Consider the following 62,261-nt stretch of genomic DNA (forward strand, 5'->3'; position numbering starts at 1 on the left):
CATCGTTAAATCTTTTACCGTTTAGATATGATTCGATAGTTGATTCAAAAGAATCATACTCAGGTTCCATGTCTTTCCCTTTTAAAGATGTTTTCTTATGTGAATCATGTTTGTTTTGAACTTTTGATTGTTCTGTACGAGGTTTTGGATTTTTAAAAGAATCTGTTTCGTGATCAATATGCGATTTCGAATGTTTATTTTTTTCGTCAGATTTCCCAGATATTTTCGTATTCTTGTCATCGTCAAATAGAGAAAAGATATGTGAAAAGAACATCCTTCTTTGTTGGTCTTCGTTATAAGCATTTGATTGAGAATTTCTTGTCCGTATATCATTTAATAATTTTTTTGGATCATTATTTTTGTTTTCCTTCATATCTTTACGTCTGTAACTGTCGTATAGGTCATCGTAAAAATGAAACGAGCGTACAATCCTAGAGAACGGATTAGGCGGAGTTGTTTTAGTTTCGTCTGTTGACATGTTATTTTCTTCTTCTTTATTAACTACTTCAATTATATCAGTTGCATCATCAGCGTCGTATCTTCTCCCTTTGTTGCTTATATCACCTACTATACCATAATTTGCCCTCGTTGTGATCTGAAAAGGAATGTTTCAATTTTGATTTTTGCTTTCTTTCTTTCTTTCTTTCTTTCTTTCTTTCAACTTAAATCGTTTATCTTTTGTTTGCGTGTGTATAAACTTATAATACTTTTCATGTCATGTTATGTTTTTTTGGTATTATAAAAACTAATGCTATTGATGCAAAATATCTTTTTTTATTGAATATATTTATTTCCATATTTCATTTTACTTCATACTTACTTCGTCATTATCACTTTGTTCTTCACTATATACTTCATCAGAGGTGTAGACAGATGATATTAAAAGGAGGATCACTGAAAATTAGTAATTTTATTAGTATTTTTTTTATTTTATAGAGCGAAATCGCTATTTTATCTTTATGACAAGAGAAGGCTGTTGCTTACAATATCTATGTATGTAATATTATTTGAAAACTTGATTGAATTGGTAGTGAAAGTACAATAGCAGTAGATCTGCACTGTCTTAATAAGGCCTGTGGTAAAGACACTTTATTTGAAGAAAGTATCTGCGTAAGAAATTTTGGACTGAGGTAAATCTTAAGTTATTCGTAAGTTGTACTTACCGGGTAAGCACTGCATTTCTCTACGTTCCTCAAACAACAAGGTCTGCAACAAACTATCACCTCTAATTATTAGAGCAGATGTAATCGCGTTTGTTTTACACAATCACCATCGTTAATTCGTATTTATAACAATGCTATCTTGAATACAGAACAATTTAACGGTTATTATTATTTCTATGGCAAGTCTAGATTCGCTGTTACGATCAACGGTGGAAAAATTCTTTGTAACTAAGGTAAAAGATTTGATTTTTTTACATCACAATGCTATTAAGGTTTTCAGATATCTCTGCGCAATTTTAAGTGTACCTGGGTATCTCAGGATGCGGGGGGGTAAGCACTGCGCAGCGCGCCCATCATTTTGGGCCTCTGAAATATTTTAAAAGACTAATACTATGTATGTACTGAAAATCAAACATAAAGAATGAAATTCAATTATACTTTTAATGAAAAAGACGAGTATTATGTGTGCTTGAAGCTATTTGAATACTTTTCATTACAGCAAAGGATTGACGGAACTATTCGCCAGATTTAATTTTGTACGCTTAATAACATACCGTCAGAAGAAATGTGTATAAGCTTTTACCTTTTAGGTATCTATTCGAAGATCATTTTATCTATATATATAAAAGAAAGTCGTGTTAGTTACACTATTTATAACTCAAGAACGGCTGAATCGATTTGACTGAAAATTGGTGGGCAGGTAGCTTAGAACCAGGAAACGGACATAGGATAATTTTTACCCCGTTTTCTATTTTTTTATTCCGCGCGGACGGAGACGCGGGTAAAAGCTAGTTTAAAATAAATAGGATTGTGATCATAAGTTCATTTAAATTGGGATTAGATAGCTATATAAAAAAATTCATTGGAAAAAATCAGATAAGCATAAAGTTATAACATACTGTATTTCCGTAATTGTAAAAAAATCCGTGACGTCAGAGGTTTATGACGTCATATTTCTTGTATCGGTTGGTACGTCACAACCGATTATTTGAAACATTGTTATTATTGTGCAACTAAATGTACCTAAGCGCGTGCAACTATCACGTGGGAACATGCACCTAAAAACGTAATTATTGACAAATCAAACGTGACTTAACATCAGGTGGGATCGTGGTCAAGCGCTAGTTTATTCAATATAAAAAAACACCACGTCTGAGGAAAAAATACGAATAAGAATGTATGCACTTAACATACGGTCGAATCTGTTTCAATCGTTGAAAAAATCTACAGGGGCGGATTTGAGAGGACATGGCATCGTGAGGAGCATCATATCTGATGTACTACCATATCAATAGTTTTAGTGTTAGTAGTTTAAGTGAAGGTTCTAGTACATAAATATAAATTAATACGAACTGAACCCGTTATTTCATGTCCCTCGTGTAGATTTAGTGTTAAAAACCGCATTAAGTAAGGTCCACTACTCCCGCCTTAATAAATACCGAGGGGTATCTTTATTTAGTTCAATTCTTCTTCACACAAAAATAATGGTTAATGCATTAGTCATTGGTCTGAGTTTTACAGATATTTCTTGGTCAGTAAATGTATATCGTTTTCTACGGTAAAAGTTATTGGTTATATTATATTTCTGTCTTTTAATGTTATAGATAACTATGGAATAGGTCAGTGTAGCTAGATATTTATCATCATCAGCTCACTATACGTCCCCACTGAGGGGCTCGGAGCTTACCCCAAGTTAGGAGTGACTAGGCCGCAGTCAATCAAGCTCTCTCACTGCGGATTGGTTAACTTGACACATATCTTTGAATTTCTTCTTAGATATGTGCAGGTTGCATCACGATGTTTTGTAGGTAGATATTAATGGACTCAAAGATAATAGTTAATAGTTGTTGACTTGTAATCTTCAAATGCGTTAATAATTAATATACATTAATCTATTTTAATTTAAAGTACTATACAGAAAAGTTAATATTATAATTAAAATAAAAGAATGTAACAAATTTCAATAAATTTATTTACAAATGTTGAAAATAATAATTCCAAAAGTCTAATATTATACGCATTAACAGTGAATATATGTCAATATTTTGAATTTGTAAATTTTAATTATTTGTGTTCGTGTGTCTACATTCGCAATCCTCTGGCTGTGTGCATATCTGTAAAGAATACACAAATAGGTCAAAAAAGTTTTAAAGAGTAAACTGACCATGATTTTTCGAATAATGAACGCTGTTCTCTTTTTTACCTAGAGCAAATAGTACCTCAATTAGAGGTGATTTATGCCTTTAGTCCTTATTCTATAGTAAACTACCAGTTTTAGTTATATTACATCAAATTTTTTCATCACAGAACTCTAAATAAAATGCATGAAAATATAGAAATACTTACGTGTTTTATAGGATCGAATTCATAATTATATGGACACCAGAATAGATATTTTGTACCATAAACGCAGTAATAAAAGGTTCTTGTATTTTCAGGGTTGGCTACGGTATAATATCTATAGGGATGACAAGGTTGGAAGGTTGTAGTTGGTGGAGCTATAGTTGTTGTTTGTGGGGGGAGAGTTGGTACATTGCTGGTAGAAATAGGGGGAAGAGGATATGCAGATGTTTCTGATGTTGAGATAGTAATTGGTGGTAATGGACTTCCTTCTGGTTCAGTTGATGGATTTGTTGATGTTGTAAAGTCTGTCGGTACTTGCGTCGTGATTGGTGCAAAAGTCGATGTTGTGATTGGTGGAATAGAGCTTATATCAGGCGATAATGTCGTAATTATTTCTGTCTCAGCTGTATACGTTGTTGTATCAATTATATTTGTAGATGAGGTAATATCACTTACTACAGTTTCAGTGGTAATTGATTCTGAAGTAGATGAGAATGGATAAGATGTAGTTAAATTACTTGGTCCTGTTATAAGTGTTGATTCGGTAGGGAATTTGGTAGATAATGAAGTTTCCGAAGTAAATTCTGTAGGGATATTTGTAGAAGAGGTAATATTAGAATTGATTGTGGTATCTGAAAATGGTTTAAATGATGTAGGATTGTAGGTTGTGGAAGTTATGACATTACTTTCTGACGTTACAGAGGTCGTAGTTTCGAATATATTGTTTGTAGAAAATGTAGAATGTATTGAACTATCGGGAAATGTTTCACTACCAGATGTATTTTCGGATATTGTTGTTTGGTATGAGCTTGATATGGGAATCGTTGGATAATTAGATTGCGTAGTTTCAGGACTACTAAAAGTACTTGAGTGCATAGTAGGAGGTGATGCTGTTTCCGTATAAATCGGATGAGTTGATTGTGAATATGGTAAAGTTTCCCATGTTCTTGACGAAGTAGGGCTTGTTTCGTCACTGTATGTTACAGAGATTTTTGTTGAGGGCAAGACTGTTAATGTAGAACTAGGTATATAAGTACTTATGACACTGTCAGTTGCAGTATTAACTGTAGCAGGTGTGAAGGGTGGAAGACTTTCCCAAGGATTAGTGGGTGTAGTACTTGGCTCTTCGGTATTCGTTGCAGGCGAGCTTGAGTAACTGCTGGGGTACCAGGAAGTACTAGAATAAGATTCAGGCGTATTTTCTGATACGGTACTTGTCGATAAATCGGATGATGTAGAAATTGGCGGTAAAGTAAAATGTGTCGTTTCTGATGTTACAATATCCGAAGATGTAGAAATTGGTGTCAAAGAAGATGTCAATTCAGATGTCTCATGGGTTTCAGTATTTGTTACAATATCAGAAGATGTAGAATTAGGTGAATAAGTAAAATCTGTAGATTCAGATGTGACAACGGCATCACTGGTTGTTACAATATCTGATGATGTAGAAAGCGGTGGTAATGTAAAATCTGTCGATTCAGATGTTACAATATCAGAAGATGTAGAAATTGACGATGAAGTAAACTCTGTAGATTCAGATGTTACAACAGCATCACTGGTTGTTACAATATCCGATGATGTAGAAATCGGCGGTAATGTAAAATCTGTCGATTCAGATGTTACAACGGCATCACTGGTTGTTACAATATCTGATGATGTAGAAATCGGTAGTAAAGTAAAATCTGTCGATTCAGATGTTACAGTATCGGATGTTGTGGAAATTGGGGCTGAAGTAAACTCTGTAGATTCAGACGTTACAACAGCATCACTGGTTGTTACAATATCCGATGATGTAGAAATCGGTGGTAATGTAAAATCTGTCGATTCAGATGTTACAATATCAGAAGATGTAGAAATTGGCGATGAAGTAAAATCTGTAGATTCAGATGTTACAACGGCATCATTGGTTGTTACAATATCCGATGATGTAGAAATCGGTGGTAATGTAAAATCTGTCGATTCAGATGTCACAGTATCGGATGTTGTTGAAATTGGGGCTGAAGTAAAATCTGTTGATTCAGATGTTACGACGGCATCACTGGTTGTTACAATATCTGATGATGTAGAAATCGGTGGTAATGTAAAATCTGTCGATTCAGATGGTACAGTATCGGATATTGTTGAAATAGGGGTTGAAGTAAAATCTGTTGATTCAGATGTTTCATTGGATTCGGTATTTGTTACAATATCAGAAGATGTAGAAATTGGCGATGAAGTAAAATCTGTTGATTCAGATGTTACAACGGCATCACTGGTTGTTATAATATCTGAATGTGTAGAAATTGGCGATGAAGTAAAATCTTTCGATTCAGATGTTACAACGGTATCACTGGTTGTTACAATATCCGATGATGTAGAAATCGGTGGTAATGTAAAATCTGTTGATTCAGATGTTACAATATCAGAAGATGTAGAAATTGGCGATGAAGTAAAATCTGTAGATTCAGATGTTACAACGGCATCACTGGTTGTTACAATATCCGATGATGTAGAAATCGGTGGTAATGTAAAATCTGTCGATTCAGATGGTACAGTATCGGATATTGTTGAAATAGGGGTTGAAGTAAAATCTGTTGATTCAGATGTTTCATGGGATTCGGTATTTGTTACAATATCAGAAGATGTAGAAATTGGCGATGAAGTAAAATCTGTTGATTCAGATGTTACAACGGCATCACTGGTTGTTACAATATCTGAATGTGTAGAAATTGGCGATGAAGTAAAATCTGTCGATTCAGATGTTACAGTATCGGATGTTGTTGACATTGGGGCTGAAGTAAAATCTGTTGATTCAGATGTTTCATGGGATTCAGTATTTGTTACAATATCAGAAGATGTAGAAATTGGCGATGAAGTAAAATCTTTCGATTCAGATGTTACAACGGTATCACTGGTTGTTACAATATCCGATGATGTAGAAATCGGTGGTAATGTAAAATCTGTCGATTCAGATGTCACAGTATCGGATGTTGTTGAAATTGGGGCTGAAGTAAAATCTGTTGATTCAGATGTTACGACGGCATCACTGGTTGTTACAATATCTGATGATGTAGAAATCGGTGGTAATGTAAAATCTGTCGATTCAGATGGTACAGTATCGGATGTTGTTGAAATTGGGGCTGAAGTAAAATCTGTTATTTCAGATGTTTCATGGGATTCAGTATTTGTTACAATATCAGAAGATGTAGAAATTGGCGATGAAGTAAAACCTGTATATTCAGATGTTACAACAGCATCACTGGTTGTTACAATATCTGATATTGTAGAAATCGGTGGTAATGTAAAATCTGTCGATTCAGATGGTACAGTATCGGATGTTGTTGAAATTGGGGCTGAAGTAAAATCTGTTATTTCAGATGTTTCATGGGATTCAGTATTTGTTACAATATCAGAAGATGTAGAAATTGGCGATGAAGTAAAATCTGTATATTCAGATGTTACAACAGCATCACTGGTTGTTACAATATCCGATGATGTAGAAATCGGTGGTAATGTAAAATCTGTCGATTCAGATGTCACAGTATCGGATGTTGTTGAAATTGGGGCTGAAGTAAAATCTGTTGATTCAGATGTTACGACGGCATCACTGGTTGTTACAATATCTGATGATGTAGAAATCGGTGGTAATGTAAAATCTGTCGATTCAGATGGTACAGTGTCGGATGTTGTTGAAATTGGGGCTGAAGTAAAATCTGTTATTTCAGATGTTTCATGGGATTCAGTATTTGTTACAATATCAGAAGATGTAGAAATTGGCGATGAAGTAAAATCTGTATATTCAGATGTTACAACAGCATCACTGGTTGTTACAATATCTGATATTGTAGAAATCGGTGGTAAAGTAAAATCTGTCGATTCAGAAGTTATAACAGATCCGGTATTTGTTACGATGTCTGATGATGTCGTTATTGATGAACTTGAGGGCACAATGGAAGTGGAGCTTGGTAAACCAGTTTCAGAGGACTCAGTACTACCGCTGAATGGAGGAACAGGTGTACCAGTGGTAGAAATAAAAGGAATCGTGTGAGTTTCACTTGAACTAGAAGAATAGTCGATAGTATGAATTGATGACGTCACTGTTATATCGCTTGTTGAAGTTAATGTTGTATCAGTTTGGATATTTGAAGGAGTAGAAGTAGTACTAAAAGAAGTAGAAATGTATGGCGTAATTGGTTCACTGCTAGTTGTGTCAATATCTGACACAGTTTCCATAGAACTTGAGGTAGAATCAGTACTAAAGGTTTCTGTAGCTGTAGAAATTTCTGGTTCATTGGTACTAGATGAGAATGTTGGGTTTGAAGTGCTTGTTTCTGATGTTATAATATGATCTGTGGTATCACTAACTGTCGATTGGGAAGGAGATGGTGACAAAGAACTTAGTTCTGTTGTACTTGGACTATCTGATACTATTGGAGGTAAAGTTTCCCATGACGTTGAAGGTATCGGCTCCGTAGGTAGTGGAGGCAAAGATTCATCTTTAGTAGATTGACTAGGGATAGTAGATTTAGTAGATATGTATGGTAAAGGCGTTGTCAACGTTGTTGGTAATAATGTTGGTCCGCAATGTGCCAAGGAATGTAGAATGCAACTCTGAAAATAAAAAAGGACACCATATTTAAAATAATAGAAACTGATCAATTGATAGAGTTCATTTTACAACGAATATTTTATGCATTAGTCACTCAAATAAAATGGAGAAAGAATATATTTGAATCTTCTGACTATAATGCGATAAGCCTTAGCTAAGAATACAATTTATACTGACGTCATTCTATTATTAATTTGATACAGTTTAATTACTTCTGCTACCATAAATGCATATTTTTTTTTATTATATAATCGACACCAATTACGTCATACACATAAACTTATTGCCCATCAAAACTCTCTAGGAGGCTATTTGAGTATGGTCACCAAAAGGTGTATAGAACATACAACTTTAAACATTCACTCCCACTTTTGCCTTTTGACTCTCTTTCTCTACTATCATCACTTCAAAAGACGGGTCTACTTATATTCTCTGCAGTTAGACAAATTTTCCACCAACACTATTAGTTTTGTGACTGCTACTATAAGCAAATTCTTTAAACGATACTACCGTACTAGTCACTTAGTGGAAAAAAGGTCTTAATTTTTAAAACTTACCCTGATAATGACGTCAAAGTACAAGTCTCCAGGACAAGTATGCTCTGAAAGCTGTTCCTGTTCGCATATAATGAACTTTTTACAGGAGAGTGGGTGAGAGAGTACGGCGGACTGCAGACCCGAGCATAAGTCCCCCAGGACTTTGGGGATAAGTGTCAGGAGAAGAAATATTAGCTCTGTAGAGTGCATGCAAATTAGTACCTTAATGCCTTATACATAAAGAGCATTTACCAAACACAAAAGAGTTAAAGAAACTAGATAAATTATTTATCGATAAAAATGCATTACGAATGTTAGTCATCACTATGCATTGCCATAAGGTGCGAGTGAGTGCGAAATATGTTTCGTTCTACACAGACTTTTAAAGACCTCACGCTTTTTATCTTTTAAATTGATGAATAACTGATTTATATTTTTACAAACAAAAAAAAATCACTAATTAAATTATATTTTTAATTTTTTTTTAGTGTTGCATTTAATTCTGTAATATCGATAATCCCACATCTCTATCTAACCTATAATGTAAGATAGGGACGGCAAATTTTTTACAAAAATTGTTTTTACTCACCCATTCCTCAGCATGGGTCTCTCAAATCCACCTCAGTTGTAATGAACGCAATGGCGGTGCGTAATGCTCTAAATTAAACTAATAACTTAAACTATAATAATTACCGTGGTAATTGATTGGTAATATTTTATAATATGATTTGTCATGACTTTTTAGGTAAATAGCGATTGTATAGATACGGTGTATACAGCATGTTTCATTTTCCTTGAACATGAAACACGTGTTTCTTTCCGTGGATTTTTAATATCGAAACTCTAGTACATATAGTTATCTCTTTCTTTTCCCAAGTAAATGAAAGGGATGGCAATATACTTTTTTAGTGTTTCAACAGAAAAAATTCTTACTAAAATGGTTTCCATGGTAACGGATTGGAACGATAAAAAAATTAAATGATTAACGTATGTTTTTAGTTTGTACAAACTATTTTTACTCCTGTTTTAGTTGTATTTCGAAAGAATGGATACAATTTACTAGATTTCGTCAAGAAATCATTGAATCATACACAAAATAGTAATCAAATTTTTTATTTAAATAACCTTAAAATTAATCAATCATCATCATCATCATCATCACTTCTTTCTTCTTCTCTTCTCTTTATCTTGGCTTCCAGTTCCTTGGCCGGATTGAAAACACCGCTAGTTTGTGTATTACATATATAACAACGTGAGGATTTCTTGTAGTTATCTAACGCGCATTTCTCACAGAAGTAATGTTTACATCTAGAAATTAAACACATTTATGAAAAATTTTATTCAAACTTAAAGAAATAAGATAGTTATTAATCTTACTAATATTATAAATGTGAATGTTTAGATGGATGGATGTTTGAAGGTATCTCCGGAATGGTTCAACGGATCTTTGACACAGATGGTCTGGAAGAACACATAGACTATTACATTTTTTAATCCCGCGCTGACGAAGTCGAGGGCGACAGCTAGTACAATGTAAAAAACATTTTTTTGTTTAATTTTTTTCTTATTTTCACATTATATTGAATAAAGTCAATGTATAATTCCAAAATTGACAAAACCCTAGTAAAAGAAACCTTCATCTCAATACAAATCAATGTGTTCCAATGTAGTTTTATATTTCACCAATTGTTCAGTACTGGATTCGAACGCTGGACTGGAATCGTATAAACCGGGCATGTGACTTACTTAGTTACAACAGGATCTGTGAAACTTTCCCTGCATATGAAACACTTGAATGGCAGTTCATCGTCACTATGTATCTCATAATCGGAGTCATCCCCTCCCTCTTTAGCCCCTCCCCCTTCCAGTTCCTCCCTCTCTAATTGCCAGCCGTGCTTGTAATCTGACCGATCATGGAGAAACTTGCACGAATCTAAAAAAAAAAAATTCTACTCTTTCAGTAAAAGTAACATTGGATGGTATAAAAAAAAACAAATTATCTTGACATAAGACTGAAAAGGCTACGTTTCCTATACTTTAAAAAATAAAGTAAAAAAAAAAACTGTCAAATTGGAAAGCATATAAAATAAACAATTCAAATTCAAACATTGTCATTTACAAAGAAACGGACATATTTAAAATTAAAAAAAAAAAACTATAAACAACAAGCTTTTGCATTGAATTAAAAAAAATCTAGTAATAAATATAGCCTATGTTACACAGTGATAATGTAGCTTTCTAATGATAAAAGAATATATAAAATCCGTCCAATAGTTTTTGAGTTTATTCGTAACATACAAAAATAAAAAATCTTTCCTCTATATAACAATAAATAGATTATAACAAAAATTCCTAATACATTTATTCTGTGATTATGTATTTATTAATTTACAAACCTCCAAATCCACAGAAGCCGGTTTCTTTGTAATCCTTACAAATATCAGGCTGATAATCCCATCTGTTGAATTAAATACATTTAAATTTTTATATATAAACAAATTATATACGTAACGTACATTACACCTTTAATCTCAAATAACTACTGTCAGTTTTGCAAAAAAAAAAACTAAAAATATAGATTAAATATTAATCAAAATTTAATTTTAAACAATTTGTTTATTAATTTAAACTTTATTTTCCACTTAACAATGCAATAAATATAAAACAGATTATATAAACTAATTTTTCATCTTTTATTTGTTATTTGATCTCCTATTGGGTAAAAGTCTCCTCCATCCTTTTCCATCTTTCTCTGTCCTTGGCCAAAGGCATCCAACTTATTCCAGCAGTTTAATAATTATTTATTTATTTCTTTACTAGCTTTTACCCGCGATTCCGTCCGAGCGGAATAAAAAAAAATACACACAAAATAAAAAAGTTTCTATGTCCGTCTCCTAGTTCTAAGCTACCTCCCCATCAATTTTCAGCTAAATCAGTTCAACCGATCTTGAGTTATAAATAGTGTAACTAACACGACTTTCTTTTATATATATATATAGATTTAAGCTTTGTACACAGTATAATTTTTGAAAAATTACATTAGAAATGCTGGTGAGCTCTAAAAGAGTTCTACAGCTGACGATACCAAAAAGAGAGGATGTTTACTTTGTATTAAATATACCTGACGGTAGCCCTTAAGTTAGCGGGAGCTCTAATTGGACCTTTCCTGACGAGTCCTGAGCTAGCATTACCCGCAGCTGTGTCACGTTTTTTATAATATTGAGCATAGTTGTTGATACCTCGGTACACCTACAAAATATTAAAAAAGCTTGTCACACAGGACATTAAAGTCCCCTCCTCTGTCCATTAACAGCAAGTATCTACAACCTTTTATGATATTGCAGACAGAGAAGAGAACTTGGTTATTTCTTCGTATTTATTTATAGGCTTGCTTGCTTATTTTCCATTTTACCTATGTATTAGTTTTTAGTCATTTTACTATATTAGTTGGAAAGAAATGGTTAAACATCAATGTTACCACAAAAATATAATTTGAAGTACTATTGCAGCAAAAGGTGGTAGACATGCAAGAGGCTATTTGAATTTGTCCAAATAGCAAAGTGACCGTTGCCCATAGACATCCACAATTCCAGAAGCGATACCTACCTGTAATCGACAGAGGAGGGGACGCACAAAAAGAGGATATATCCTCTTCCTGTATCCCCACCTCCATTAAAGCCACTTCCCCTTCCCACCCCTTGAACATGGTCCCCGAACAAGGACTAAAATTAGGCCTCCGGCACCACAAACATGAGGCGAAATGTAAAATTGTTTCCACTGTCTTCTACTAAATACATAATTTGCTCATTAAAGATTACCTTATCGTCAGCTTGTCCTTTCAATTCTTCGTTAATTTTTTGCGCCTTTTCAAATATAGCTTGTGCATCTTTATCCCTTTCTGTGTCTAATTCATATGTTGCGGTGGCATTCTCACGTTGTTGTTGCACAGATAAAGTTGTACGAGATTTGGAAATCTGGAAACAGATTTTGCAGAAACATGTTAGAACACTGTTTTTGTTTAATTAAAAGAGTAAAACACATAATGTACAATCATCATACCAGAAACTATTCCTATATATTATGTTACTTTTAAATAATATTTTTTCTAGCAATCTATACATATAAAAATGATCCCTATATCCTTTGGTCACGCCATGACGCGTGAACGTCCAGCCGTTTTCACTTTTTTTGTTGTGTTTGTTATTGTCAGGAGAAGCTTCTTATGACAGAAAAAAATTTAATAAATTTAAATGGATGGATGGATAATGATGTTTGTTTGAAGGTATCTCCAGAAAGGCTTATTGAAATTTGGTATAGATATAAAACATAGTCTGGAAGAACATATAGGCTACATAAAGTTTTTTTTAATTCCGCGCAGACGAACTCGCGGGCGACAGCTAGTTATGAATAAAAAAATACATAAATGTGACTTCTCTTACTGCTGACTAACCAAATGATGTAAAATTGCATTAACACATTCCATGTTACTTCCATACTAAAATTTATCTGATGTTCTTGTGAAGGACAACATTGTGATGCAATATCTGAGAAGAAATTCATAGATATGTGTGAAGTCAACCTACACTGGACTAGCATGGTTGACTATGCCCCCTCCCTAACTTAGAGTAAGTTCGAGTCACTAAGTTGGTACATTTTGTGAGCTGATGATGATTTAATTGTTTAAAAGTGAACTTCCAAGGTCATTTTTTGACACTGAACATATGAAGTACCAACATACCTTATCTTCATCACTGTTGCTATCACTGTCTTCCAGCTCTGGTTTTTGTCGTTTTGGCCCTCCTGTTGACTGTATATTAGGGTTAGGCTTCTGTGGCCTCTTAGTTGGTAGCACCACAGTTTGTTCATCTGAATCTGAACTGTTCTTTTCTGAAATATTAATAAGACTTTCATAGTATTAAATTCTCACATTTGACTTATAAAAAAGTATCTTTAGCCCGCTACTTCATCATCATGGAATTAAAAAAAAAAATCTGTAATAAATATACATACAGTGATGATATAGCTTACTAATGGCAAAGTAGTTTTTGAGTTTATTAATTACATTAAAAAATACAAACCATTACATTTTTGAATATTAGTATAGAAGTATTACTTATATAGAAGGGTGGGAAGAAAAATTGGATTAGAATTCGGCATACAGCATCAGCACTCATCAGATGAAATGTAGAATTACTTCCTCTTCACACCTGTCTTCTGTGTGGTCGTGGTATTGCATCTATTAAATAGCGTCTTCGTGTAGCAGTTAATGCTGCATCTAGTATTCTTATTGTAACTGTTAAATTTATTACATTTCTAGGTTATGAAACTACAAGCAAATTGTATGTCGACTTGTATAATATAATAGTTGCAACCAATGAAAAATGTATGACATAAATGGCTTTGAGGATATATACTGTTATTTACCTTCAGAACTTGATGTTTTACGTTTCCTTCCACCTCTGTTCTTGATATTTCTTTTTTTAAATGTCGTTGGGATTTCAACTTCTACATCCGACATATTGTAATAATAAAAATATATTTAAATGTAAAAAAATAATTTTTCCACTAGATAACTACGGTACGGAATAAGTACGATTCTAAATTTATTTTGTTTACAACTTATCAAATTGTATTGTTTACTTGTCAAATGTCATTTTAATTTTAAATTAATAGGTGATGTTTTGAGTTGCGTTCAGAAATATTAAATGTTAGAAAAATTGCAATTGTGAACATAAACTTTTGTACATTAATATGTTTTTGAAAATAACTAATTTTTACAATATGATTCAAAAAATATAATAAATATTGATATGAGTACATATACTTTAAACAAAAAAAACAACAACGATAAAACATAAAAAAAATATCTAAAAATACAATGTGAATTTCCCGCTGCTCTTACCCTTACTGCCTTAGCTATTTAAATCCTTTAATAGTTACTTGGGCAATCTCTTAGTGTGGGTTTCTGAGACCAAAATGTTCGTTAAAACAGGTTTATCACTGTTTTCTCAAAGATAACTAGAGTTTTAATACAGAGATCTTGGTCTCAGAAACCAATGGTCGTCGTGAATCGTATTGTTTTTGCGTACTGAACTTCCAATAAATACCTTCAGAAAAACATAATTATTATTAGTACATAATTATCCTACTTAAAGTTTTTCCTTAATAAATAATATAAAGTTAACAAAAACATATTATATCAGTCAAGATAACATACTAAGGACGTTGAAAAATTTTACGTGTAACTAGATAATGGCATAATAAGAAATTATCTTGTTACATGTAACATCCTTGAAGTCCTATCTATGCTTTCTTTTGCACCTTGGCTGATATTGATATGAATTCTTTGACCGCTCCTAGATCTTATACAAGCATCTCATGCTTTTTATGTAAAATAATATAATAAAAAAATAAATTAAAAACATGTAGGCTCTATAACATATGACAGAGGATTGTATCTTAATTAATGATTTTGAATAAAAAAATCAGTGATAGTTAATGTTTTTGAAATAATTAATTATCAATATATAGCTTAAATTATCTCATTACCCTTGAATTGCTAGCCTGTGACTATCTAAAGTGTTCGGGAATTATTTTATTTTGTAGGTAAAAATTAGGGCTGTCAAAAAATAATGCAACTTATTAACATGTTGTTATTTTACTATCATTAATTTATTCAGCTTTCATAAGTTTATGTTTTCTGTAAATTCATTAAAATTTCATATAACACATATTATTTACTAGCTGTCGCCCGCGAGTCCGTCCGCACGGAAATAAAAAAATATCCATCTATCCATCCATCCATCTGTCTAAACATTCGCATTTACAATATTAGTAAGATTTAATCATTACTCCATTCTCTTTGACAAAATAGACTTAACTTTTTTCACCATATAATTACATATTTTGGCAACCCTACGTAAGCAAAACATAAAAAAAATTCCGATCGCGTTGAAACCGCGCTCACCTATATAAAACAACGCAAATTGAAACACTTATCACGCACGTATTTTACATCGTAAGTTTAAAATGGCCGAAAACATTGCTTCTTTTGTGCACTTACGCCATTTTGGATAATCGGCGCGAAAAATAGTATACTACTTTTGCGATGATTTTCGTTTATTCTAAAACGTTATAAGTAACGAGATTGTCTTGTTGACATATGCCTTTTTAATCTATTCAGGAATCAGTTCTCGTTTAGAAAATGGTATACCACTTTTGAGTTCGAGTTATTGGAATTTCTTAACTACAAAATGTCTTATATCCATTAGCCAATTAAAGAAAAAACTTCATTTCAAAATTGAACGTTTAGTCGAAAGCGTAACGGAAAAAACTTTCAAGTACGGGATTTATTTTTTAAAATGCTTTTGACATAGAATCTGGAAGAAAAAAGAAATTTAATGTTGTGTTTTCTAACAAAAGAATGTTGAATGTTAAAAGTAGCAACCGTTGGAAAGAAATTATTAATTGACATTGTACAATTTTTTTAAACTCACCAATAACACACTTAAGCTAATGAAGTTTTTTTAATTCCGCGCGGACGGAGTAGCGACAGCTAGTATTTAATATTTTATGTTAAATTTATGACAAGAGAAAATTGTGATGCAAAATAAACATTTAATTACATCATTGTAATTAACACATTAATAGTTGTAACAACACTTTAGTGTTAATTTTGAATATAAAATACAAATAAGATAGATAAAAAAAAGTTTAACAATTTTTCAACAATAATATTGTTACAGACTATAAAACGAACTTTTATTTTTTTATTACCTATAAATTAAGTCTTGGGCCCTTGCCCTTAACCTATTGTCTACATATTTATAACTAAAACTGCTTTATGTCACAATAACTGACACATTTTCAGTTCGATCCAGTGTATTGATAAACTTTGTCACTGCAATATCTTTGGTCATTTTTCGAAATTCATCAATATTGATATCTGGTTTAAACTGGATTTTCCGTGACATGTAACAAAAAATTAAGAATGAGTATATTAAAGGAAGATAAGTTGTGCCAGTTATGGAGAAATTGAGAAGCAAAAGGTCAGCTTAGCGAGGAATCAGAGCCTACCCTAAGTCAGATGTGACTAGAACAAAGTTAAACAAATTGGCTCAGTGCGGAATTCGAAACTACAGTTACAAGTCAAAAGATTAGCGTGGTAAGAACATATTGTACAAAGAGGTGATTTACACATAAGACGTGGATTGTTACAAAGGTAGAAGAAGTTTGAAGAAAGTATCGATGGTTGGTGTGAAAGAGGATTAATAAGAAGGGAGTAAATTCAGATATAAAGGTTAATAGAGATCACGGGATAAGGAATAAGGAATCATCTCCACTTCTTCAGCCATTCATACTAGTCTGTGGCTTCTATTCATCTGCACAGAATCAATGTTTAAATGAATGAGTTTTTTTATGTCCATTTTAGTTATAGAGATAACAGCGCCTCTCACCGGGTCAAATTTGTCGCACTATAGTAAGTATAGATTAAGTATTGGCATTGAAAGTTCACGTGTCTTTTGTTTGAATTACACACTTCACGTAGCAACCGCGAGGGCGTATACCTATTATCATTTATCATTAAATGCCACTAAAATGGCGCGATTATTGTTTTCGCGAAGATTGCGGGCGTGTCGATTGTAATCGTTATCAATGGGCCTATCACGGATATTCGTGACATTCGCCTACGTTTTGTCATCTTCAATTATGTCCAAATTAGTATGAGATTTTCGGCTTACTGTACGCCCGATAGCTTTCGATGACGATACGATGTAGATTGTCATAAATATTCGTGATAGACCCACAGATCTTCGTTTTAATATCACGTATAGGGCAGCTAACTTTGAAAAAAAAAATAACGACTGCCGGTGGCTTTCCAATCGTGGAGTAATGATATCTAGTGATTTATAAACTAACTAGCTGTCGCTCGCGACTCCATCCGCACGGAATTTAAATCTTAATAAGCAGCCCATGTTTTCTTTCAGACTATGTTCTAAATCTGTGCCAAATTTCATAAAGATCCGTTCAGTCGTTTCGAAGATACCTTCAAACAAACAGCCATCTGCCCATTCATCTAACCTTTCGCGTTTATAATATGAGTGAGATTATTAAGTAAGAATAGAAGTGTAGTCGTTTTTATAACTTATACTAATTTCTCACGAGCATTTAAATAAATTTATCGAGTGACTTGTTTCACACTTAGCTAGTGTGCTGAAAAATATGTACCATGAAAATTTGAAATATTTGATACAAGCCCGAAGACGTGGCAGCCCTACACATATTTGTTATTAATATGATGTAACCCTCTGATCCGTTTTCTAAAGTTTGCAATTAATCTGGGAAAAACAAGCACAAGTTCCGCTTATCTTTTACATACTTCTGTTATCTAGTGGTGGAAAATTTTTAACGTATCAATAACAAACAAAAAAATACATTGACATGTGAAAGAAAAGGTCGTCTTGTCCGGGTAATACCACGACCAGAATAGAAGCGTATTGGTGATTTGTTTTTTAATATTTTGTGTAATAAGTGAAGCACTATGTCCCTTCGTACAATCCCATCTGCCAAAAAAAGTTATTATTACATACTCGCAAATAAAGATCTATTCCAGGGATTCCCAAAGGTTTTTCTCATAGACTACTAACGAAATTGTACAGTTTTCAATAAATCCCTGCTGCTATATTTATTCTACAACTTGTGAAACACGTTATTTCCTGGCATTGTACACCTGCGTTGGGAGATTGGGACGTTGGGCCTTGACAGGGACGAACACGACGGTGTACGTTGACCTCTAGACCGCTTCAGTAATCATTGGTCAATACGTTTTTAAATCAAAAGTATTTTGCAAATAATTCTTATCTTTAGAGATTATTAAAAACCTTTAATTGTTTAATGACAAGTTTTATCTACGAATAAACTGTAATGACGCCTTTTGCTTGTATCGATTTTGATAATATTGTTTTTTTTCTACGCTATCTTTTTACATCATCATTTAAGAAGTTTTTAAAGTTTATTTTTTGTGGATCCGTTTTACATTTTTGTTAAGTAACTAATTAACCATTAAACTATGTAACACCAGTTTATAATATTTTATGTTTTGTGTTGTAATTTTGTAGATTAAAAAAAATAACTGACATTAGTTTAGAAAAAATTGGAAAATGGAATGTTTAATAGTGTTTTGTTAATAAAGATTAGAAAGTATTGATTTACACAGATTATTAATAATATTATCTATAACTGTGAATTATATTACGCACGATTTTGTTTTGCCTCTTTTATCAATAGCGATCTGAAAGACATTTTAATGAACAATAACAAAAGATTAAATTATTGTTAGTTATTTACGCTTAGGTTTATTATTATTGTTGGAAGTGATCGTACTCGAGCAAAACATCGTGCGTCGTAAGGACATTCCAGTTCTTGCTTCAGTATACAACTAGCTTGAACAAGCTTGCCCTACACGGTGTCCACATGGTTACGAAAAATAATACAGTCCTATATTTTTTAGGTCACTTTTTCTTAAAGAATCTTATTAATAATGGATATCAATTAGACGAAAAGAGTTACATATTTTAAAGAGTCTCATAAGACATGTTACTCTTTTCAAAACAACTAAATGTTTTCGATTGACCTGTTGGTTCTCGCATTATTACGTAACGATGAAATTAACTATTGAAAAACTTGCGTCGAATTGTTGTCCTTTTTTTTTCTAAATGAATAGTATGAGATGGTAGACATTTTATGATTATTTTATGCAAGTGTTTTAACAATGGCGACACACTTGCGATGGATTGTGGTAGCTATCCATAGTGTGGAACTTAAATCAAAAATCAAACTACTTTACCCTACCTACTTTAGAATCCGGGTTAAAATTTTAAACTCGTGGTTTGCCTATGTAAGACAAGATAAAACACTTTCGAGAAGCTGTCTGAATAAAAGTAAATGCGCGGGAAAACAGCTGTCATTTGAGTATCGTCGACGCGCGAAGGCAGTTGTTTTTTTTTTTAATTTTATCAAAGGCAACTATCGGTCGTGCGTTCAGTGATTCTGGATGTTATCGTAATTGTTTGTGTGTAGTTGCTAAGTGCTCTCCGTGAAGAAAAATCGAGAATATACAGTGATAGGTGAGAGTTTTTGTTTGTTCCACTTACATTTTTCAATATAATAGAAGTATTACTTATATGAAAGTATTTTTAAATAAAAGTTTGGAGTTATTGGCATAATGTGAGTGGTTTTCGATTGCTTCAAAAGATTTTTTTTAATCAATTTTCAAAGTTCGTATATTTTACTGGATAATATCAAATTTAATTGATTTTTTTTTAAATTGATTTTAAACGTTCTCTCGTTATGTTTATTTACTACAGTTTAAATGTCTTTGCAAATCAGAAACAAAAAATACGATTCTTACAAGGTTATTGGCCGAATATGGTGAAGAAAAAATATAAAAAAATATACTAATTATTTTCAGAATTAATCTATGGTAAATTGCACAAAATGTAGATAACTACATTTATTTTAAATTGCAACAAAGAGCCTACCTCAAGGATAAACTTAGGTGCATTATTTTACGTTCAATAACATAATCGATTAGATGTGAAGATTGCGTGTAACAAATAACTATTGGATTAGTCTAAGCAAGATGCCAACGAACGCATTTATTAGATATTTAGTTTATAAAAAGTGCATTTTTTATGTAAAGCCACGTAAAATCCTACTACTGTTATAAATGCGAATGTTTGGATGGATGGATGTTTGTTTGAAGGTATATCCGGAACGGCTGAACGGATCTTGATAAAATTTGGCACAGATGTAGAACATAGCCTGAAAGAACACACAGGCTACTTAATAAGTTTTTTTTTTTAATTCCATGCGGATGGAGTCGCAGGCGACAGCTAGTAAAAAATAAAAACAAAATCATAGTTTCCATGTCCTTTTCCCAATCAAGTTGGGTTTCACACCAGTTTTCGGCCACCAATCCCCCTGAGTATCAAGACAAATGAATGAAAAAAATGAATGTTTTAATTTTAATTTTTTAAAAAAGAAACATTCTCTGGGCAAGGAAGAAGGTTAAGAATGCTTAGGATGACAAATATTATCTATCTATATATATAAAAGAAAGTTGTGTTAGTTACACCATTTATAACTCAAGAACGGCTGAATCGATTTGACTGAAAATTGGTGTGCAGGTAGCTTAGAACCAGGAATAGGACATAGGATAATTTTTACCCCGTTTTCTATTTTTTATTCCGCGCGGACGGAGTCGCGGGTTAAAGTTAGTTATTTATAAAAACTAGCTAAGGACAATGAACTTATGCTATGCAAAAACTTTTACTAATTATGTAAACAGTTTACCTTTAACAATAAATATGTAAATAGTTATGTAATACATAATAGAATAGTGTATACAAACAAACATATAAAACAATAGAGTTGGACAGACTTAGAGTTTTACTAGTAGTGATTACTGTTCTATTAATCTAGAGAGGTACATTGGTAGGTAAGTCTAGGAAGAGAAGGATGAATTGCGTGAAATGTTACGGCCGTTAAGAGGAATAGACTGGCACAATGGCGATATGAGATAGATTGATCATGAGGACGAAAACCCACTTGTGAGAAAAGGACAGTGAGATAATTACTTTTTTAACAATTATCCAACAAACATAGGCAAAGGGGAACATATTGGAAAGTGATAGAAGCTAAATCAAATTGAAACAAACATAAAAAAGCAAAATAAAATCGATCGAATCGAAGTCACTCGTCTACATGATTTTATGTATTCGGAGGCTTGTGGCTCCTGAACTATGACGAATGAATGATAATATCAGATATGAATGAACGGAAATGAATGATGAACGAATGATTATTACTAAGCTGTCTTTTAATTGTAAAATAATGTTAATTTAGTGTTGTTAAATTTAATTGAATAGTTGTTATACGCAGTTGATACAGAAACAAGTGTGTCATTACAGTTTATGACAGTTTAAGTTTTATGCATAAATGTTTTACAAAAATGATCTTAGTATTTAATTCTATATACAAAATAGGTGACCTGTTAACAACTTGTTCCAAAAATATAAAAATAAAATTTATTACGAAGGTTTTAAAATTGGCCAATTCATTTGTAAATAATGGTTTGAAAATTTACTTTATCAGTAAATTAAAAAATTGGACATTTTTAATAAGTTCAACAAAAAAAATATTTCAATTATTTCTGGGTAGGAAAAAATACAAATTATCTTAGAGCAATATGTATTTTGTTGAAAACATTTGTATAAAAAATGCAGTTAACGTTTTCCTAGAACTATAAAAAGTCTTAATAAGGAACAAGTCTATAACTGTACAGAACATTCAACTGTTGCGTTTAAAAGCACTGATTGAGTGACTGGTTTGTAGGGTGACAATGAAGTACAGGGTAACTGGTACAGTAATTTACTTGCATCGTTGTTAAAAGAATCCATTTATCTACAATTCTTCAAAAAATTACAAGTCATAATTTACTAAATTATAATTAAAGTATAACTTCAAAGTTTTTTATTTAATAAAGTTAAATTTATGTAAATTAATTTTTGACGAAATATCCTGTGAATCCTGATAAAAATGGACACCTGAGTCATTGTAGGGCAATAAAAATAAGTATCGCACAACTAGTATACTGTTTACAATTAATGAATGGTATTTAATAAACTTTACTCTGTATTTTGACTGTCATTTCAAAACATGAAATCCGAGTAAATGCCTTGTCACCCTTTTATGTCGCAACTTGCATTTTATTAATGCAGTTTTCTTGGTGTGTGTATGTTGTATTTAACCAATAACCTTTTGAATGTTTAAGAAATGCAACTTGCTTTACTTATTTTTTATAATGTTATACTTTTGTGTTTTTTAATGATACTTCATTTGTTACTTGCTCTTTATTAACAGTTATCGGACATAAATCTTGGAGTGGTTTGTTTTTGGAACGAAGTTCCTTATCGCGCGTTGTGAAAGGGGGCTAGACGGAAAAAATTCTTACGAAAAGTTGTCACGACACGTTTTGCTATAGTAAGTATGTTAACGACGAATGAGCGCTACTTCACCATGGCAACGACGTGACAATATATAACGAAAATTCATAGAAATAAAATGTACTTCTTGTGAAGACTTAAGTTTTTTATTCATAGAATAAACATTAATTCCTTCACTAATTAATCGAAAGGAACTTCGTTCCATCCGGGTGTCCCTTGACACCTCTCAAGTTTTTAATTATTCCGATTTTTTTTTATTTATTAATATGAAAGAGACAAAGAATTGTCCTCTAAAATAGATATAGTATAGTTTTTTTCGATTAAAAATCAAAAATTCAAAAGCAAATGCATAATAAAGTACCTTGGATGAGTATAAATAATGCAGGATCAATTATTTTGTTTACTTCAAAAGAGTATTGTATATTTCAGACAGTGATTAAAAAAAAAAGAACAGAACGTAATAATTTTATTGTATCAGAAATAATTTTTTATACATTTAGAACGCAGTAAAGTTTAAAATTTTAGAAAACAAATATCAACATTTGATAACAATACTTATTTTGTACCGAATAACAGATACGTTTGTAAGAGGCTGTTTGAACCACAGACTATGCAACTACAGAGAAGCTTTCATCAAAAGGGCAGAGGTTAAAAAACAATGATAAGTAATCTGTGGACAGAAGTGTCTGTAACACGTCAATTGTATGTTTTGTTTAATGCAACTTGTTTTATAAATAAGTTTCGTGACGTTGATATATTCAAATATAAATTATTTAGTACAGAGATAATGCGGGTTGTCTTAGACTTTTAAGAGACAGGACCAAGCAAGTGTGCGCACCCCCCTCTGTCAAATCTATATATTAAATTACATGAATCGAAACTTAGTATTTTTTTAAACAAATTGCGACAACGAGTGAAGTGAAATTTGACAAAGTTAAAGTTGTTGTTGTGAAGTGCATAATGGTATTTTTAATTAAAAAATAATCTTTGCTCATAAGTTATTGTTAAATTTAGACCAATGGACGATCACTAGTAAAACGTAATAAGTTTTAAACTTTCTCGCTCGTGAACTCCTTCAAGAGAAGATTTTTAAGTCAGTGACAGTGACGTCAGCTTTATCTTACTCCTCGCGAATTCTGTCAGAATTTATTTTGTACAACGGCTGCCCTTTGTCTAATCCGTTTCTATATAGTCCATGGCATATACGTTTAATCTGGTGACCTAATAATATTTGGAATGCCTAGTAACAGTCTCTTTTTACGATCTATGTGACCCTAGATGTATTAATATTTCTTAATAATTGCACTTTTTGGACGACTGAAATGATGAATGATAGATTGTTTTGGAAGACTAAAAACTGTTGTGCCTACCTTTATATCGGCAGGGTTCTCTGTCGAGTCGGTCTTTCATGGCTGAGGATCGTGGTCAGCGACAGGGTTACTTCTGTAGTAGATGATTCGGCAGGGATATGATTACAGTTTTGGTTGAATTTTTTTTAAAAGTGTTAGAGCCAGAAATCAACTTTCATCGCTTTTTTGGTGTGTTTAATAGTGCATCCATAATTCGTGCACATTTTTTAATCCTTTCTGTTCTATAGTTCAAGGCCAAGTGTTTCACTTTTCTGTCTACCTCTTTGTGATTTAATCTTGATGTTATTAAAAGGATCAGTGAGAGGATGACAACGAATCTTATTGGATAATAGCGGAAGAGGGGTCGTTTATCTAATACTGCAACTCTGTGATCTGTCTGTCGTATGATGATCTGCGAAATTGACGCTATTGATATGTTAGATTATTGTTAAAAGTATCCAAGTTTGTCTGTAAGTTTATAGTTAATTACTGATATCTTACTCTTACTAATATTATAAATGCGAATGTTTGGATAAATGAATGGATGGATGTTTGTTTGTATGATGGTATCTCCTGAACGGCTCAACGGATCTTCATGAAATTTGGCACAGATGTAGAACATAGTCTGGAATAACACATAGGTTACTTATTAAGTTTTTTTAAATACTGCGCGGCGACAGCTAGTGATTACATATTTGTGATAAAAATGTATTCTACATTAATTTAATTCTGTTTTTGGCAATTAAAAAAAACCGTGTTTAAATATAGAAGTTTTTCTATAGATTAAAATATTATTATGATTATTTTAGTTGTAACTGGCTGGTAAAATATTTAAGACGGAAATTAAAAATGCTCTGTTAAATTTAGTTGCCATTGCTCCGATAACATGAGGTTTTAGGTCGTTGCAAGTTCATCATAATCAAGGAATTGTTATTGTTTTTATAGACAAAGGATAGTACGCCTCAGAATTATCCATTGTTGAGTTTAAATATAATCTAATCATTCCATTATTTGTGTGATTTTATGTGTTCAAATAAACGGAAATAACTTATACATCTCCGTAAATCTCATGATGAAAATTCAATTGTTATACATGATGAGGTTCGACTGTCACAAAAATAAAAAAACTTGAGAGGTGTCAAGGGACACCCGGATGGAACGAAGTTCCTTTCAATTAATTAGTGAAGGAACCAATGTTTATTCTGTGAATAAAAAACTTAAGTCTTCACAAGAAGTACATTTTATTTCTATGAATTTTCGTTATATATTGTCACGTCGTTGCCATGGTGAAGTAGCGCTCATTCGTCTATAGCAAAAAGTGTCGTGACAACTTTTCGTAAGATTTTTTTCCGTCTAGCCCCCTTTCACAACGCGCGATAAGGAACTTCGTTCCAATCGTTCCAACAGTTACTTGAAAATCATTTAGCAATAATTTTGTCTATGTTTTCGCCAAAAAACCTTATCGATAAATTAGAGGATTAGAAATATATGATAACAAAATACTTAAAAACGTTGTTACCAACTCATAGACGCATAATTGGTGTAATCTAATAGGCAAGTTTTAAATTTGGAAAACACATACTTACACACAAAACTAATTATTCATGATCTTCAGATCAGTTCACGTTTTATATGTGTGAAGCAGATCAGTGACCAGACTCACTAGGTTAGTACAACGCGATGATCCGTGAGCTGCCAATTTAGTCTATGTGACCTGAACTTTTGAACCAGTTCAGAGCTGATTTATACAAGTCTGAAATAATAAAACCGATCTGAATGTCGGGGAATACGGTCACTCGTCATTAAATGATGTTGCATTAAGAAATTTAAGAGCCTACACACCTTCGTTAATGGCCGGCAATGCATCTGCGGTTTCACTGGTTTTGCGAATGTCTACGGGCCTCGTATCAATTGATACTAGGCGATGTGATCCGAAGCTCGTTCGTTTAACAGTCATAATGATGGTGAATGTTGTTTATGTTTCAGCTAAGATGGAGGTGGAAAGCGCCAACTGCAAGGTCCGTGTGTCGCAGTGCGACGACCTCGACATGTTGGCTGTTGAACGACCCTTGAAGATTGACATGTAAGTCTTGAATTGCTGGTTAAATGTATTAATTAATTCTTAATTTGAAAACACTATTTGCTAATTACATAATAAACAATCTAGATTATTCTAGTTTTAAAGTAATAGGCATTCTATTACTTTTCGAGAAAAATACGGATCGTCAAAATAGGTCTGAGTGTTGTAAGGATATAGTCAGTTGGCTTTGTGGTTTTTTTTAAATTAAAAATTGTCCTCTGATATAATAATATCTATTAAATATGTACGTCAACAAACGCCACAAGAAAACTAACTTACTGTGGGTTCCTGAGACCAACATATTTGTATTAAACATACCGTCATCCTTTTATCTTTGACAAAATAGAGATAATAATATGTTTTAAACGGAGATTTTGGTCTTAGAAATTACAGTCATTTAAGTGTCACTACAGCTTTAGCTTGTGGTATAAAATGTGTTTCTTGTGTACAGAGAGATAAACGGCTTGGAGATGTTAGTGCAAGAACTACATAAAGTGTTCGCGAGGGACCATGTTAATGTGCAAGACGTACAGAAATTGATGGCCGCTTACAAATCTCAGCCCAAGGACTGGAAGAAATACGCAAAATTTGACAGATTTCGGTAAGAATTTTTTAATTTAATCAATTGGCGAATTAGCAAGTGGTCTCAAACGCTCACTACTCCAATATTTTTTTATGAAAAACTTAAACTATTGTCAAATATTGAAGTTTAGGTATAGCATAATTAATGATCAAATCTTCTAGAAATTATCTAACTACTAAATCAGAAGTATACAACTATGAGTACCTTTTTATTTTATCTTAAAGCTACGCTGTAGCACGCGACTCTGTTATCGCGGAATTAAAAAAAACTTAATTAGAAGCTTATGTGTTATTCTAGACTATGTTCATACCTCCATACATTCTCATTTGTAATATTAGTAAGATTGTGTAGGGATTTTTTATTGCGGAATTATACTCTTAGATGTTTGGTTTCTCTTAAAATGATTTCATCTTAAATTACAGAATAACATTATTTTTTTTGTAATTACTATTAAAAAACAAAGTCGTGAAACTATTTTCAATTAGGGTCAGTAGTTACGAAGCCTATTCAATGCAACCAAACAAACGATCAAGTCTTTCCTCTTTCATATTAATATAGATAAATACCTAAAGCAATCTTCTAAACATTTCCGTTGTTCATCTTTTTAAGATACCAAACACGTTAAATGTTAAAATTTTTAGTAAACTATTGTTAATATGTTTTGTCACAAAAATGTTAAATGGAATGCAAATAAACGAGCGGATGATTTCCAAGTAATTTATTGGAGAAGTGATTCAATTGTGATCAAATGTTAGGAACAATGAAAATCTTATTTCCTTTCAAGGAATCCTCACTGCAGCATTTAGTTAAGTGGTCACTGAGGGAGCCTTTTAGTGTAGATTCAGTACGAGAAATTAAACCGACTTTTTAAGGTCAACTTAACCGACTGTTGCAGTTAATCTTATCAAAATTCTCAATAATTTATTGTATTTTTTTCAGATATACTAGGAATTTGGTCGACGCTGGAAATGGTGCTTTTAACATAATGGTCCTCTGTTGGGGACCCGGTCATGCATCTGCTATCCACGACCATGCTGATTCACATTGCTTCATGAAAATTCTGAGCGGCAGCTTAGAGGAAGTAAGGTGTGTAAAGCAATTGTATGACAGTAATTATTATATTTTAATAGGTAAATAAGCACTAGTTTTGTATATTTTTGTACAAACTAGATGGCGTTGTTTTCAAAATTTAAATTAGATTTAAACGCTATGTTGTATGTTTTATGAACTAGATGGCATTGTTTACAAAATATAAACGCTGCTTATATAGATGTAACGATTTTCAGTTGCAAAGAAATTGGACTGGAATAAGATGACCATCATATATTTTTATGTGAAAATGTTTCATAAAGTTTGATGTTATATATTTACTATACAATTTATTCCCTTTTTAGATATGAGTGGCCTAACAATGTCGAACCGGAGGTATTAAAAAAACTAAAGACAAAGAATTCATGTTGTTCTGCCAACGAGATTGCAACGGAGGATCGAACAAGCGATTTAATTTACAACTGTCAGAATGACACGTGTCCCAATTTCCGCGCGAAAAGTAACATCGAACATCGCGAACAAGATGGCGACCAGGATTACGACGCAAACAAAATGGCGGAAATAGGTAGAACGGTGTTAGAAGTTAACGACGTTTGTTATATTAATGGTAATTTTAAGTTTTATTAAATAGTAATGACCATAGATATATATATATAACCTAAAGATAATCAAATCTAATAAAGTCATCTTAAAGATACACAACATGTCATGATAAAGTCCCGCAATGCATCTCCAGTTCCTCTAGTATTGCAGATGGACCTCTTGTTCTCGCCGCTTATTTTTTCACTCGTCTTACCAAAAAATATTACGTTAATTTGGTTTATTATTAATTGCAGATGCTTTAGGTCTACATCGTATGGAAAATCCATCATATGTAGACGGTGCGGTGTCACTACACCTTTACTGTCCACCTTTCGACAGCTGCCGAATGTTCGACGCAAGGACAGGCAAGCCTACAGACATAAAAGTCACTTTCTGGTCCATGTACGGGAAGAAGGTTAAACGAGTGAGTATTGAACGTAGATAATTCGCACACATCTCTACATCTTTTTAGTCTAAAAAAATTGAATGTGTTAAAAGCGCCTGGTATACGATCTCTTTAAAAACCTGGATTCCTGGCAGTTGCAATGTCCTTTTAGTTATTCCTGACATGTTCAATTTTAGCGGTTGTCTGTCTATCTATTCAATGTATAGATATCGAACTAAGTATTTTTAATTTATTTTTAATTTGTCTTTCGTTTATTTTTTACAGGTAATCGAGGCAAATGATGTTGTAGACAGTCAAGAGTAATTTTTTTTTTGTTATTTTATGATTTAACCTTAGTTAAGTAAAAGTATCAGTGGAGTAAGACATTAATAGAACGCCATTGGAACAAATGACCAAATGAAAAGACTTAAAATATTAATTTAATTATGAAACAGGTTTATGGTAGCTAATAATTAGTAGATTTTTTGTAATTTTAAACTACTTTTGGTAGGATTAAGTTTTATGAGTATGGCAATACTGATTGTATTGATTTTATTGGACTGTTGGAAATGAGGTATAGATTACATTGTATTATTTAAAATCATATCGAGTTTCGTATTTTTTAAGCTTTTATGAAAGTTTTATAAGATTAATAATTTAATGTATTTTTATCTGGTTATTTTGAAATGAGATGTATTTGGATTTATAATTTTTTTGTACTGATTAGGCATTTTTGTTATAATACATGTTTCTTTAAATATAAAAATGATTTTTTTTAATGAAAAGTATACGTGAATTTGTGTTCTATTTAATTTGTCTAATTAATGGATAATTGTTTATTATTTTATTTAATTAAGTTTATTTGTGTGGTAATAAATATGTTATTTTTATTAATTTAAATAGTTTTTTATTTATTTAAAATCAGTCGTTTTGTAACTTGCGGTTAAATCAATCTTTCTTTACCGAAACAACTTTGAAGGAAGAATTTATCTTATCAATATGCCAATGTTCAGAGGGATGGATGGATGGATGTTTGTTTGAACGTATCTCCAGATCTGCTAAACAGATCTCGCTGAAATTTGGCATAGATGTAGAACACAGTCTGTAGCTAGTTTATATGTAAAATGCGGATATAACTGTATTTTTATACCACTTTAACATCTTTATTGACACATGTTTTTGTCTCTAAATTTCTCTTTGAAGAAATAGAGACAACGATTTGTGTCAATAGACTCTTGTATGTGAGATTTCACGGCATTCAAGATCTATTGTTAAATTTATAGGAAGAAAAACAGAAAAAAAGTATTTTTTTTAAACTTATTATATAAAAATATCGAGTTAGAATTTATTTACAATAAAATACAAACTACTTATCTAATACTGTACATGTACACCAAAGAAATGTATTGATTGCAGATTATTTTTTATTCATGTGTATATAATAATTATATTCTTAAAAACTAACAAGCTGACAGCTAGAAATGATATTCCTTAATTCAACTAGACTTAGCTTTTAGGTTTAAAGGCAGGAGTATTTGAATGCTATCGGCCTCATTCTATGACAGTATGGCGCGTCCGACACAAGACACATTGTAGCTAAAGTCGCATATGTATCTTTGTGGGTCAAATCGAAGTCCTTCGGAGCAAATTCCTAAGATAGCTTCAGTGCCGTCGCATATCCAGAACTTGTCACAGTCTGTCTCGTGGGGCCACGGAAGAACGTTACAACCAGTTTCACACTTGTTTATTGGAATTGGGTTGGGAGAGCCACCATCTCCACCGCCTCCTGCACCGCCCCATCCGCCGCCCCATCCGCCGCCTCCTCCGCCGCCTCCTCCGCCGCCTCCTCCGCCGCCTCCTCCGCCGCCTCCTCCGCCGCCTCCTCCGCCGCCTCCTCCGCCGCCTCCTCCGCCGCCTCCTCCGCCGCCTCCTCCGCCGCCTCCTCCGCCGCCTCCTCCGCCGCCTCCTCCGCCGCCTCCTCCGCCGCCTCCTCCGCCTCCTCCGCCTCCTCCACCTCCTCCGCCTCCTCCGCCTCCTCCGCCTCCGCCGCCTCCTCCGCCTCCTCCGCCTCCGCCGCCTCCTCCGCCTCCTCCGCCTCCACCTCCTCCACCTCCACCTCCTCCGCCTCCTCCGCCTCCGCCTCCTCCGCCTCCTCCGCCTCCTCCGCCTCCTCCGCCTCCTCCGCCTCCTCCGCCTCCTCCGCCTCCTCCGCCTCCTCCGCCTCCTTCGCCTCCACCTCCTCCGCCTCCTCCGCCTCCTCCACTTCCTCCGCCTCCTCCACCTCCTCCGCCTCCTCCACCGCCTCCTCCGCCACCTCCGCCTCCTCCGCCACCTCCGCCTCCTCCGCCTCCTCCGCCACCTCCGCCTCCGCTTCCGCCTCCGCCTCCTCCACCGCCTCCGCCTCCTCCACCGCCTCCGCCTCCTCCGCCACCTCCGCCTCCGCCTCCGCATCCAGCGCCTCCTCCTTCATCTCCGCATTCACTGCTTCCCCCTCCGTCTCCTCCTCCTATACCTCCTTCACCACTGTCTCCTCCTCCTCCTCCATCTTCACCGCCATCGCCTTCACCTCCTCCACCTCCACTTCCTCCGCCACCGCCATCACCGCCACCGCCATCACCGCCTCCGCATTCAGCGCCTCCTCCATCTCCGCATTCACTGCCTCCTCCTCCGTCTCCTCCTCCGTCTCCTCCTCCGTCTCCTCCTCCTATGCCTCCTTCACCACCGCCTCCTCCTTCTCCTCCATCTCCATCTCCTCCGCCTCCTCCGCCTCCTCCGCCGCCTCCTCCATCTCCACCGCCATCGCCATCACCTCCTCCACCTCCACTTCCTCCGCCTCCATTTCCTCCGCCTCCGCCATCACCGCCTCCGCATCCAGCGCCTCCTCCATCTCCGCATTCACTGCCTCCTCCTCCGTCTCCTCCTCCTATGCCTCCTTCACCACCGCCTCCTCCTTCTCCTCCATCTCCACCTCCTCCGCCTCCACCTCCACTTCCTCCGCCTCCACCTCCTCCGCCTCCACCTCCTCCGCCTCCACCTCCTCCGCTGCCAACACAACCCGCTGCGTGGGGCCAGTCACACACCTGGAATATTTTAATAATAAAATCTTAAATACTGAAATAAATTATAGTAAAGTAATAGTACAGTATTTAAGATTATGTTTAAGGTTGAATTACGAATATTTAAAGGACACCACCATAAAGGTCCATATGTCTATTGGCTTACGAAAAGTATAAACTGAATTTGTTATTTCGTAATTACCTGTGCAACGGGATTGAAATGTGTTCCAGGAGCACAATCTCTCTCTACTTTTTCGCCGTGTACGCAGTAGTAAAATTTACTGCAATTATCATGAGGTAACAGCTGGTGGATATCGAAGTCGGCGGGGCAGCCGTTTGGTAACAAGTTTCCTCCACCTCCTGTAATGCAGCCAGCGTCCTCCGGCCAGTCACATACCTGTAATTACAACACTATTTGTTAGTTTAAGAAACAAATAAAAAAAAACTACTCTGTAAATAGAAGAAATACGAATTAAATAATGCTTCACTTAAAATCGGTTCAGTGGTTTGGATTACAGGCGGTAACATAGGAATTTACTTACAAACAAATCCACCTATTTCATAAAAACTTACCTACGCTCGAAAAATATTAGCTTCTTGATTTAGTTGGATAAAAAGATCACAGTTTAGACATTGGAAAGATCTATATTCTAACTATGAGCATAAAATACCTTAGAATCTATAATTATCAGGTTTTTAAGTTTACTCTTAAAGCTTTTTTTCTCTAGTTATGTCACTAATAACAGGTATATGGTATAATACTGGCAAATCTATTGACTTAATTGTTATTACACAGAGTAGAGGTTTTATTGCAGTTTAGTGTGCTTATTAGAATTATTTACCTGTAACACAGGGTTAAAATGTGTATCAGGGGGACATTCCCTTTCTTCTTTTTCTCCATATACGCAGTAGTAGAACTTGCTACAATTATTCTCATGCGGAAGAAGTTGATGAATGTCAAAATCAGCCGGACAACCGTTTGGCAGAGTGGTACCTCCTCCGCCACCACCTCCGCCTCCACCTCCGCCTCCGCCTCCGCCTCCCCCACCACCTCCTCCACCGTTGTTGACGCATTCGGAATCCCAAGGGAAAACACAAACCTGTAATAATTGGATATTTTTTAACTTTATTGCGACTGCGGTTTTAATAATTTGAAATTTCTATGGAACTGTATACAATGACAATTTTAATTTTGGAATCCAGAATTCTATTTTTGAGTGAAAAACTTTAGCGCCAGATGAGTAGTGAATCATCGTTTTAGATATTATATATCAATGCGGTGTTAAGTGAGGTTTATATAATATAAAAAATAATCAAAAGCCTCCTGAGTTTAGTAACCTCTAAAACAGATCAAAATTATACAAAGTAATTAACTTTGATAACGTCGTCGAAAATCGCTCTTGTTGTATAGATAAAAATAGTAAAAATCAAATCTTTCATTCGATCCGATTAATAAATAGTTATACTCGTAGATAGTTAATTCGGACACGTGAAAATAATAATCACGTTATCTATTTCGGATTAGGATTAGAATGATAAAATTGTTTACATATAATAAGTCACCTTGTCGATTTGATGTTACATTTCCTCATTCTGGTAATTCAATGGAAGAACTTGAAATATTAATGTGGCTAGGGTTAGGAAGAAATGGATGGCGTAAAGGTCACTTGATTAAAAGAGAGTAACTACTAAAATGAAGATCGTTCAGGATGACTATTTTGTTAGTTTAATATAACAAAAGAACAAACGCTTATGTTTTCAGTAATGAAACATCTGTAAAAATCAAACTATCTCTTTGTCAGTGAGGGTGAAGATGAACGAGGAATGACAAAGATGGTTGTTAACGTCAAAGAAAAAGGTAATGTTGAGAACTGTAACCAAATCATTCATTGATAATTAGAAACTAACGATAATTTTAGGGCATGTGATTTTTTTAAACCGTTCTAAACAAATTTAGTTATATTTTTATACCAAAAAAAAACGATGTAAGGATTCTAATGTTTTCAGATATCTTGGCGGCTCCTAACTTCGTGCGAGTCGCTGCGCAGAGCACATATTTAGTAGCAAAGCGGAAAATGAGGGTAGAACGCTGCGCAGCTTGAGTTAATTTTCGTTTAGCTAACGCAAATAATCTTAGCAATATCATTTCGAAGTAACATACATATTACGACATATTTTGTAAAATTAAAAAATATTTCAGTGCTACTGTTTCCTCGACTTATCAGTCTACAGTTAATCAGATAGTTGTTAATTCTATCAATTTCTGGATTATTACTAATCCAGATTTAGTTAAGCTTATCTGATAATGAAAATTTGAAAATACTTTTCCGATAACTAGTGTTATATTATTCAGCACCGGATGAAACAAAAGAATATAAATTATTTTCTTTACTAAAGAAAATAATATCATCATCATCAGCTCACTATACGTCCCCACTGAGGGGCTCGGAGCTTACACCAAATTAGGGGTAACTAGGCCATAGTCAACCACACTGGCCCATTGCGGGTTGACTTCACACATATCTTTGAATTTCTTCTCAGATATGTGCAGGTAGAATCATGATGTTTTCCTTCACAGTAAGAACATCGGAAAATAATATTATTTTTGTAAATGAAATAATAGAATTATTTTCTTACGATTTAATTTAATCGCACTAGATTTTTTTTCTTGCAACTTTGTGACTCTCATATTTGCTTATGTAGCAGGCTAATTGCCAGATAACAGAACTGTAGGCTTGCAAACTGACGCGCTATCCTGATCGGCGTCCTAAACGCAGGGAAGGAAGTTTGGAAGTGGAAGTTTTAAAGTGTGGTGGGAGTACTTGATTGAGTGCAAGATTTCCCTTTATGTTTAACTGCCACACTCGAGTAAATCCCTAAATCCCCGCTTCGCCTCTCCTACTACAAATTTGGTAATCTTATTAACTCTCAACTTAGAACTGCCGATATAAAGTAACTTAACTGGAACATCTTGAAAATTAGAGTATACCTTTAAACGATTTTGTAGTTCCTGTGAACTAACTCTATAGTTTTATCGACAACTAGCTTTTACCTGCGACTCCGTCCGCGCGGAATAAAAAATAGAAAACAGGGTAAAAATTATCCTATGTCCGTTTCCTGGTTCTAAGCTACTTGCCCACCAATTTTCAGTCAAATCGATTCAGCCGTTCTTGAGTTATAAATAGTGTAACTAACACGACTTTCTTTTATATGCTCGTATATAAGATTTTAATCTATACAAACACTATTCTAACTCTGTTTTTTTAACAAATAGAAAGGGATGGTAAATTTATCAGAATACAGATGTCACACGCCCTGTGACAGTGACAACTCACAGTATAATAAACACTGCAGTGACATTTGATGCATATTGTTCTTTGTTTTTTCAAAAAAAAAATGAGGAGGACAACACTATGAGTGCCAAATCCTACAGTAATATTTATGTGTAGATTATATAAGAGTTATGTTTGTATCATTCACTTACTTGTTCTTTGAAACTGAAGTACGTGCCAGGAGCGCATCTTCTCTGTACCTTTTGTCCGTGCACGCAGTAGTAGAATTTGTCGCACTCTGTCTCGTGCGGCAGCAATTTGTGAATATGAAAATCAGCGGGACATCCATTTTCTAACAAATCCGGAGTTGATGGTGTAGTTGTTGTTGTTGATGAAAGGGTTGTAGTCGTAGTTGTTGGAGCTTGAGTCGTGGTAGTTGTAGTTGATGCCTGCGTCGTTGTAGTCGTTGAGGGAGCTTGAGTCGTTGTAGTTGTAGTTGGATCTTGAGTCGTTGTGGGAGCTTGAGTCGTTGTAGTTGTAGTTGGAGCTAGAGTCGTTGTAGTTGTAGTTGGAGCTTGAGTCGTTGTAGTTGTAGTTGGAGCTTGAGTCGTTGTGGGAGCTTGAGTCGTTGTAGTTGTAGTTGGATCTTGAGTCGTTGAGGGAGCTTGAGTCGTTGTAGTTGTAGTTGGATCTTGAGTCGTTGTGGGAGCTTGAGTCGTTGTAGTTGTAGTTGGAGCTAGAGTCGTTGTAGTTGTAGTTGGAGATTGAGTCGTTGTAGTTGTAGTTGGAGCTAGAGTCGTTGTAGTTGTGGTTGGAGCTTGAGTCGTTGTAGTTGTAGTTGGATCTTGAGTCGTTGTGGGAGCTTGAGTCGTTGTAGTTGTAGTTGGATCTTGAGTCGTTGTAGTTGTAGTTGTAGTTGTAGTTGGATCTTGAGTCGTTGTAGGAGCTTGAGTCGTTGTAGTTGTAGTAGGAGCTTGGGTCGTTGTGGGAGCATGAGTCGTTGTAGTTGTAGTTGGATCTTGAGTCGTTGTGGGAGCTTGAGTCGTTGTAGTTGTAGTTGGAGCTAGAGTCGTTGTAGTTGTAGTTGGAGCTTGAGTCGTGGGAGCTTGAGTCGTTGTAGTTGTAGTTGGAGCTTGAGTCGTTGTAGTTGTAGTTGGAGCTTGAGTCGTTGTAGTTGTAGTTGGATCTTGAGTCGTTGTAGTTGTAGTAGGAGCTTGGGTCGTTGTAGTTGTAGTTGGATCTTGAGTAGTTGTGGGAGCTTGAGTCGTTGTAGTTGTAGTTGGAGCTAAAGTCGTTGTAGTTGTAGTTGGAGCTTGAGTCGTTGTAGTTGAAGTTGGATCTTGAGTCGTTGTGGGAGCTTGAGTCGTTGTAGTTGGATCTTGAGTCGTTGTGGGAGCCTGAGTCGTTGTTGTTGTAGTTGGATCTTGAGTCGTTGTGGGAGCTTGAGTCGTTGTTGTTGTAGTTGGATCTTGAGTCGTTGTGGGAGCTTGGGTCGTTGTAGTTGTACTTGGATCTTGAGTCGTTGTGGGAGCTTGAGTCGTTGTAGTTGTAGTTGGATCTTGAGTCGTTGTGGTTGTAGTTGGAGCTTCAGTCGTTGTTGTAGTGCTTGTTGTTGTTGTTGTTGTTGTAGGCTCTGGAGTTGTAGTAGTAGTTGTTGACGCCGGAGTTGTGGTCTTTGTGGTTGAAATGGTTGTTGGCGCCGCTGATGTTGTAGTTGTAGTTGTCGTAATAGGAACTGTGGCAGTAGTATCTACACTCACGGTAGAACTTCCCGGTAGTGTGCAGTTTGCCAATATAGGATGAATGCAAACCTTAAAGTGAAATATTCTTTAAATGACTTCATAAAATTTAAAAAAACTGATCTTTCTTTAGGAATCTAATAAAAACTGTGCATAAATTTAATTTGTTTACCTGTTGTTCGAAAGAGAAATGCGTGCCGGGTGCGCAATTTCTAGGGGTTGTCCATTTTACACCGTATTCACAGTAGTAGAACTTTGTACAGTCGTATTCATGTGGTAATAGAAAATGCTCTTTCGCATCGGGGCAATTGTCTGAGATGATAACAGATTTCTCATCCGCATCGTACCATTCTCCTCCTGGTGGTCTGCTCTGCGCTAACGCCAGGGCAGCCAGGAAAATTAGTTTTCCTAAAGAATTAAAATTAGTTATAATCAGTAAACCAAACTGCACCTTTGTAAAAATCGGGGGAGACCAGTCATTATTCATTCAGTAAATAATCAAAACAAATAATATTTTCATTTTTAAACAGTGGTAGACGCCAGCAACAACATCTGTTTCCATGAATGGGGTATCGGCTCACCCGATGCAATACCACGACTACACAGAAGACAAGCATGAAGTGGAAGTAATTTCGCGTTCCGTCTTATAAGTCTGCGTACCGGAGGCCTAATTTTAACCTTCCCATCTTTTTCTTATAAGGCAGGTTTTTAGGGAAAAATTCTTATATGGAAATGTAAAACAAGCATAATACCTTTCATAGCGCCCGCGTCACACTATCTGCACTTTGATATAATGACACCTCTAAGTAAGTAACGATTTTGAACTGCTAAAATTCGACCCTGATTTTGAATATATATCCGAATTATCCTTTATACTAATACATTGTTGATAAGCTTGGATAATTCGTGTAGATAAATTGATAAGACGCAACAGAAGTCGTACAGACAAAAATGTATTGTATTTTAATTGAATGAAATCATCAATGAAATAGATGTGAGAAAAGAGAGATAGCAATCACATTAGCGTAATTTAAAGTATTCGTTATCAAGGAACACTCCAGAAAAATATTACTTTTTCAACAATTTCATAATATCTCTCTTAGTTTAATTTTTTTTGGGAATTTGCTGTTTATTTTTACAGGCAATAGAGTGAGTATCAAAATCAGTTTTGGAACGAAGTTCCTTATCGCGCGTTGTGAAAGGGGGCTAGACGGAAAAAATTCTTACGAAAAGTTGTCACGACACTTTTTGCTATAGTAAGTATGTTAACGACGAATGAGCGCTACTTCACCATGGCAACGACGTGACAATATATAACGAAAATTCATAGAAATAAAATGTACTTCTTGTGAAGACTTAAGTTTTTTATTCATAGAATAAACATTGGTTCTTTCACTAATTAATCGAAAGGAATTTCGTTCCATCCGGGTGTCCCTTGACACCTCTCAAGTTTTTTTTTAATTGGATAGGTCTTGTGATAATATGAAAAAGCTCTACTAAATAGTATATTAAACATAATACAAGAAAAACCACAACATTTCTTTACAGTTTTGACTAACACTATCTTCAATGGAGGTTGAGATTGTAAAGATTAAATTCTGCACCGTACCGAAAGGATTAGCAATTTGTAATAAGATTTAAATGGCTTATCGTTTTCGTATTCAATTTTTCATTACTTAGGAGGAAAATTTACACTTTGAAAATTACACAATTGCTTTTCTCTGCTTTTGTCTAACTCTATGTAAAGTCGACTCTATAGCCATTCCTTTTTTAATTCTATCTATCCACCAATTCGTTAAATCAATACTTACAGCTTCAAGTCATTTTTGGATAAGCAAGGTCGAATAGTATTTTCCCCACTTTCTCAAAAAGTGACCTTTCATCTGGAAGTCATTCTTACGTAATTATGGTAACACTGTCATAAGTGGAATCCCTATCAACTATAAGGTCTTTCTTCCACAAGGGATCGTTATGCGAAAGGAATATTTTATGATTGTGTTCCGAGAATCCGCGTTGCACGCCCTCCGTACATGACGTTGAATCGTCGACGCGAGTTGTGTTTTCGGTACAGACGTAGCGACTATTATGTCAACTGTATGTATTTCCCCCGCCATCTTGAAATTTGCAGCGGTTTTTCTTGCAACGATCTTGATAAACGATCTTTGACTATGACAGATAGAAATGTATCGCTGCAACTGGCGTGCGGAAAATCGTGAGGGTTTTCGCAGAAGATCGGCGCTGAGTTGTCCAAAGAGGAGCACCCAGCATACAAAGCGGAGGGAGGACCCTATCCCGTCAGCATTACAACGTTAATTATAAATATTTATTTATTATAATGTAATTGCGATTTAATTCTGTGTTATGTATTTATATTTAATTTGTGATATGTTAGTTTTTAATTGCGTCGCAAAGGATTAAATGTTATTTTATTTTTTAAATGTCTGTGTACAAACCTCTATGTCTATGATATTGTATAGCGTGAGTCCTTTAGCGTCTGAAATCGCCGCGTTTGGAATATTTACGTTGCCTTGTGTACGAAGGGCCTAAGCAAATTCGAAGATTCTTTATAAGTTGACAAAGGCTCTAATATTCTTGTCTAATAGTCAAGTAATACAAGGAAATTATTGCGATTCATGATTCGCAATTTTAAATTAAAATTTAGCTCGTTGTTTGTCTACATGATAACACGATAATAATATAATTTACTTACGTCATTTCCTTGAATATCAGATTAATTTATGTTTAATATGAATAGATTAATGAAGGATTAACAAATTAAGAAGAAATTGCAATCCTGTTCGAGGAAATGTTTCTTTCGTATCAATATCCTAACGAGCTATAATAAAATGCTGTTATTGTAATAATTTTATATTTACTTTAGAAGATTTAGAGCCAAAATTAAAATTTATAAATCAAGCCAACGTTTAAAGTATGTTTCGCCAGTTTATTTCTTCTTTAAATACCGTTTAATGAAATCAGGATCAACCTTATTCCATGGCAGGAAGATTTTAAGACCGTCTGGCTGAACGGAGGACATTACATTCTTTCTAGTACAAGGTACATTGCAGATAAAGTCACATGTATATGTTTGAGGGTTAAAATGAAGTCCTTCGGAGCAAGTTCCTAAAACAGGCTTAGTGCCGTCACAGACCCAAAACTTGGAGCATTCAGTTTCATGTGCCCACGGAAGAATATTACAACCGCTTTCACATTTGTTGCCGTTCGGATTTGGTTTAGGTTTATCATCAGCTCCATTTTTATCGCAACCAGCTTTATCCGGCCAATCACAAACCTGTAATTAAATAGATCAAATTTATTTTTCAACATTACAAATAGTAAGCTAAACTACGAGTATGTCTCGATAAGAAGCAGCATGTACGAGAAACCCAAAAGATTCCTTATAAATACATTGTTTTAATGGTTACATGTATTTGACACATTCTTTTCATATAGAAATGTGTTTTACCAACTAGCATTATACCGGGACGTTATTTTTTTTTATTACATGGTGACAAGCGAGAATACACCTAAATAACGAAGCAACCGCTACCCATAGACGTCCGTAATTTCAGATGCGTTTACTCGATGGAGATAAAGAGTATAATTCCCTTTCATATGGATCACCTCCTCTGTCAAAGCCACTTCACTTACCCACCCTGTCCTTTTAAAAAAAGTGGGAAGGTACTTTAGGCCTCCGGCAAGCAGGGCTAGAGGGCTAAAATTAGGCCTCCGGTATTGTAATACGAGTTCGTTGGTAAATATTATAATGTCTCCCTTTGTACTCCTCCGATAATGTTTTGTGTGTGTATTTATTTCACAAACAGCTACTTGGATTCTGTATCTGAGTTATAAACAAGTTTGTGCGTACCTGTAGTATGGGGTTGAAATGTGTTCCCGGTGCGCAGTCTCTCAAAACTTTTTCGCCATGTACACAGTGATAGAACTTGGCGCAATCGCTCTCGTGAGGAAGAAGGTGATGAATGTGAATATCAGCGGGGCAACCATTTGGTAACCATGTTGTTCCTCCGTTTTCACCACCATTATTACCACCATCTGATCCACCGTTATCGCCACCATTATTACCGTCTTCTGATCCGCCGTTATCACCACCATTATTATCGCCTTCTGATCCACCGTTATCACCACCATTATTACCACCTTCTGATCCGCCGTTATCACCACCATTATTATCGCCTTCTGATCCACCGTTATCACCACTATTATTACCACCTTCTGATCCGCTATCGCTACCTCCATCGCCATTTCCATTCTCTCCTTCTTTATCGTCATCTTTATTTGCAGTACATCCAGCATTTTGAGGCCAATCGCAGACCTGAATGTAAAAACCAGAACAACAAATCTCAAAGTTTTTTGTATTATGACATATTGCGTGGCTATGATTTTTTCAGTAATTATTAGGTTTAACACATTAATTAAGACTACTAATTTTACAAATATTCTAATATTCATTTTTAAAAGCATTTAACAATTTTTTTGTTTTTTTTGCCAAACGCCTATTTGCGCACATTTGCGATTGAATTTACAGACGTTTTAATTAAAAAAAACCATTTGACTTGTGTCCCAAAAACCCGTCGGAAGGACTTTTATGTCAGTAATTAGAATCAATTCTTTCGAGTTTCAAATTATAGAACACATGTTTCAAAAAATAAAACATACGTTTTTATTTTTAACTGAAATAATCTACCACACGAGTTAAAGATTATGTAATTTACTAACCTGCACGGTTGGGTTAAAATGTGTTCCAGAAGGGCATTCCCTCATAACTTTTTCGCCACGAACACAGTAATAAAACTTTGTACAGTCATTTTCGTGAGGAAGAAGGTGGTGGATATGAATATTTGATGGGCATCCGTTCGGTAGCCAGTTTGTTCCTCCCCCGCTATTACTACCTCCAGATCCTCCATTTTCTCCTCCATCACCACTTCCTGATCCTCCGTTCCCACCTTCAGATCCACCATTCTCTCCTCCACTGCCTCCACCGCCACCATTTCCACCATTTGAACTGCAACCGGCATTTTTAGGCCAATCGCAGACCTGTAATTTTTATTAGTAAAATAAGCTTTCGCAACTTTAAAAACTGTTTCATAACATTACGTACATCGTAAATTAATTATGTTTTTAAACAATTTCATTCAATGGCATGACGACGACTGGATATTTATGATTTATAAATGATTTACTTAGTTTTTTAAAATCAGTACCTACCTGCAAAGAAGGATTAAAATGGGTTCCAGGAGCACATTCCCTCATAACCTTTTGTCCATAAACACAGTAGTAGAACTTTGTGCAGTCACTCTCGTGAGGAAGAAGATGGTGAATATGAATATTTGGACAGCCATTCGGTAGCCAGGTAATTCCTCCTCCGCCATTACCTTCCCCGTTACCACCTGCACCATTGCCACCCCCTGATCCTCCGTTTTCTCCTCCACTACTTCCTCCGTCATTGCCACCCCCTGATCCTCCGTTATCTCCTCCATTACCACTATCGCCATTGCCACCATTTCCTCCATTAACAGTACACCCAGCATTTTGAGGCCAATCGCAGACCTGTAAATTTGTGAAATTTACACGTTTTATCATTATTAGTAGTGGGCTGTACGTCTCAACCGAGGGGCACGGAGCCTACTCTAAGTAAGGAGTGACTAGGCCATAGATAACCACGCAGGCCCAGTTCGGGTTGGTTTACTTCACACATATCTTTGGATTCCTTCGCAGATATGTGCAGGTTGCATATCGATGTGGTCCTTTACTAACTAACGTAAATCGAAAAACAAATTGATACATGGCGGGATTTAAAACTACGACCTGCACATTAGAAGTCAAGTTTTTAACCCCTGATCAACCGACGCTCTTTCAAAATTCGTTTCGATGGTACTGATATAAATCTCTTTATGAATATACTTATTTTGAAGGATTAAAAATCACTAAGTTATCGTTATCTATATATATAAAAGAAAGTCGAGTTAGTTACACTATTTATAACTCAAGAACGGCTGAATCGATTTCACTGAAAATTGGTGGGCAGGTAGCTTAGAACCAGGAAACGGACATAGGATAATTTTTACCCCGTTTTCTATTTTTTATTCCGAGCGGACGGAGTCGCGGGTAAAAGCTAGTTTATTAATAAAGTAAACACAGTAATGTGTTGCAAATTAATGCTCATTATGTTAATTTAATTGTTGTTGTTTCATGTTTAATTATTATTTGTTTAAAATAAAACGAACTATCTGCCGGTATGTATAGTTCGTTAAATTTTTTAAAATTATAATTACCTGCAAGAATGGATTGAAATGAGTTCCTGGAGCGCATTCTCTCATAACTTTTTCTCCACGAACACAGTAATAGAACTTCGTACAGTCGCTCTCGTGAGGAAGAAGGTGGTGGATATGAATATTGGCGGGACATCCGTTCGGTAGCCATGTTGTTTCTCCCTCACCATTACCACCTACTGATCCTCCGTTATTACTTCCTGATCCTTCATTTTCCCCTCCATTACCGCCGTCAGAGCCGATATTCCCTCCCTCGCCACCTCCATTGCCACCATTTCCTATATTTGAAATACATGCAGCATTTCGGGGCCAGTCACAAACCTGTAGTTATGAAAATAAAGAAATGTTTTTACGACATTTTTTTTCGATTCTTGATAATTTGATTAATTGAACTAAAATTATTTGTAGAACTCTGGTTTAGTTTTATTGTTAACCAATACCTGCAAAGTAGGATTAAAATGTGTTCCTGGTGCGCAATCTCTCATAACTTTTTGCCCATGTACACAGTGATAAAACTTCGTACAATCACTTTCGTGTGGAAGAAGGTGGTGAATATGAATATTGGCGGGACAACCATTTGGTAACCAGTTTGTTCCTCCCCCACCATTATCCCCTCCGCTTCCTCCGCCATTTGAAGTACACCCGGCATTTTGTGGCCAGTCACAGACCTGTAATTTTTTAAAATTTAATGTGAATGTTTCTCAATTTTTTTTAAAATTAATATGAGCTAAAACACATTTTTTTTTATGATTTGTTTTGAGTTTTTATTTAATTACCTGCAAGATAGGGTTAAAATGAGTTCCTGGAGCGCATTCTCTCATAACTTTTTCTCCTCGTACACAGTAATAGAACTTCGTACAGTCGTTCTCGTGTGAAAGAAGATGGTGGATGTGAATACTAGCAGGGCAACCATTCTCTAGCCAGGCTGTATTATCACTACCGATTTCTAGTTTCATACTGGTGTCTTCGTTATTACCGTAATTATCGTTTCCATTTGAACCTTCACTTCCAGTTAGAGTACATTTTGCATCTTGGGGCCAATCGCAATTCTATAACAAAATATTTTTTAACTTTTCTGTTTTACTTCATAATGTTAATGATGAACAAAGATAAGTGTTTGTAATATGTATTTCTTATCCTAAGATGGGAATGAATTTGACCATTACCTCAGTGGTAGGATTAAAATGTAATCCTAGGGCACATTGCCTCAAAACTTTTTCTCCATAAACACAGTAATAGAATTTTGTGCAGTCGTTTTCATGAGGAAGAAGGTAGTGTATATGATAAGACGGACAACCATTCGGTAACAAGGATCTTTTGCCACTGCGTTGTCCTAAGCCTATAGCTTCAACTATTCCACCTCCATTTTGAATATCACCACTTATATTTGTTACAAAATTTCCAACTCCTTCATAAATGCTTTCATTTTCACCATCAAAAACAATATCGTTGCCGATTTCTTCACCTTCTTTACCATTTTCGCTATTGTTTCCTGGATTTCCATTATTTATAACACAACCAGCCTTTTCGGGCAAGTCACAAATCTGTAACGAATGAAATTGACATTTACAGCAAAAATGCCAGGGCTGTCGCCGAAAATTGACAATTCATTTGGCTGATTATGTGAATAAATGCCTATTATTCTTTTGGAGACGAAAATCCTCTCTCAAATGTCCAGTCTATCATCAGAGATCTTATAACGGAGTGGCTAATGATAGAACGAATTGAAAAACTGAAACCCCTATAAACATCCATTAGGGACAGGGCAAGTGGATCTTTCCTTTTTTCTATCACTTACATTACGGTAATTTTTGCCAAGTATGTCTAGATGTGATCTGACTAGATGAAACTTTATTGGGCAACTAATTCACCTGAAGGTTGAAAGAGAAATGAGTGCCGGGCGCGCATTCCCTTGGCGTGGGGTATTTCATTCCGTATTCGCAGTAGTAGAATTTGGTGCAATTGTCTTCGTGGGGTAGAAGGAAATGTTGATAGTCTTCTGGACAATCCTCATTGCGTAGAGGAACTTCATTTTCGCTTTCCGGTGGTCTACCTTGGACTAATGCAAGAGCAGCCAGGAAAAATATTTTTCCTGGAAATCGAAGTTTATGCAATAATTTTTTGTCACTGTTTCATACATTGAAAAAAGAACCAAGTTGAAAAATCATTATTTGTGTAAAACATGTTATAAATTCAATTTAAAGATATTAAAGAAAAAATTTAATATAGCAAACATTTATTTGCTTGTCTCATGGATTTGGTAGATAGAGCGTCTGCGGCTCAGGGGTTAAGCACTTGACTTGCAATCTGCAGGTCCTGGGTTCGAATCTAGCCATGTACAAATTTGTTTCCGATTTTCATATAGATATTTATCAGATGTTCTAACGGTGAAGGAAAACATCGTGATGCAACCTGCACATATCTGAGAGGGTTTTTTTTTACATTGAAAAAGTTAGCGCTTGACCACGATCCCACCTGATGAGGTGATGATGTGGCCTAAATATGGTACGCGTTAGCTTTGTAGATGCCTATTCACTCTACTCTTGAAGGCCCACACATCGTACTTAGACGGAAAAACTTCAATTCAATTATATGTGTGAAGTCAACCCGCATTGAACCAGCGTGGTTGACTATGGCCAAGGCACCCCTAACTTAGGGTAGGCTCCGAGCCCATCGGTGGGGACGTACAGTGAGCTGATGATGATGTATGTATGAATTCGATGAAGACTATATAAAAATTCGTACCTTGCATTGTGCCCTTGATGTATTATATAGTTTATTAAACGCACTACTTTCAGATTTATTATGTGACAAATTAAAACTGCAGTATTATTAGCTCAATACTCTATTATATACCTAAGAAGTACTTGAGCGTAATACTTAATATTAAGTATGCACTTAAACTTTGCATATCAAATTAGTAATTTGATAATAAAATTATTAAATTTGTAATTATTCTATCATATAATTATATCTCAATAAATGTTGACAGATACATAACATCAACATAACTAAGTTTAACACTAAGTTTTCAACTGCTGTACTGTTCATCTATTGTACTGTGGTTTTCGACTGTTCGACTATATCAATACAATTTTGCAGTTTATCTATCTATATATATAAAAGAAAGTCGTGTTAGTTACACTATTTATAACTCAAGAACGGCTGAATCGATTTGACTGAAAATTGGTGGGCAGGTAGCTTAGAACCAGGAAACGGACATAGGATAGTTTTTGCCCCGTTGTCTATTTTTTTAACCGCGCGGACGGAGTCGCGGGTAAAAGCTAGTATATATATAAAAGATAGTCGTGTTAGTTACACTATTTATAACTCAAGATCGGTCGAACTTATAAATAAAATACTTCAGATAGATGGGAGATTCAATTTATTTCACTGGACACGATTCACACACAGTAATATTCTTAGTCTGCACAATTTTTCGGAGTCAAAAGGCCCCGATTCGACTAAACATCATCTTTTATACTTTTTTCTCCCACCTCCTCAATCCTACCCTCAACATAATTTATTCAGTGTTGCTATTATAATGTCTTAATATTACATTGAAAATATTAGAATTCTTTAGATTATTTTGTTTATACAATTTTAAATATTGAATTGCTTATCAATAATTACTTAAACCTAACACTCGACCATCCTGACATCGTGTTCGCCCTCGAACACGAATCAAGTGATTAACCTAACACTCGGCCTGAATAAACACAGGATAGGTAGGTATTCACAACTCATCGGGTTTCGAAAATGAAAAATTGTAGTACATAAAAAGAATATATATCACGTGTATATGTGAATACCAACCTAAGACAAATCAAATTTAATTGGCAATAAGAAGTTTTTCAAAAATCTAAACATTTACGTTAACAATTATTATGATATTACTAATATTTTACTAAACTAAACTTTTACATAATTGATCTCATTAATTTATTTATTTACAATAATGCGCAGTGTTTAACAATTTTATTCCAAATAATGCACATAGGTACAGTACTAGTGAAACTATAGAAAGAGGTTATTAAATGGATATTATTACAATGATTTGTCTTGCAGATCTCAAGAGGAATAGTCATCGTTATTTTCAATTAACCAAACTAGTCAATTCTAATCACTTTATCTCAATCTCAATTCATATTCAATGTGTATTTAATTCGTAGTTAATGGCGAACCAATCAATTCTTGTCCATGACCGTATGTCATCTCTGCTTACTTTCATTCATTTTCATTTAAGATAGAGACACGAACCAATCACTTCTCGCGCTCTATCAATCAAATCTCGTCCATGACCGTATGTCATCTCTTCTTAGATAGAGACACGAACCAATCACTTCTCGCGCTCTTTCAATCAAATCTCGTCCATGACCGTATGTCATCTCTTCTTAGATAGAGACACGAACCAATCACTTCTCGCGCTCTATCAATCAAATCTCGTCCATGACCGTATGTCATCTCTTCTTAGATAGAGACACGAACCAATCACTTCTCGCGCTCTATCAATCAAATCTCGTCCATGACCGTATGTCATCTCTTCTTAGATAGAGACACGAACCAATCACTTCTCGCGCTCTATCAATCAAATCTCGTCCATGACCGTATGTCATCTCTTCTTAGATAGAGACACGAACCAATCACTTCTCGCGCTCTACCAATCAAATCTCGTCCATGACCGTATGTCATCTCTTATATAGAGACACGAACCAATCACTTCTCGCGCTCTATCTGAAACAATACAGAAACACTATTTGTAGTGAAATATATCATAAATAAAGTTGGCTTATTTACAAAAGATTTAGTTTGTGACTACGTTTTAGGGTCGTCGTCGTTACTTTGTTCGCTATTAGTTTCTTTTTTGTGACTGAGCAGTCACTGTTTGGCTAGAGGAGACATTTACAGTTTCACCGGGCTTGAGGTGGTCGGGCGCATATGGCGCTTAACCTAAACCTCGTTTAAGAGTAACTAGGCTCGAGGGCTCCCTCAGGAGCCTCGTCTCGGGCTGTTACTTCATTATAATTACCGGATTGGAAGGTCACCGAGCTCTTAGATCGCTTCGGCAGACGCTCCATGGAGTGACTGGGGTCAAGGGCCCCCGAGAGGGGACCTCGGCTTGGGCGGTCATTCAATACGCGTTTATCATTCCGATTCAAGGGTTGCTCGGTTGCTATTCGGTTGCTATTATCTGATTGCTATTACTAATAAAGCCAACATTACTACCACTTCGGGAAGCGATAGGAGAAAACCTGCCTGCTATGAGGGAGGATATCGCGAGTTCACTATTAGTATCACTTGTATTACACTTGTATCACTTGTACTTAAAAACATAATTTTCCTTAATATATTGCAAGCCTTTTCGATCTAGACTACTATCCAAATTATCCCTAATTATTCTAAGTTCTGAATCTCCAAGTTTTAGGATGTTTAATCAGCCGAACATTGAAGCAGGATTTTTATTTTAATTTTTTTTTTTTTTTATTTCTATTTTATTTTATTTTATTTAATATTTGGACAATTAAAATTAGGTAATGAAATTCACTTCTTGTTGTTGTTTTTTTTTTTTTTTAGCTAATCCACAAAGTCCTTTGTACTCTCAGTCATGCACTGAAGAAACGGTTATTAAAAATTGTTTTATTTTAAATGCTGACATGTTCAATATGTCAATATGATCGGAGATTGCATTATAATATCTGCACGCTCGTACTAAATAACTGTACTCCCTATTATTCTTAACTCGCGGTGAGTATAATGCGTTGTGTTCACGGGAACGAAGCCCACACTTGGGAACAATGATGCCTACTTCTTCGAGGAGTTCAGAGCAATCGACCACGCCGTTTACAATATTGCTGAGAAAAGCTCAGTCTGCCACGCGCTTTCTCTCTCCTAGCGGTAATAGATGAAATTTCTTACAACGAGAGTAATAGTTGTAAACAAATGTTCCAGCACGGTATTGTATGAACCGAAGAAACCGTCTTTGTACGTTTTCTATGCGGTTTTTGTAGGTGTTATAGCAAGGGTTCCAGACTTGGGAAGCGTACTCCAGGTGGCTACGTACGTATGCACAATATAATATTTTGAAGGTCTGTGTAATAGTTTGAAATTCAGATGACATTCTCAAAACGAAACCTAATTATTTTGAAGCTTTATTAATAATTAAAATATTCAAACTTTCGTGAGACATTATCATTAACTTATATAGAAACGGCAAAAACACTCACGTATATATATCCGGTGTCGTCAAACTTTATTAATAACAGTGTTTATATGAGTATCAAATCGTAGTTTTGCATCAAAAACGACCCCAAGGCCTGTTGTATTAGTTAAGGTGCGGAGTTGATAGTTGCCCAAAATAGGATCTGGTTTTCGCGTGAAAGTATAGACGAAACATTTAGATACATTTAAGATGCCTTAAATACCTACCCTACTGGCGTCAGTGTGCAGCTTGAGCTCTGCTAATGGATCGAATCTCTCGACAATAAGTCTATAAAGCAGTTTCCTGATTATCGCCCCATTCCCATGGCACACTTTTTATATTAATTTGACGAGTGAGAATGCTAACAAATTTGAAAGTAAGATTCGCGCACTATACCTGCTTCTAACATCTCATCTACGATTGAACGGACCTACGAGCGCTCATGTTATGACAATCGATACGGTCGGTACACAACGGGACTTTGACTGCTTAGCTCTACTTTTATTTGAGCAACCTTAGTACAACCTAGATCCCTAAAGGATGACGCAAAACAATGCTTATACTTTCTGAGCAAACAAGGCAATTGATTCCTGGTATCGTCAGGTACCTTTCGGCAAATGCTAACCTGACTTTCATTGAATTTACTACCGGCTAACCTACTCATTTGTTCAAGTGTATCAACGACAACAAAAGACCCTTTGGAATCAAGCAGAAATTAGCATGGGGAATCACAAATACACTCACACGGCGATTTGTCGCATTACGAAATCCGCCGCAAACAGAAAATCGCTGATTGGGTTTTCCTATTACACTATTTCTCAGAAAATTCTGCCACTAACGGTAGAATCAACGCTGGCTCTGATCGAAAAGGACTCCTAAAGCGCGAACCTTTAAACAATTTCCACTTTCAACTTCAACATCAGAAAAGGACAATTTATCGCAGTTGTCGAAGAATTTCAATTCAGAAATATTTTTATAAATAACTATATGGGGAAGTTCCGTATAAGTCTGATCAATTAACAAAGGTCTCTCCAAAAAGTCGTCACACAAAACCTTACAAGTAATCCTGGCACTATAAGATAGCTTTAGAACAATGTAGAAAACTATTCCCCTGTGCCCCTTCTTACAATTATAGCAACCACTAGGCTGACTCGATCTAGCTATAAGTTTAGGTGCTTGGTTTTGGTTATAAATCTGATGTGTAGTGTGTAATACTTTACTATGAAAATGACCGCGGTCCGCCGAATGTTATTGCTCACTGAGAACTGTAAAAGTTGGTCAGGGTGATTTCAACGTAATGTCAAAGCATCTGATTTAAACGTCCTGTCTGATAAGCCGCGAACAACGCAGTCCACGGCACGCTTACCTACTATATCGCATTGATTCACGAGGGCGAGCTTTTCATAATAAATCTAAATAGGCTCATTGCATTTACTCTTTCTTTTCAGTATATCTTCCAAGGTCTGGCCATAATTTTGTTCACAGGAAAATGCATTTATCAATTTATCTTACCATTCGTTCTAACTGAAAAGAGTGGAATTCAAGCTTTCGTACCACATTTTAGCCAGGCCTTGGAGTTTCTGCATGGCAAAGTGAGTAGTAGTTCGATAGTCCCAACCATATACGGATGCACATTCGTTAAGCTTTTTAGTCATATTTCAATACGTTGATTTCTAGTTGAAGGGTCAAATTTAGGCAATATATTTTGGTGGTCTACCACATGAGACGACTGTGCATTTTGCGTATGTGGTTGTGACGACAAATCCTCTTCCAGCAATTTTAAAACATTAACAAGATCGTTCTTAGAAAAAGATGGACTACATGACCTTATATTCTGTCCTGCATTACTACGTTGCTCGGCACCTGGCTCTGCCCGACGCTCAGCTTCCCGACGTTTGGAGGGCTCACGGCGCTCGCAGGCACGTAGCTCTGCCCGACGCTCAGCTTCCCGACGTTTGGAGGGCTCACGGCGCTCGTTGGCACGTAGCTCTGCCTGACGCTCAGCTTCCCGATGTTTGGAGGGCTCACGGCGCTCGCTGGCACGTAGCTTTGCCCGACGCTCAGCTTCCCGACGTTTGGAGGGCTCACGACGCTCGCTGACAATTAACTCCATTCGACGCTCGGCTTCTCGATATCCGGAGAACTCGCGGCACTCGCTGACACGTAGTTCTGCCCGACGGTCGGCTGGCTCTGCCTGATGTCCGGAGGGCTCGCGGCGCTCGCCGACAAGATGACGATGATTGACGACGGTCTTCCGTGTACGCCGCCTGTAGTCTCGATTTGAGCGTCCTGGCGGCTCGTCCTTGGTCTAAAAACTCGCAGACAAGGAAGGTACATGTATGTTAATTACAATTTCCAAAAAATATGTTACACTAGCTTTTACCCGCGACTCCGTCCGCGCGGATAAAAAAATAGAAAACGGGGTAAAAGTTATCCTATGTCCTATTCCTGGTTCTAAGCACTCCTTTGTACACTCCACGACAAGCTATAGCATAATATGCACTAAATTAGCTAACATATCTGTGGCACTACTGCAGTCAAACTTGTATTGAAACTCATTATCGTCAAATATAGTCAAAATGAAATATGACATTTACGCACAAAAATTGACATGAAAAATATCGAAATTGATTTAAAAATTCTTGTATTTATTTGTAAAAGTTTCCTTTATAATATACTAGCTTTTGCCCGCGACTCCATCCGCGCGGAAAAAAATAGAAAACAGGGTAAAAATTATCCTATGTCCGTTTCGTGGTTCTAAGCTACCTGCCCACCAATTTTCAGTCAAATCGATACAGCCGCTCTTGAGTTATAAATGGTGTAACTAACACGACTTTCTTTTATATATATAGAAGATTATCCACCAAATTAGCAGATTTTCGTATTCTTTTTATTAACCCTCATATAATGATAAACTTGATAATGTCAGAAACTTGTTAAGAGACACGCACAACATTAATACAAAAAGAGATAAAAGAAAGTAAAATATTTAAAAATGCTTTTCACGCCGCCTCAGTCGCGGTGCTCGCTGCCTCGGTCGCGCTGCTCGCTGCCTCGGTCGCGGTGCCCGCTGGCCCGGTCGCGGTGCTCGCCATTCACTTAATAAAGGAAACACTTTTGCAACAACGTGGCAGTCATAACGTGGAGAAGAATCACGTTTAAACAATGATTGATTGCACCAATTTTAAACTACACTTGGCTATTGCGTTGTTAACACCAAGTTAAAACGAGGAATGTATTGTATGATATAGACAATTAAGAGAAACAGATTGTACTTACACTTTTGTGGACGCACGAGTATCCCACTTCTGAAGTATAAATAAAATACTTCAGATAGATGGGAGATTCAATTTATTTCACTGGACACGATTCACACACAGTAATATTCTTAGTCTGCACAATTTTTCGGAGTCAAAAGGCCCCGATTCGACTAAACATCATCTTTTATACTTTTTTCTCCCACCTCCTCAATCCTACCCTCAACATAATTTATTCAGTGTTGCTATTATAATGTCTTAATATTACATTGAAAATATTAGAATTCTTTAGATTATTTTGTTTATACAATTTTAAATATTGAATTGCTTATCAATAATTACTTAAACCTAACAAACTGATTTAGCTGAAAATTAATGGGGAGGTAGCTTAGAACTAGGAGACAAACATGGGAACTTTTTTATCTTGTGTGCATTTTTTTTATTCCGCGCGGAAGGAGTCGCGGGTAAAAGCTAGCATACAATAAAAAATTAATACAAGTATCACCGATTTTTTTAAAATTATAAAATGGCAAACGAGCAAGTTGCCGCCTGAATTCGCGAAGCGACCGCTGCCCATGGACAACTGCAATTGCAGATGTGTTGCCTTTAAAGAACAGAGGGGACGCATAGATAGAAGATATTGCCACTTCCTATAAGTACCCTCCTCCGCCAAATCCTCGTTCACTTCCTATCATTTCCTTATAAGAAAAGGGTGGGAAGGGAACGTGGACTAAAATTAGGCCGGCACGCCCACTCATCAGACGAAACGAGGAATTGCTTCCACTTCGCGCCTGTCTTCTTTGTGGTCGTGGTATTACACAAAACCACAGCGGTTTCCATTACCAAAATTACGAAGACATCCCTCTCATTATCCTATAATTTTTGTATAGCAAATTCATAAATATGTTTACATTTATAATGAATAAAAAATTTTATACAGCTTCGGTTTCAAAAATATATATGCACGTATCCGTCGTAACATGTATTCGTGGTCAGAAGTATACGAATGTATACATGCGTGCATATATTACTAAAACACAGAGTGTACACAAATTTCTAAAAAAATTGAAATATTTTTGCGGCTGACTGTACCTGTGTTACGGCAGTAGAAAATCACGCTATGAGAATTATAAATGTATGATTTTTTATTATCTCTAATTATCTATGTATAATTATTTTTTGTACACATGTAATCGTTAGTAATTGCTAAATTACCTTATGATAACAGTTTACTAAATTTAATTTCAATTTAGGAGAACCGAGAATTTTATTATTTTACCATTAAATATCCCTTATCTTTATAACATACTAGCTTTTACCCGCGACTCCGTCCGCGCGGAATAAAAAAAATGCACACAAAATAAAAAAGTTCCTATGTCCGTTTCCTAGTTTTAAGCTACTTCCCCATAAATTTTCAGCTAAATAAGTTCGACCGATCTATAAATAGAGATCCGAGTTATAAATAGTGTAACTAACACGACTTTCTTTTATATATATAGAAGATATAACCATAAATATAACAAGCCACATGAAACATAAGCATTATCAATGTTTATAACAATCTAGCTGTCGCCCGCGGCTCTTTCCGCGCAGAATAAAAAAAATTAGTAGCCTATGTGTTCTTTCAGATTTTAAATTTCAGCGAGATCCATACAGTTGTTCTGGTCGTACCTTCAAAAAAAAAAACATCCATTCATCCATATAAACATTCATATTAATAATATTATTAAGATTACGTAACTTTTTTGTTATAATCTTAAGGGCTCTTCAAAATAATTCTTATCAAAGTTCCGGTCATTTTATACATTGTGGATATCAAATTTACATGCACCATACTTGAGAATTGTTACATTCTATTGAAAAATATTCAATGACTCAGATAATGTTATCGAAATACACGAATAACAACGGATTAATTTAAATTAAAGTTTGTTTGATATTAAATGTCTAGAATTCATTGCTTAAGTTACATTTCTATTGAAACAATGCATCGTCTTATGATTTATATATGTTTATAACCTTATTTTATACATATTATCAAGTAATGATTAATTTCTCCTACCAAAAATAAATAGCATGCAACATGAAAAGAAAAATCTAGCTCCTGGCTTAATTATCACAGCAATTTTATTTTAAATGATATTGTCAAGATTACTTTATAGAAGTCTATTAGTTATATCTTCATCAGGTCACTATACATCCCCACTGAGGGGATCGGAGCCTACAATAAGTTAGGGGTGACTAGGTCATAGTCAATCACGCTGGCCCAGTGCGGGTTGGTTGACTTCACACATATCTTTGGATTCCTTCGCAGATATGTGCAGGTTGCATAACGATGTTTACCTTCACCGTTAGAACGTCGGATAAATCTTATATATAAAATTCTCGTGTCACAATTTTAGTTACCGCACTCCTCCGAAACGGCTTGACCGATTTTTATGAAATTTTATATTCATATTCAATAGGTCTGAGAATCAGCTACTATATATTTTTCATACCCCTATTAAGTTTTTTAAATGCGCGCGGACGGAGTCGCGGGCGATAGCTAGTGTCTATATGTAAATCGAAAACACATTTGTACATGGCGGGATTCGAACCCATGACCTGCAGATTGCAAGTAAAGTCCTTAAGCTCCTGAGTCACTGACGCTCCTACGAAACAAGAGCATATATTTAACCTTCATTGTTATACTTCATTTTTATGGTGTTTAATTTTTTTTATGATACATTTATGAAGTTCCAGAAAATTATGTACACCGTCTATTTCAAAAAATAATGTATACACGTGTCCGTGGATAAAATGTATCCATGATCGGACACGAGTGTACATGTTTATGTAGCTGACTGTACTATTTTTCATAGTACTAAGAAAATGTTATTCCTCTTAGTCACCACTTAATTATCCAAGTACTAAATGTTAATATGATAATATTAAATGCATTTTAGTTAATCAGATAAGATCGGATTTAAATATCCGTCTAAATCGATCGATTATTATCGACATATTCGTTGAACGGCTTACTCTGATTTTATGTTTTATCTGTAGAAATCTATTAAGATTTTATAAAAAATATACACAAAATTATGTTCATTATACAAATTGTCTTCTTTGATGATAAGTTTAAAGTTATTTGTATAATTTTATAATAAGTACGTTTTATAATAGAAAAAAAATTGGTAGACGCCAGCAACATCTGTTGCACGAATGTGTTGACTCGCCCGGTGTACCACGTATAATAAAAAAAATACTTCAGATAGATGGGAGATTCAATTTATTCCACTGGACACAATTCACACATAGTAATATTCTTAGTCTGCACAATTTTCGGAGTCAAAAAGCCCCGATTCGACTAAACATCATCTTTTATACTTTTTTCTCCCACCTCCTCAATCCTACCCTCAACATAATTTATTCAGTGTTGCTATTATAATGTCTTAATATTACATTGAAAATATTAGAACTCTTTTAGATTATTTTGTTTATACAATTTTAAATAATGAATTGTTTATCAATAATTACTTAAACCTAACACTCGACCATCCTGACATCGTGTTCGCCCTCGAACACGAATCAAGTGATTAACCTAACACTCGGCCTGAATAAACACAGGATAGGTAGGTATTCACAACTCATCGGGTTTCGAAAATGAAAAATTGTAGTACAGAAAAAGAATATATATCACGTATCCTATTATGTGAATACCAACCTAAGACAAATCAAATTTAATTGGAAATAAGAAGTTTTTCAAAAATCTAAACGTTTACGTTACAATTATTATGATATAACTAATACTTTACTAAACTAAACTTTTACATAATTGATCTCATTTAATTATTTATTTACAATAATGCGCAGTATTTAACAATTTCATTCCAAATAATGCACATAGGTACAGTACTAGTGAAATTAGTGATAGAGGTTATTAAATGGATATTATTACAATGATCTGCAAACCAATCAATTCTTGCAGATCTCAAGAGGAATAGTCATCGTTATTTTCAATTAACCAAACTAGTCAATTCTAATCACTTTGTCTCAATCTCAATTCATATTCAATGTGTATTCAATTCATAGTTAATGACGAACCAATCAATTCTCGTCCATGACCGTATGTCATCTCTGCTTACTTTCATTCATTTTCATTTAAGATAGAGACACGAACCAATCACTTCTCGCGCTCTATCAATCAATTCTCGTCCATGACCGTATGTCATCTCTGCTTACTTTCATTCATTTTCATTTAAGATAGAGACACGAACCAATCACTTCTCGCGCTCTATCAATCAATTCTCGTCCATGACCGTATGTCATCTCTTCTTTCTTTCATTCATTTTCATTCAAGATAGAGACACGAACCAATCACTTCTCGCGCTCTATCTGAAACAATACAGAAACACTATTTGTAGTGAAATATATCAATATCCTAATAAATAAAGTTGGCTTATTTACAAAAGATTTAGTCGTTACTTTGTTCGCTATCACTATTAGTTTCTTTTTTGTGACTGAGCAGTCACTGTTTGGCTTGAGGAGGCATTTACAGTTTCACTGGGCTTGAGGTGGCCGGGCGCAGATGGCGCTTAGCCTAAACCTCGTTTAAGAATAACTAGGCTCGAGAGCTCCCTCAGGAGCCTCGTCTCGGGCTGCTACTTCATTATTATTACCGGATTGGAAGGTCACCGAGCTCTTAGATCTCTTCGGTAGACGCTCCATGGAGTGACTGGGGTCAAGGGCCCCCGAGAGGGGACCTCGGCTTGGGCGGTCATTCAATACGCGTTTATCATTCCGATTCAAGGGTTGCTCGCTTGCTATTATCTGATTGCTATTACTAATAAAGCCAACATTACTACCACTTCGGGAAGCGATAGGAGAAAACCTGCCTGCTATGAGGGAGGATATCGCGAGTTCACTATTAGTATCACTTGTATTTAATTTACAAAACGGGAAAAAAATTGTTGTTCTTAAAAACATAATTTTCCTTAATATATTGCAAGCCCTTCCGATCTAGACTACTATCCAAATTATCCCTAATTATTCTAAGTTCTGAATCTCCAAGTTGGAGGGTGTTTAATCAGCCGAACGTTGAAGCAGGATTTTTTTTTTATTTCTATTTTATTTTATTTTATTTAATATTCGGACAATTAAAATTACTACTATAAATGTAATGAAATTCACTTTTTTTTTTTTTAAGCTAATCCACAAAGTCCTTTGTACTCTCAGTCATGCACAGAAGAAACGGTTATTAAAAATTGTTTAATTTTAAATGCTGACATGTTAAATATGTCAATATGATCGGAGATTGCATTATAACATCTACACGCTCGTACTAAATAACTGTTCTCCCTATTATTCTTAACTCGCGGTGTGTATAATACGTTGTGTTCACGGGAACGACGCCTACACTTGGGAACAATGAAGCCTACTTCTTCGAGGAGTTCAGAGCAATCGACCACGCCGTTTACAATATTGCTGAGAAAAGCTCAGTCTGCCATGCGCCTTCTCTCTTCTAGCGGTAATACTCGTAGATGAAATATCTTATAACGAGAATAATTGTTGTAAACAAATGTTCTAGCACGGTATTGTATGAACCGAAGAAACCGTCTTTGTACGTTTTCTATGCGGTTTTTGTAGGTGTTATAGCAAGGGTTCCAGACTTGGGAAGCGTACTCCAGGTGGCTACGTACGTATGCACAATATAATATTTTGAGGGTCTGTGTAATAGTTTGAAATTCAGATGACATTCTCAAAACGAAACCTAATGATTTTGAAGCTTTATTAATAATTAAATTATTCAAACTTTCGTGAGACATTATCATTAACTTTATATAGAAACGGCTAAAACACTCACGTATATATATCCGGTGTCGTCAAACTTTATTAATAATAGTGTTTATATGAGTGTCAAATCGTAGTTTTGCATCAAAAACGACCCCAAGGTGTGTTGTATTAGTTAAGGTGCGTAGTGTAGTATTTATCAGTTGATAATTGCCCACAATAGGATCTGATTTTCGCGTGAAAGTATAGACGAAACATTTAGATACATTTAAGTCTAGGATGCCTTCAATACCTACCCTACTGGCGTCAGTGTGCAGCTTGAGCTCTGCTAATGAATCGAATATCTCGACAATAAGTCTATAGGTATAAAGCAGTTTCCTGATTATCGCCCCATTCCCATGGCACACCTTTTTATAATAATTTGACGAGTGAGAATGTTAACAAATTTGAAAGTAAGATTCGCGCACTATACCTGCTTCTAACATCTCATCTACGATTGAACGGACCTACGAGCGCTCATGTTATGACAATCGATACAACGGGACTTTGACTGCTTAGTTCTATTTTTATTTGAGCAACCTTAGGACAACCTAGATCCCTAAAGGATGACGCAAAACAATGCTTATACTTTCTGAGCAAACAAGGTAATTGATTCCTGGTATCATCAGGTACCTTTCGGCAAATGCTAACCTGACTTTCATTGAATTTACTACCGGCTAACCCACTCATTTGTTCAAGTGTCTCAACGACAACAAAAGACCCTTTGGAATCAAGCAGAAATTAGCATGGGGAATCACAAATATACTCACACGGCCATTTGTCGCATTGCAAAATCCGCCGCAAACAGAAAATTGCTAATTGGGTTTTCCTATTACACTATTTCTCAGAAAAATCTGCCACTAACGGTAGAATCAACGCTGGCTCTGATCGAAAAAGGACTCCTAAAGCGCGAATCTTTAAACAATTTCCACTTTCAACTTCAACATCAGAAAAGGACAATTTATCGCAGTTGTCGAAGAATTTCAACTCAGAAACATTTTTATGAATAACTATATGGGGAAGTTCCGTATAAGTCAGATCAATTGACAAAGGTCTCTCCAAAAACTCGTCACACAAAACCTTACAAGTAATCCTGGCACTATAAGGTAGCTTTAGAACAATGTAGAAAACTATTCCCCTGTGCCCCTTCTTACAATTATAGCAACCACTAGGCTGACTCGATCTAGCTATAAATTTAGGTACTTGGTTTTGGTTATAAGTCTGATGTGTAGTGTCTAAAAGTTTACTATGAAAATGACCACGGTCCGCCGAATGTTATTGCTCACTGAGAACTGCAAAAGTTGGTCGGGGTGATTGCAACGTAATGTCAAAGCATCTGATCTAAGCGTCCTGTCTGATATGCCGCGAACAACGCAGTCCACGGCACGCTTACCTACTATATCGCATTGATTCACGAGGGCGAGCTTTTCATAATAAATCTCAATAGGCTCATTGCATTTACTCTTTCTTTTCAGTATATCTTCCAAGGTCTGGCCATAATTTTGTTCACAGGAAAGTGCATTTATCAATTTATCTTACCATTCGTTCTAACTGAAAAGAATGGAATTCAAGCTTTCGTACCACATTTTAGCCAGGCCTTGGAGTTTCTGCATGGCAAAGTGAGTAGTAGGTCGATAGTCCCAACCATATACGGATGCACATTCGTTGACCTTTTCAGCCATATTTCAATACGTTGATTTCTAGTTGAAGGGTCAAACTTAGGCAATATATTTTGGTGGTTTACCATATGAGACGACTGTGCATTTTGCGTATGTGGTTGTGACGACAAATCCTCTTCCAGCAATTTTTAAACATTAACAAGATCGTTCTTAGAAAAAGATGGACTACATGACCTTATATTCTGTCCTGCATTACTACGTTGCTCGGCACCTGGCTCTGCCCGACGCTCAGCTTCCCGACGTTTGAAGGGGTCACGGCGCTCGCTGGCACGTAGCTCTGCCCGACGCTCAGCTTCCCGACGTTTGGAGGGCTCGCGGCGGTTGCCGACAAGATGACGATGATTGACGACGGTCTTCCGTGTTCGCCGCCTGTAGTCTCGATTTGAGCGTCCTGGCAGCTCGTCCTTGGTCTAAAAACTCGCAGACAAGGAAGGTACATGTATGTTAATTACAATTTCCAAAAATATGTTACACTAGCTTTTACCCGCGACTCCGTCCGCGCGGAATAAAAATAGAAAACGGGTTAAAAATTATCCTAAGTCCGTTTCCTGGTTCTAAGCTACCTGCCCACCAATTTTCAGTCAAATCGATGCAGCCGTTCTTGAGTTATAAATAGTGTAACTAACACGACTTTCTTTTATATATATAAGATTATCCACCAAATTAGCAGATTTTCGTATCCTTTTTATTAACCCTCATATAATGATAAACTTGATAATGTCAGAAACTTGTAAAGAGACACGCTCAACATTAATACAAAAAGAGATAAAAGAAAGTAAAATCTTTAAAAATGCTTTTCACGCCGCTTCAGTCGCGGTGCTCGCTGCCTCGGTCGCGGTGCCCGTTGCCCCGGTCGCGGTGCTCGCCGCTTCGGTCACGTTGGTCATCGCTTCGCCGTTGTTCAGACTATTTCCATATCCTGGAACTCGATCATAAACAAATATTAGTTTAACAAGTAATTACAATATGACCGTGTCTAATATTGAAAACTACAAGGCATGCCTCGTAAGTAACCGAATATTTAAGTAGTAATAAGTAGTAATTCTTAATGTAAGAAGTTTAATCAATAATCTATTAGAACATAAAAACTCTACATCGATTAATCAAAAAAGCAAAAACAAATAAATCCTGTGATATATTATTAACGCTAACCCAGATGGTGCTTTTCTTATGTTTCAATGTACACAGTACTACATACCAACTTTAGATATACAATAGGATGTAATCGGTAATACTCTAAAGAAAAGACTTGAAGCTATAGTGTAACGATTCTACAGGTATGACTGTCTTAAAAGCTATAGCTAAGCTATATTAGCAACCGCTTTAATAACAGCCGCTATAATGATCTTGATCCGGAGTTATGTTTATTGGTTGATATCTCGGAAACTATAAAAGATAGGCCGTTTTTAAGCAAATTTTCAACCCCCTTTATAAAACCCCTCCGATGTTATTTATCTATATACATATATATGTATACATATATATTTTTGTCGCAGTAGGTATTTCGAAAACGCTTTTAAAATTCACTAATACGCACCAAAATCATTACCCTGTACGGGAATAGGCCTGCGTCCCAGCGGCGAGGACGTAAAACGGCTACAGATAAAGTTTGAATTTTTCGTACCGTAACCGTAACTAATTAAACTATAAGAATGAGACAACTCTAAACATCACAACAGAGGAATAAAATATAAAAATAAGTCTGAATCTTAGTACCATGACAGTTAGTGGTTTGGATGGAAAACGCATGGTCTTTTTAGGAATTTTTAGGTTTCCCCAGCACGGCCACGTGGCATGAGGCACTTCCAATTTTTACGCGCACTCTCGTAACTTGATCACTTAGTAAAGGAAAACATCGTAAGGAAAACTATCGAAGGTGTTGTGAAACTTGTAAACAGGTAGGCCAGTACCATGCTGAAGAAGACTGGTGCTCACCATTCACTTAATAAAGGAAACACTCTTGCAACAACGTGGCAGTCATAACGTGGAGAAAAATCACGTTTAAACAATGATTGATTGCACCAATTTTAAACTACACTTGGCTATTGCGATGTTAACACCAAGTTAAAACGAGAAATACATTGTATAATATAGACAATTAAGAGAAACAGATTGTACTTACACTTTTGTGGACGCACGAGTATCCCACTTCTGAAGTATAATAAAAAAAATACTTCAGATAGATGGGAGATTCAATTTATTCCACTGGACACAATTCACACATAGTAATATTCTTAGTCTGCACAATTTTCGGAGTCAAAAAGCCCCGATTCGACTAAACATCATCTTTTAT

At 35.5% G+C, this 62,261-nt stretch overlaps 5 protein-coding genes across 5 annotated transcripts; 2 read left to right on the plus strand and 3 right to left on the minus strand.

The window, feature by feature from the left end:
- Window positions 1-3,223: 3,223 nt before the first annotated feature.
- LOC106709503 (uncharacterized protein PB18E9.04c-like) lies at window positions 3,224-8,276 on the minus strand. Its single transcript, XM_045682658.1, has 5 exons — window positions 8,272-8,276; window positions 7,213-8,136; window positions 6,865-7,077; window positions 3,510-6,516; window positions 3,224-3,277 (listed from the first exon to the last, which is right to left on the minus strand). Exons 1-5 carry the CDS (start codon window positions 8,274-8,276, stop codon window positions 3,224-3,226), a joined length of 4,203 nt encoding a protein of 1,400 aa, XP_045538614.1.
- Window positions 8,277-9,766: 1,490 nt separating this feature from the next.
- On the minus strand, window positions 9,767-14,177 carry LOC106709521 (E3 ubiquitin-protein ligase RNF113A). Its single transcript, XM_045682712.1, has 7 exons — window positions 14,055-14,177; window positions 13,369-13,517; window positions 12,449-12,604; window positions 11,752-11,879; window positions 11,027-11,088; window positions 10,377-10,563; window positions 9,767-9,938 (listed from the first exon to the last, which is right to left on the minus strand). Exons 1-7 carry the CDS (start codon window positions 14,146-14,148, stop codon window positions 9,767-9,769), a joined length of 948 nt encoding a protein of 315 aa, XP_045538668.1. The 5' UTR covers window positions 14,149-14,177.
- A 5,407-nt stretch (window positions 14,178-19,584) lies between these two features.
- LOC106709504 (cysteine dioxygenase type 1) lies at window positions 19,585-29,229 on the plus strand. Its single transcript, XM_045682713.1, has 7 exons — window positions 19,585-19,756; window positions 25,972-26,068; window positions 26,517-26,666; window positions 27,588-27,734; window positions 28,043-28,305; window positions 28,535-28,704; window positions 28,951-29,229. The coding sequence occupies exons 2-7, from the start codon at window positions 25,977-25,979 to the stop codon at window positions 28,987-28,989; spliced, it is 861 nt and encodes a 286-aa protein (XP_045538669.1). The 5' UTR covers window positions 19,585-19,756; window positions 25,972-25,976; the 3' UTR covers window positions 28,990-29,229.
- A 5-nt stretch (window positions 29,230-29,234) lies between these two features.
- Window positions 29,235-31,370, plus strand: LOC123722105 (pneumococcal serine-rich repeat protein-like; the record flags this gene model as incomplete). Its single annotated transcript, XM_045682659.1, has 2 exons — window positions 29,235-29,239; window positions 30,431-31,370. Coding segments are annotated over exons 1-2 (945 nt in total), but the record flags the coding sequence as incomplete, so codon positions are not given.
- LOC106709505 lies at window positions 31,370-44,777 on the minus strand. The gene is made up of 16 exons (XM_045682660.1): window positions 44,772-44,777; window positions 44,189-44,566; window positions 43,799-44,071; window positions 43,463-43,690; window positions 43,026-43,343; window positions 41,959-42,300; window positions 41,470-41,787; window positions 40,927-41,065; window positions 40,601-40,854; window positions 39,682-40,024; window positions 36,905-37,140; window positions 35,206-36,804; window positions 32,564-32,821; window positions 31,924-32,118; window positions 31,634-31,745; window positions 31,370-31,563 (listed from the first exon to the last, which is right to left on the minus strand). The coding sequence occupies exons 1-16, from the start codon at window positions 44,775-44,777 to the stop codon at window positions 31,370-31,372; spliced, it is 5,193 nt and encodes a 1,730-aa protein (XP_045538616.1).
- Window positions 44,778-62,261: the final 17,484 nt, after the last annotated feature.

Source organism: Papilio machaon, chromosome 19 (genome assembly GCF_912999745.1).
Source record: "Papilio machaon chromosome 19, ilPapMach1.1, whole genome shotgun sequence".
NCBI classification, from domain to species: Eukaryota; Metazoa; Arthropoda; class Insecta; order Lepidoptera; family Papilionidae; genus Papilio; species Papilio machaon.

Excerpts from the sequence above, each read along its gene's own strand:
- LOC106709504 (XM_045682713.1), top strand. The coding sequence starts at position 25,977 with ATGGAGGTGGAAAGCGCCAACTGCAAGGTCCGTGTGTCGCAGTGCGAC. Across the intron at positions 26,667-27,587 it reads GCAAAATTTGACAGATTTCG|ATATACTAGGAATTTGGTCG; the intron begins GTAAGAATTTTT and ends TATTTTTTTCAG. Across the intron at positions 27,735-28,042 it reads GGCAGCTTAGAGGAAGTAAG|ATATGAGTGGCCTAACAATG; the intron begins GTGTGTAAAGCA and ends TTCCCTTTTTAG.
- LOC106709505 (XM_045682660.1), bottom strand. Across the intron at positions 44,072-44,188 it reads ATTTTAATCCTACCACTGAG|AATTGCGATTGGCCCCAAGA; the intron begins GTAATGGTCAAA and ends ATTTTGTTATAG. Across the intron at positions 43,344-43,462 it reads ATTTTAATCCTACTTTGCAG|GTTTGTGACTGGCCCCGAAA; the intron begins GTATTGGTTAAC and ends TCATAACTACAG.
- LOC106709521 (XM_045682712.1), bottom strand. The coding sequence starts at position 14,148 with ATGTCGGATGTAGAAGTTGAAATCCCAACGACATTTAAAAAAAGAAAT. Across the intron at positions 12,605-13,368 it reads GCAACAGTGATGAAGATAAG|ATTTCCAAATCTCGTACAAC; the intron begins GTATGTTGGTAC and ends ATCTGTTTCCAG. Across the intron at positions 10,564-11,026 it reads CGGCTTCTGTGGATTTGGAG|ATTCGTGCAAGTTTCTCCAT; the intron begins GTTTGTAAATTA and ends TTTTTTTTTTAG.
- LOC106709503 (XM_045682658.1), bottom strand. Across the intron at positions 7,078-7,212 it reads AATACTGAATCCCATGAAAC|ATCTGAATCAACAGATTTTA; the intron begins ATCTGAAATAAC and ends TGCCGTCGTAAC. Across the intron at positions 6,517-6,864 it reads AATACTGAATCCCATGAAAC|ATCTGAATCAACAGATTTTA; the intron begins ATCTGAAATAAC and ends TGCCGTCGTAAC.